The sequence below is a fragment of the Vulpes lagopus genome, chromosome 2 (genome assembly GCF_018345385.1).
Source record: "Vulpes lagopus strain Blue_001 chromosome 2, ASM1834538v1, whole genome shotgun sequence".
NCBI lineage: Eukaryota > Metazoa > Chordata > Mammalia > Carnivora > Canidae > Vulpes > Vulpes lagopus.
Window position 1 is genome coordinate 140,898,167 of NC_054825.1, and position 72,089 is coordinate 140,970,255.

The 72,089-nt window shown below is 37.4% G+C and overlaps 1 pseudogene; it reads right to left on the minus strand.

Moving 5' to 3' along the window:
• Window positions 1–20,449: 20,449 nt before the first annotated feature.
• Window positions 20,450–55,300, minus strand: LOC121478337 (annotated as a pseudogene).
• Between the last annotated feature and the right edge of the window lie 16,789 nt (window positions 55,301–72,089).

The window sequence follows — 72,089 nt, forward strand, 5'->3', positions numbered from 1 at the left end:
TTTTTTAAATTAATTTCATCAATGTCTATTTAGGTAATTTAAAAAAACATACACATAATTTAGAAGATTTTCTAAGTATTAGGGAGAATGTTATTTACTGTACACAAACTATATGGGATACCCTAATATATTGAAATATTTTTGGAGATTGTTTTATTCAAATCTTTATTTGTTTAAATGTTTTTAGTCCAAATAAAGAACTAGAAAGTGAATTATTCTGAGACTTAATGAACATCTGGGGCTTGTGGAATGCTGAGAACAGAGTTAAGATTAAGAACATGAAAATTGTAAGTCTACTGCTCACATTTGCTGTTGATATATTATTTAAAAGATTTCTGTAACAGCTGCATTCTGCTTACCTGACATGGGCAGGAAGGGTGCCATATCCAGGTATAGGTGAACCCCAACATGTGACAAAGTGTGAAAATAGAATGCACAAAGCTTTCTTCACATTACACAATTTTCTCTTTATTTGAAAGAAGAGGAACTTCTCTCTGTTAAGTCTGAAAAATCACAACGTTCTGTTTTACATTTAAGTTATAGAATTTTAAAATGCCATCATCATAATTAATAATAAAAATAAAGATATACTCATCCTGGCTAATGGATGCAGATATATTTATATTATTTTTAATCATAAAAACAAGCAAGCAACGGACAAACAAAAATAGGCCCCTCACTCTGAGTTAAGCATTTTTGTATATATTTTAGGAATGAGGAAACTGAGACTAAGAACATTTAAGTAATTTGCACAAAATCACATGCTGAGTAGTAAAGATCTGAATCCAAAGCCTATGCCCAGCCCACCAGGTCTGTTGTCTGTCCTGTTGGAGTCCTTAGAAAATTTGTGGAACTCTTTCTGTTTTCTCAAACCAGAACCTAAATGTATCTTGTGCTTCATTGTCACACTGTTGAAGTGGCTTTCACACGCAGAAGGATGGCAGAGCTGCTACTCAGCCAGGTGGGGTCTGATTGCCACCTGTTCAGTTCAGGCGATAGATGGAAAGGTTGGAAGGATTGGACCGGTAGAAACCTGGGCCCCCTTTCTTAAATGCACTCTTATTGTTTCAGATCATTTACATTCATGGAGCACTTCAGGACTCATCTCAGCAGACTGCCAGGGCTCTGCTGTGGAAATCTCCTTGGTATGCAGGCACAGATGAAGCCCCTTGAAGATGGCTGCTGCCCCAGGTAGGAAGTTGACCCAAGTGAGTTCCTTGACTCTTGAGACAAGAGCTTGGTTATAAGAGGAAAGAGTGTTCTGAGACTTGAAACAGAGGAAGGAGAAAGTGAGTGAAATTGGATTTAAATGGAAATCTGATGTTCATTTGAATTTGTTCCAGTTATGCTTGGAATGCCTGATGCATTTGAATTTTCAAGTTTAGAACAGTATTATGTGAAAATGCCTTGATAATTCCAGAAAAGAATATGTCTAAGGGGAATGAGGAAGTCAAGGTGTCTTTTATTACTTTCAGCTTTTCCTTAAATCCATTTAATTATAACAGCAGCTTACCTCTTTAATAGCTTTCCGGGGCACTTTGTGATATGTAACTTTGTTTTATTCTCACAATAGATGTTCATTGTAGGCAACACAACTAGTATTTTCTCCATTTTGTTGATAATAAAACTAAGGCAGAAAGATTATATAAATCTATTATTACTATTATTATTGGTGACAAGTCAGTTAAACAATAAAGTTGATTATTTTTAAGAAGTTTATAGATGTCTGTATCTGTATCTGTCTATAAGTATGTCCATTTTATTTTGACTTTTAACATGGAAAATGTACATTTTGATCAGGGCTAAGGTCATGTTTTTGATGATGGTAGTTTCCCATGATTTATTTCTCTTTTATCAGTTAGCACTATATCGAATCATCTGTAATTTCCAGAATTTTTTTTTTTTTTTTGGTGGGAGGGAGAGGTAAGCACTTAAAAGCATTTACTAAAGTGATGAGTACAACTCCTTCTATATTTTTATGGTTAATTTAAATATATTTTGTTATCAAATATGTCATCTTTTGGGGGGGAACAATTTGGCCTTTTCTGAGTCTTAACTATACACTTCAATGGCATTTTCATAGTGATACACTCTAGTTTCAGATCCATAATCTATTGGCATGTGAATATTTAATGAAGTTGTATAATTATAACAAACACAATGGATATAAGGGGTTTAGTAACAAACACAACTGATTCTTCTTAAACATATAATAAAATGAAGGGGCTAGTGTGTAGATGCACTTGTGAGCAGTCTGCTAGCTGTGAGCATTCAATATGCCAAAGAATACAGATGTCTTTAGGGATGGAAAGATGAGCCTCCATTTATTTTGATTATACATAGTTGAGAGAAGCACAACTGAGAAGAAGTAATCTTGAAAGTAGGCAAATGTTTACCTAAAGTCTATTCGTCATAATATCTACTCAACCAGTATTTATTAAGTACCAAGTATGTGTCAGATACACAATTTTAGAAACTGGAGACATTCTAATAAAATAGAGTTCATAGTAGAGGGAGAAGGACACTAAGCAAATTAAATGTGCAGGATGGCAATGAGTCTATGGAAAAGATAAAGTAGGGTTTGTGATAGAGACTGATTTCTAAGGCTCCCTAGGAATTGATGTTTCAGTAAAGATGAAAAGAGGGGTGGGGTGAATACTTACACTTCCATGGCATTAACATAAATAAAATGCAATGCAATTCAAAGGAGACAATTTTTCTTTAGCTAAGCCTGGGGATGGGTAGACCACCTCAGGGAACAACTAGTGCTGGCTAGTTGTTCTGGCCTAGAAGAGCTGGTATATTTGAGGGATGACCAGCTTGTCTGGAGCAGGGTGAAAGGGGGGAAACTGGAACAGAAAAATAATGAGAGGGTAGAGTAGGAGTGCTATTACAAAGAGTCATTTGGTTTCTTTTTTAGGACTTTGGCTTTTACTTTGAGTAAAACGAAGACATTGGATGATTTGAGTAGATAGGGGATATTGTCTGACAGGTGACAGATCATTCTGTGTGCTCACTTGAGAATATTCCAAAGAAAGCCAAGAAGGAAAATAGGCAGATCAGTTAGTAGACTACTGTAAAAAGTCCATGTGAGAGAGGCCATGGTGATATCTACAATTTTAAGCAATAGAATTAGCAGTGATGGTGGAGATTTATTAATATTATTGTTAAAAATAAAACACAAGCTCAAAATGGAGTTGCTTATGCTCAATCTCAAATCTCCAAACTAGGACCTAACTGCACGATAGTTTTGATTCTCTTAGAAATGGAAACTTAAAACCAATCAGGAATCACCTGATCAGCCCTGATTAGATAATATGCCTGTTAGACTCCTGCCAGCCCCTAAAGCAAGGTGTGACCTTCCAATAACCAACCTGGATTTTTTTTTTTTGTCTAATATAACTTCCTTGTTCCCGCTCCCTTCTGCCTTTAAAAGTTTTTCATTTTGTCCAGCTCCTTGGAGCTCCTTTCTGTCTGTTAGATTGGATGCTACAAAATTCATAAATTCTTGAATAGAGCCAATAAGATATTTAGAATTTATTTAGCTTTGTTTTTTAACATCAAAAATTTTCAAGGTAGCAGGAAGATGAAGACAGAAAAATGAAAAACAATAAAAATATTTAACAAGTGAGTGTTGTTTAAATGATGTGCTTATATAGTGAATATAATATAAATGTATATAATATGTAGAAAAAACGTATAATGGAACATTAATGGCACATTCAGTCATGATATCTGGCAGCATTAAGTAAATGTAGTGGGTAATAAAATAGACAAATTGTATTTTGACAAATACAAAATATAAATCTATGTTATTTGCACTTATAATGCAAAGAAGATAGGGAGCATATACAATATACACATGGATTATGGCTGTTTTAGATATCCTTAGCTCTCCTTCATTTATTTTTTTCTATGCTTAGAGATATTAGCTCGTTTATTCCTTTGTTCAATCAGTACATGAGTACTGGAGTAAGGACTACATTGAAAATTCTGCCATTGGCTTTGAAAACGATTTAAAGATGAGTGAGACATAATTCTTGTCATCAGTCTTTACAGTTTTATAGGTGGAGAGAAAAAAAAACATCACAGTGCACATATTGATATATCAAAAAATATATATATGCCACTACAACTAAATAAGCCCAAACAAAATACTGTGAGGGGTTATGAGGTGACAAATATTTAGCTGTTGGTGGCATTTGAGTTGGGCTATGAAATATCAGGGAGATGTTTTGACAATTTGTGGAATGGCATTCTCAGCTGAGAGAATAGAATTAGCAGAATGATAGAGGCAGGGATGTATATAACATGTTTGAGAAAATAAATTCTGTATAGCTAAAGTGTAAAGGAAGTAAATTACTATAGTATAAGAAGATACATATAGATATGTATTTATGTATATATATATAATATAGTATAAAGAAATATGTAGATATAGTAGAATAGAATCAGACATGAAGCTTAAAGGACTTAATGTGACCAAAAATTATTGGTCATTGAAGAGATGCTTATAGATGATAGACATTTGCATAAAATACACTTAACCTCCATAAATTTCTGTTTAAATATTAGCTAAAATCTATATTCAGGTTGCTTCTATTATTAATTTTAGACTTAGGCCACAAAACTTATATTTCTTAAGAAGAAAAATACCTTTATGACTTCCCTCTCTCCCAGAAATATTTACTGATTTATTTTGAGGTCTTCTAATACAAATGTACTGTAGAAAGCTATTTGTGGATTGAAATTTTTACCCTAGGCCCTCATGCACTGAATTTCTTCTGAGTAGCGGCTGGGAAAATCTGGCTTATTCTGTGTGAAGTTATTTGGAAGAATGAAAAGAATTGTTGCCCTCCAGAAGAACTTGGTAGTGACGTCTGTGGAGAGGAGCTGGGCATCTCCTTTAAATTCCGGGTGACTTAGGGCTGTGGAATGGAGCCAAAGCCAGCCTCCCGGCTGCCCTTTGTCACAGGGGTTTGTAAGTCTGCATTAGTCAACAGCACTCTGAGGGTCTGATTACTTACTTGTGAACATTTGCTCTTGGCTGTAAACTGGTAAATAAACAAAGGCTCTGCATGAGAGAGCAATGGCATTTTGGTAATTCTAGGGGAAAAAAAAGTCAATTTGAGCACTTGGTTATAAAGAGAGGAAACCAAGATGTTAAATTTTGCAGTCGTTGGTACCCCCCCCCCCCCATTTGTAACCGACAGATTGGATTTAACACATGGAAACTGGAAGACTACTTGTCTTTAAAAAACGGTCTAATTACATTTGAAACTTAAGGGAAATAGAAGATTCCAGGATATTTTTGTTTTGAATTTGAAATTGGGGACAGCGCATGCACAGTTGTTTGTTTTCACACTTTATGGGAATGAATCACACCATGTCGACCGTGAGATTTAATTATGTATTTAGCAGAGAAGCTGGAGGTGTGCCAGTGTGATAGCTAAGCTGCTGGAATAGCCCATGCACAGCCCCTTCCAGTTTCTAGACACTGCAAACCTTTCCTAATAGCACATTTAACATCAGAGATGGAATGGTGTTGATGAGATGCATCAAATCTCAGTGGAATGCTTTTGCCAGGAAACAAAATGCTGATATCAAAAGAAGGACATTCTTATAATGGGGAGCAAAGCTGCTGTACCTCTGGGCATAGGGTCTACCTTTAATTGAAGCAACTCGAGCAAAGCATGTCCTCTCTGCCTGCTCCCATTGTTCTTTTCGGCTATAGGTTAGTGCATGAACTCCCTCCATCCTAAACTCGCACATACACACAGAACTTAGCAAATATTTAGAGCCTGGGGACCAAAGAATGAAATGAAACTTGAATTGTTTTACTGAAAAATTTACCAGTAGGTTAATGAGTTTTTTCAATACTCATTTTTAGAACTGGTTTGGGTGAGAAAGTTCTTAGATTAATAGATGTTCAATTTTTTTTTCCTGATAACAGCTGACTATGTTAACATCTTTAGGAGGGATTCATGAGGGGTACTTACATAAACTGAAAAGGAGGAGGCAAGGCTTGATTTTTGACAAAAAAATATTTCCTCTTAAATGTGTCAGATCCAGTGTTTTCATTCTCAGATTCTTAAAAGTACTAGGACAAGACCAGAGTTGCTTTTTTCCTTAATATGTCAAGAGCCTAACAGAAGCCCTATACTTACTAGCATGAAAGAGCTGTAAGGTTAATGAAATATACATTTTTTCGTTTGCTACAATTGTATCACCCTAACTGATTGACTATGGGTGATTATGTAGAGTTTCATTGTCCATGGTAGAAAATGATAAATAATATTTTATAATAAAAAATCTGGGATACAAAGACATGACCTCTAACATTTATATTCTTATGATTATTGTTGTCCACATCTACGTTTTTCTTGTCTCTAAATGGGGATGTGAATTCTACATAAATGCAACATAATGACTTTGGGCATAGATGGAGAAGTGAAGAACACAGATTCCTTCTGATTTGTGGTAAATTCTATATGGAAAAAATATTTGATCTTTTGATCCTTGGTTCCTCTGACTAAAGCTATTGAATTTATTCTCCTATAGTCTAGGTTATTGCTTGTGTGGGTTGTTGAAATTTGGTCTCGGTGAGTCTTCCTGTAGGCAATGATACAGATAATGTTTTAATAAGATGACTAATGGAACATGTTTTGGATAACTTCCAGTGAATGGAGTGGAATTGCTTTTGATTGGGAATGATGCATTCTTTGTGCTGGTGATGCTAAATGGGCACATTAAAGACTAAGATTGGCCAAGCAGGGTTGTAATGTGATTGGTTAAATTATGTAAATGGCACCCTGCTGATACTGGACTATAAAAAAGTCATTCAAAGATGAGTCTTTGAAAATATGTGACATTAGTTAAAGAGAGAGAGAGAGAGAGAGAGAGAGAGAGAGAGAGAAACCAAGAAAGTCATTCATGACCATGGATAGAATTATGCCTCTGTGGTTGATAGGCAGGGCAGCACCACTCAGCCATGAGCCCCTTTAAAGAATCCCCTGCCTTAGCTGACACATCCAAGGTCATGGCCTTTTCTAGGGCTGGACATTAGTAGGATGTGGAAAGGGGACACTTTCAAAAGCCTGGCCTCTCATCCCAGTTTGGGACAGTTCCCAAATCAAGTCTGCCTTTAGAACTTCCCAAGAATTCAGCTGAGGCTTTCACTGAGAACACGTCACAGCTCAGTTTCTCCCTCTGCTCAGCCCTGTCTTTTTTTTTTTTTTCTCTCTCTCTTCTATAGATGTTGATCACAAAGCATCTCCCTACAGCCTCCTTCACACTAATCCCTTTCTGAGTCAGTTTCCCAAGAAACCTAACTTGCAGCAGCCTGTCTGGGTAGTCTGGGTTGTCCTTTTGACTATATCTAGCTCTATGTGCTAAATCAACCTCTGTGGTCATAACAAACCCTAAGACATTCATGTATTCCATTTCAATTACCTTGAGGCAGATTCCCTGTCCTCCCTCTTCTCTCTATATTTGGATTCAAAGCATGTGAGGTGATTTCCACTGAACCTAAGCCATAACCAAAATCCAGCAGAGTCATCATGGTCTTTCCGGCTAAGTGGCCTACTTTGAGTATCAGAATTCACATATAAATAGCGTTCAACACCTATTCTGTTTTCCAGAAGATATTTCTTTGGCTCCCAGATGTTGAAAGCATCATCATGTTAGGAGCTAGGAAATGTTTTGTCATTTCTGTTATGTGCGAAGAATAATATTTAAAATATTTCCCTGAATTTGTTATTTTCCATCTTGCTTTGCAATTTCTATCATTTGTAAGCTTAAGTTGGTTTCTCTATGTATGTTTTCGGTGTGCCTGATTAAACCTGTTATTGTGGTTTTATTTTGACACTCTTGGTGTCAATTTTCAGGAAACACCTGTCTAAAGAACAACGCAGAGCTCATCCTACAGGAGCAAGCCAGCCATCTCTGCCAGGCGTAGTAGAATTCTAGCATCTGTGTGTTCAGGCCAAATGGTGCCTGTACCAGTTTGAATTAATTTACTTATTGTTCAGTTGGAGGAAATTCATGATATAATGATATGTTTATCAAGAGACCATTTTTTGCCAAACCAATTTCAAAGTGTTCCTGGAATGTTTATTGATTATTGACTCAGAACCTCCTCTCAGTGTAGCAAATCTCCCATTATACCTTTTAGATCACCGACTCAAAACTTGATTAACCATGTCCCTAGCTAGTAAGTGATGTGTTGCATCATGTGAAAAGACAGTACCCTTCTTCAGATATCTTTTCCTAGTTAGCTTTCATTTGTAAGTAGTGGAGAAAATGAGCTTTTATCTGTGGAAAAGATCCTTCTTCATAGGTATCTTTTCTCTGTTTTCTTGGCATAAAACACATGCTCACCTCCCTATAAAAAATGATAATAATTAGTAGAAGAGGTGACTTTCAATCTATACCTTCAAGTGTACATGCAATGTTCCATGTCTTTATTTTTCCATGAGTGAACTGAAAGCCAAATTCTGAGGATCTTTCCTGCTGTGATGATGGGAAGCTTGATTTCTTTCTTCTTTTGTTGGAGCTGTTCTCTCTTCCCTGAATTGGGATGTGAATCTGGGACCTTTTGCAAAAATAAAGTATTAGAAAGAAGGTCCCTTGTCTTTCATCCTGGGACATCTGTGTACTGGGCTGCATGTTTGCGTGCCCTCCAACTTCATATTTTGAGGCCTTAACACCCAGTATGATGGCATGGAGGGAGGACTTTGAGAGATAATTGGTTAGATTTGGTTTAGATTAGGTCATGAAGGTGGAGCCCTCATGATGAGAACAATGTTCTTATAAAAAGAGGAGGAAAGACGAGAGCTGTCTCTCTTTCTTGGCAGTGTGAGGATGCATTGGTACCTGAAAGCCCAGGAAGAGAATCTCTCATTAGGAACTGATTCTGCTGGCACTTTACTCTTGGCCTTCACAGCCTCCAGAAGTGTGAGAAATAATTATCTGTTGTTCAAGCCACTTAGTCTATGGTATTTTGTTATAGCAGCTCAAACTGACTAATAGAATCTATCTACATTGATGACTGCTGAGATGTTCCTTGCTCCTGTCCACATGGCCTCTGCATAGGTGGCATGTTTCTCCTCCTTCTGTGCCATACTTGTGACCTGGAGATCTCTGCCAGGCAGTTTGTGGTCTCATTTATTTGAAGCATTATGCAACACTTCTCTCAGATAGCGTTTCTGAGCAGTGCACAGTTTCTCTTACTCTTGAGACCTGTATGCTTACTCTACTCCTACTGGGTTCCCTGCATCTGTTCCTTACACTTCAGAGTCCTTAAGAGTATATGCATTACACAGGAAAAATTCAGACAGACTTATAGGTAGGCAATTTCTATATCCACATTCCCTGAGATTCAGAAACCTTTAATTTTCTCAAGAACAGATTATTTCCTTAATTAGTAGTAGTAGTAGTAGTAGTAGTAGTAGTAGTAGTAGTAGTAATACTGTGGTGGGGGGATCACAGATTTTAATATCTTAGAATCTTTTCACCTACAAATCTTAGCAGCCATTTATTGACAGGCTTTTTCATTGTAGACAGGTAAATAAAGGAGGATGCAGGTGCCTTGTACAGTTTCTGACCAGCCAGTGGAGAGAACTTCTGAAGTTTCAGTATGAATATAGTGGTCTTGGATACCAACGATCAAAGATGGTTTTCCTGGGCAGCCTGGGTGGCTCAGTGGTTTAGTGCCGACTTCGCCCCAGGGTGTGATCCTGGAGACCCGGGATCAAGTCCCACATCAGGCTCCCTGCATGGGGCCTGCTTCTCCTTCTGCCTGTGTCTCTGCCTCTCTCTCTCTCTCTGTGTCTCTCATGAATAAATAAATAAAATCTTAAAAAAATTATTTAAAAAAAAGGATGGTTTTCCTGGTGATAACAGAATACAAGAATGCTCAGTCACGGAGAACCAAAGGTCTTTCTCTGACACAGTGTTTAAGTCCTGACTAGCTGTGAGATCCAGGCATGTCACTTATCCTTTCTATTCTTCAGTTTTCTAATCTGTAAAATGGGGCAATTTTAAAGTACTTAAAACAGTTTCTGACACCTATTGTTGTTGCTGAAGTGATTGTCATGGCAATGATTGTTGAAGAAAATACCAGTACTGTTAGAAATGTAGGTCACCTCTCATCCCCTCTCCCATGGCAGGAAGGAAAGAATAATGGGGAGGAAATATTGAATCGACAGTGTATTTATCTAGATGGAATGGAATTAAAAGCAGAAGGAACTAAATTTACTTTGAATTGTTAAGATTAAGTTTCCTGACATCAAAGAAAATGGGTGTCTATAAATCCATTTTTCACAAGTGGGTCAAAGTGTCTATAAATTCATATCTTGCTATGATAATTAGATAATTACCTTTAAAAATAACATGTGGTTTATAATGCATCAGACACAAATACAGGATTTATTGGTAAGAACTAATTGATTCTAATTAGTTTGATACCTAATTTGGTTTTATGTTTCTCTCTACATTTTACCTTCAAATTGAAGACTCTTTACCTTAACAGCTCATACAGTATAATCTGTTAAACATTTCTGGAGAAAGAAATATATCATTCCCTTGAAAGTTATTCATTCCAATCATAAAATGCCACAGGCTTTCTCTTCCCCCCGCCCATGTCACCCTGCCCCCATTCAGAATTCTATAGGGGAAGAAATGATAGGGAGATGAAAGTCCTTTAAGACTTCTCCTTTTAAGAAATGAGACTCTCTTTTCCCTAATTTAATTAAAATAAACATGACTTGAGAAAGAACAAGAAATACCTGAAGGTTTAATTCTAGTTTCTCTCCATCTGTCAGACCCATATTTTGTGAAATGACCTAGCAGCTGTGCAGCATAGACACCCTACACCAGTGTTCTCTTTTATACATGTATAAGACTCACGTTTTAGTAAATATTTTCAGTATTTTATTTATATCAGATATAGTCACCTTTTAAAAATGCCATTGAACTTTCTGTGTTTTCCTTTGAAGGTGGCATATTGGAAAGTGAAGTGAATCCTCTGGATATATTGTTGAGCTATGAGAAGATTTGGGAGCCTCTTCTGGTTCAAAACTAAGTATCAAATCATATGAGGAGAATCACTTTTTGGTAATTGTGAGTGGGTCATGGTCTGCTCCTCTGTGGAGAAGCAAGCACATATTTTGTATGGTGTTAACAAAAAGGATTATAGGATTATAAGGCAAAGCAAAAGTAATATGATGATGATATCTGGAGATAAAGTGGAGATTCATTCATTCATTCATTCATTCATTCATTCAGCTCTTCACATATTTACTGAGCACCCAGGCAGTCTTGGAGGAGGAGAGGGCATTGTTTAGATACAGATCTTGTTCTCAAGTACATTAATGCTTAGAGAATTCCTTAGTAGGGATGATGTAATGTGTGGCACCTGAGAGGAAGGAGCCAGGTTACTTCTTAAAGAGGGTGAGGGGGAGGATGTGTTATTCTTCAAGCTTCCATGGAAGAGTTTTAAATCTGACCCTTGAAGGATAGATGAAATTTTACAATGTATTTATACAATATGTGTATTTTAGGGGAGGAATAGCATGGGTGCATTTGAAGGAGGCAGGAAAGTAGAGAGTATATTCAGGGGGAGTGAGTGGTGCAAATGAAGTAAAAGATGATTAAAAAATAATATTTATTATAGTTGATAATAGTGTATCATTTCACATTCAAGAGTGAGCTTTAGAACTTCCCTGGGAGTATATAAATAGCTAAGAGGAATGTGGTAGTGTAGCCAGAGGTGGCCAGCTGGCCTTTTTTCTAATAATTCATATAAAGTTTGCATTCTATTCCACAATACATTTGTTGTTTAATATAAACAATGTCTTAAATTCTTTTCAGGATAATGCCACTATCCTGTGGTTGCACATACCTGTTGGCATAGTGAGGATCTCATAGCCCTGGGTTTATGTGCTCTGAGTTTGAGAGGCATGGGCACATACTTGCTCAGATATGAGCAGCAGAAAATAAGAGTAGAAAGGAAGATTAATACTACATTGTAGCTGGCCTTGGGCAAGTGGTGCTAGGCTAAACCACTTGGAAGGAATTCTTTAGGTAATGGGAAAATGATAGAAGATTTTGGAGCAGAGCAGTCACAAGGCTTGAGTTTACTTTGGACAAGCAGTATTGGCTTGGTAGCAATATTTATGATAGACCAAGGGGAAAAGAAGGGAATGAAGAAGACCATTTAGTAGCTGCCAATGAAATTCGGGGTAGTGGCAGAGATAAGGTAACAAAAGCGAAGAAATTCAACACAGACTCTGAAGAGATGGAACTTGAAAATTGATTGGATATTGGCAGACAATAGGAGCATATTTTTCTTGACTTTGGTAACTGTGAGTTGGACAGCCTAAAGGTCCATTAGAAGACATAGGAAATGTGAGAGCCAGAGGAGCAAAACTGAAAGTAAAGGCTGATAAGTTCCACTTGAAACCACAGAATTTGAGGCAGCCGAGAGTCATTCTAAAGTCTGTCCTGCAGAAGCATGGGCAATTAAAAACAAAACAAAACAAAACAAAACAAAACAAAACAAAACACAAAGACTCCATTTATCTCATTAAGGACTCTTGTATTTCCAATAAAATCTTAGATACATTTAATAATGATATGTCAACATTTCAAAGATATTTACATAGTTATTTAATCAAGTTTTATTACTAATAAAATAATAATTAAAAAATTAATAGTAGAGATTTAGGGTCACTGGAATAAGATAAACTTTAAATTCCAGTTAATACCTATAACATATTTTTGGTGTAGAGAAGTATGATAGTAGATCAATAAAATTCTTTTAAGGATAACTTATATTTTATTAGAATAAAATTATATGAAAGAAGTAAAATGAAAATATGAGTTCAAGAAGAAAAGGAAAGGTAAAATTCCAAATGGCAAAGAGTAGCATGTTCATGTAGGTTTAAAATAGATTGAGACATCATAGTTTCCATTGGATAAATTGAAAATTGATGTGAGCTTTATTTTGAAGTATAAGTATTTACAATATGCTGGAAATTGCATGCTTTCAGTTATTTATGCTAATAATGAAAAATTTTGGATATCAATTTAGAAAATGTAGGAGTGGCACATAGTTATTCGAAGTTATTTTAGGAAATACACGAGCAAAAAAAAAATTTGAAGAGACTACTCTAGCATATTGTCTCACAGTTATTCTGGAATCCTCTCTTTGGATGCTGCTCCTCTGAATTTGTGTTTCTTCCTGCTGGTCTTTACTTTGTTTAGACAACAGTGTCTGACCTTGTGGCTGGGGTCAGCATGGAGCATGTGGTCAGCAGGAATGTCACCAGGAATGAAGTACTGCTAACCCTTATGAGGCCTCTGAGGTCGAGGGAGTGGAGGTGGTTCAAGTAAATACCGAACATCTACCAGGCCTCATTCTGGGTCAAAATTGTGTTTCATCCTAGTTGTGTGGCCTTGGGCAAGTTACCCAACTTCTCTGGATCTCAACTATAAATAACTCATGGAGTTGCTGTACGGTTAAGTAAGATTATGTGTGTGGATCATTTTGTACTGTTTGGTACATGGAAGAACTCAAGAAATAGTATTTATTTTCAGTGCAACCAGTCCTTTCAGAGCAGGTGAGTTTATAAAGTTATATCACTTATTCTGCTTTCTTTTTCTCTTTTAAGCAAATCTTCCATTAAGTAAATAACCCAAATAATAAAGTGACAGTAGAATGTTAAAATAGGCATTTGTGATGTGTTTTGCCGTCTACCAACTATTAAGCATCTTTTTGATTACTAGAGTATTTCTCTACTGGTGAGCCAGAGCATCCTTAGGTAAAAGCCAGGAGGTATCCTTGTGGGTAGGCTACGAGTATGTTACTATGGCTTTACAAATCAGATGCATTTACTGAATACTCGGGGTGGGAGGTGAGTAGTGTTTCAAGAGGAGGTTTCGGCAGAGGCATGAAACATTCATTTGTGGCCACTTTAAAATATCTGGTGTAGAAGTGGTACTGGTGCTAGGACCACGGTGATGGCAGTGGAGTCATGTTCCTGGTGGCCAGATGAATTTTAGCAACCAGTTCATGATAGCAGCTCTATCAGATGATCATATGACTGATTCTGGGCAATTTATTTATTTGTTTGTTTATTTTAAAAACATTTTCATTATTCATGACACAGAGAGAGAGAGAGAGACAGAGACAGAGACAGAGACAGAGACACAGGCAGATAGAGAAGCAGGCTCCCTGTTGAGAGCCTGATGAGGAACTTGATTCCAGGACCCCGGGATCATGACCTGAAACAAAGGCAGGTGCTCATCCATTGAGCCTCCAGGTGTCTTCGTTCTGGATAGTTTATACATCTTCCCTGGAAGTTTAGCTCCTAATCTGAAACTCTACCTTTCTCATCTGTCCTGTGAGCCTCCAATATCCTTTTAACAAACTTCTTTGTCTGCTTACCCAGCCTACACTTCTCAGACTGAAGCAGACATACAATAGATAGGTTTATAAGACAGGCTTCTAAAGGAGCATGCACGTATCCTCTAACATCCAATAACGGCTTATTCTTCCTCAGACTGTTTTAGAATCTCCTTTTATAGCATTGTATCCTTCACACATAGTTCCATCTTGTTGATGTCTATAAAACTCTAAGCTATGTGCATATTAGGAGGTGCATTCTTCTGGTCTTTTAAATGAAGAGTTCTCAACTCTGTGTCTGTTGCCAACACATTGGACCAATATGAAATCATACCCGTCATAGCAGCAATGTTGATGTAGTGGGACTGGGATTGGAGTGGGAGGGGAGGGCGCTGCAAATTGGGGAAACTGGGGTGAGTGGGAACATCCAGCAGATGATGTTATTTGAAAAATCTCAGAGCAGAATCTGATTTACTATTATTTACTCCTCACACTGTCTCTTTCTTTAGTTCTAGTTCTAATCTGGAGTTGAATTGTGTTTTGTAAAAGCTAGTTACAACTACAGGCTCTAGATAACAGTGAATAATTTTTGCATCCCCTTTTCATTGGTAGATGTAGGCAAAAAAATTATGACATCCAGAAATAGGAGTCCCTGAGAGTGACTTTGTCCTATAATCCGTCCATCTTTGGAAATTAACATGTAAACCAAAAAAAGGCTGAGTGTTCTGATAAGGAGACATGAAAGTTGTGCTGTATACACCAATTTCTTGTGTGTATTTATCTTTAATGGGTACAATATTTGATGTAGTCTATCTTTTGGGCCCCTCTTTACTTTTTCATTGATCAGAATATTGCTAATAACCACACGGTACACCTTTTAAAAAGACTTCTTCAGTTGCACTGATAAATGTAATATATATTTTTTCTTTAAATTTGCTCTGATGTGTGCACTAATTAATGAATAAACACACTGCAACCTCTTTCTGAAAGCTGAGGGCAGAGTAAATGAGGCCTGTTATTTCAGAGGGCTTCGGATTTTATCTCTAATACTCAAGATTTCAAACTTGGATATTACATTAACCTTAGATATGCTAGTAATCAGTGTGGCCAGACAGCTGTCTCCTGATTACATATCTGAGAAGATAAATATGGTATTTATGCCAATCAAAGTCAACTCCAATTCACTTGTTGACTAGTCTCAAGCTTAATAGAGGGCTCTGCAAACAGAAGAAACTTAGGGGAAGTCAGCTGGAAATGAAAAAATTATTTACCCCCCAGCCATCTTCAGGCTAAAGATGCACAGTCCCTCAATACATTCGTTAAATGTGAGAAAGCCTGCAAAAACTTGGCAGGTTTACTGATATGTCATAACTTATGTAAGAATTGTCTGATCTATGGAAAAAAAAGCCTCTCTCTCTCTCTCTCTCTCTCTCTCTCTCTCTCTTTCTTTTTTAATTGTGAAAACAATGTCATAACATTCAAGAGAGTTTGGCAAATAGAGGGGAAGATATCAATCATAATCCCACATACAAACATTAAACCAAGTACAATGTTTGTGGGTCTTATTCTTTGTTTTTAATTCAAATGATAAGTTTCCCATTGTTGCAATCACAATGCACTCATAACGACCTTCTTCCTTCTTAGTAAAGTCAGTTTAGGATTTTTTTATGTGTTGTCATATTGCCTTATAATTAGCTATTTAAAAAAGTTACGTGGTTTTCAATTAGGCAGATATACTATAATTAATTGATTTAATTAGACTCTTACCTGTGGTTGCCTAATTTACTTTTAATGTTTTGAAATATAAAATATGTTTCCATGAATGTCTTGTGATCATTGTGCTTTCCGTATTTGGGGTAACTTCTTCAAGATAAATTACCTGATTATAGGGGTATCACAACTGTAAGTGCAGATGCAAGTCAGCCTTCTTGGTGGCAAGAAGCAGAAGGAATCTAAATGATTGTAGGTCATTTGCTGAGAGGAGAGTGGAGTAGGCCAAAAATAGCTACGAGTAGGAATGAAAGAAAATTGACAAGTAATAATAGCTGCCATTTTCTTTTGGGCACTTGCTATGCGCTTGCTGATGTGGTGTTTTATGTGTACTGTCATATAATAGTTGTATAATTTTTCACCAACCCTCTGCAGCACCAGTTTAGGCAGAGTAAAATGTTGATATTGAAGTCTGGTATTTGCCAGATGGGACAACAGAAGGGTTATGGCAGAGGTTGAGGGGAGAGATGATGCTCCTCAGCTAGATAGGAGAAGTGGTCACAGAGTATGCCCATTTGAATATGCTGTGTGATGCTAAGGACAGATTTTTGCACCAAGCACTGGCTGAGTGGACCATAAATAAAAGGACAATTTTTTTCAGACAACGTTTGTATTAGCAGAAGAGACCTGACTTGGCCTTCTGATTTATTACATGACTAGGTAGGCAGCCACTCTTTATAAAATAAACTTCTAAGGTGGAAACAAAGTGGAAAAATAAATGTTTAACTGGTCATCATAAGAGAAGCCATGTAATCATCTTTAGCATCATCATCCCTGCTGATGAATGGGCATATTGCACAATGGCTCCTATACAGCCTTTAGGGCCAGCCTGCTTGAGAGAGATCTTGTATCTGTCACTTACCAGCTGGTAACCTCCAGCCAATTTATCTATACCTTGGTTCACTCATCTGTAAAATGAGGTGCTAATGGTATAAACCTCATGAGATTGCTATGAGGATTACAAAATCAAACTATATTTGAGCACTTAGAGAATCTAAGTTTGGGGTGGTCATCATTGTATGTTTATTATTATAATAATAACCATAATATATGATTCCTAAGTGCTAGCAATGTGACAGGTATGTTATTACTTTAGCTCATTTAGTTCTCACAAAAAGATTCTGCATTTTACAGATGAAAGAACTAGGGCTTAATGAAGGTAAGTCATTTGCCAAATGTCATCCCAATTTATAAATATTAGAGATAGGATTCAAATCCAAGACTGCTTGAACCCAAAGTCTTATTAGGCAACTTTCTTAATAATATCAATATTACAATGTTTACTTTTCTCTTTCTCTGTTTAAAAAAAAATGAAGTTCTTTTGGAGAACTATAGCAGATAGTAGCAGCTCCTCCATATTTCGTCAAATTTTTTTTACCTTTTCTTGCCCATCAGCCCTGTTATGTTTTCCCTCACTACATCCAATATCAGTGTTTCTTTGGTAGAGGGCTGCCTTCAGGCTACTAAAGTCACTAGTATATCCATAGGCTCATTCAAATCGTAAAATAAACAGAATCACCAGGAGGGCTTGTTAAAAACAGATTCCTGGCCCTTTTTCCAGAGACTATGATTTTAGAGGTCCAGGGTGGGTTCCTAGAATTTCCATTTCTAAAGAGTTCTCAGATCTGAGAATCAGACCTTTGAGAACAACTGTCTTAGAGTCTCCACATTAACTAATTATAACTGTTCAGTGTTACTATGAGAACAAACATTGTAGCTTATCAAAGTAAAAACTCTAAAAAATTGTAACATAGGGATGCCTGGGTGACACAGGGGTTGGGTGCCTGCCTTTGGCTCAGGGCATGATCCTGGGGTCCCGGATGGAGTCCCACATCGGGCTCCTTGTGGGGAGCCTGCTTGTCCCTCTGCCTGTGTCTCTGCCTCTCTCTCTGTGTCTCTCATGAGTAAGTACATAAAATCTTAAACAAATTTTTTTTTGTAAAATAAACAGAATACTTCCTTTTGGTTTACCTTTGTCTAGTGTCTCTCTTTTCCTCCCTTTATTAATTTATCATTTTTACATTGATTTAAGTATGTCTTTAAGTTGGCTTTTGCTTTTAACCTAACTGTATTTTGAATATGTGACTCTAGTCACATATTCCAGTCATTCACATATTCCAGTCATTCACATATTCCACTCATTCTCTTAGTGTTTCTTCTTTCATCTTTTCCTACATTTTTGATGTTTTTGATTGTCTGACTTATTTTCCTTTTTTTCAGTTATTGTTGGTTTGATCAAGATATTGTTCAGTCAAATTTTCTGCATTTAATTTGGAGAGTTTACTGTCTGTGTTTTCATTCCAGTAATAGTTACCACCCTTTCCTTGCCCTCCTATCGATGTGCATATGACTATAAATGAAAGTTCTGCACAATGCACAGACATCTACCTAGACCTATTGTGCCTCCCCAGGGCTAAGCTCTAATACCCTCCCCTCCAGTCTCATACCTCCTTTTCCTCTCTTTTCCCAGCCCTGTGATATCTTCGGAATCCTTTCACCTTTCTTCTCTCTCCATCCACCTTCAAGTCCTAGGGCTTGCTAAAATAGTTTGTTACTTAGTAGAATTCCAGAAATGTTGTTGTACACTTCCACGTGCAAGTGGCAGTAGAAGAAATACAGAAGCAGTGGGTCCCTTGGCTTTCATTAAATCACAGCACTGAGACTTTTCTTCTTCCTCCTCCTCCCTTAATTAAAGGTTCATGCTCTGCAGGTGGCTACCTTGAGCTTTACTGTCTCAAAGGAGGTTAGCCTTGACTGTGGGATGTTCTCTGCAGAGGTATACTAGCAGCAGCAGAGACAGGAAAAGTTCCCTACCATAGAAACTTCCAGGAAGGCTGGCTATTGTTCACCTATTTCTCTGCCTGTTTGGAAAGCTAAATGAAAAAAAACAGAGTGAGAGAACCGTTTATATATATATATATATATATATATATATATATATATATATATATCTCAAACATCAAATACTGTATTTTATTTTAAGAAGGTAAGAAATTTCCAAAGATGTGTGTCAGGCCTCACAGCAGCCTCAACACCCTCTGTTATACACTGACACCTCACCACCTCTGTTTCTTGATGTCTCTGTAGTTGGTCCTTTATCCATGAGGCTTCCTGAAGACCTCAGAGTCCTTGACAAAGCACAGGCACCTGTCTGGTTGCACCTAAATGAGTGTGTAGTTACCCTGCTGTTCTTTACACAACCAAAGTATGCTGCCCCCTAGTAAAGTAAAGAGAGCTGTTAAGGGGGTACTGGATTCATTTTTTGTCAGTTTGTTTCTGAGCTCTGCAGTCAGGTTACATCATTGTCTTTACTGAGCCCGTGAGGTATGCCCTCTAGTCTCAGAAAGATGCAACCATATTTGCTTGTGCAATTTTGCCCTGTTTCCAAATTTCCTTTAACATTTTAATTTGAAGGGTTTGCTGACTCTGCCACCATCTTCTCCTACCAGACAACCTTGAGGTGTGTCCCTGACACCATGAAATGGGGTTTGTTGAATGTAAGGTTTATGAATATTAAAAGCAGGAAATTTGCATGATTATAGTACATTCTTCATTGAAATTCTCTTTTGTTTGAAGATACAGCCTGTATCAGTGTATGAAACAATTAATTAATGAACCCCAATTGTTGAAAAAAGGGTGAAATAAAAAAAGTGGGATTGTAACTTACCTAAGTGTTTTTTATAGTTTAGCAACCAGTTTATCTCTGAAATAAATTATCAACATCAACATAGTTTTAAGTTTCAATTGCCATCTCCTTTGGAATTTTGGACAATTCATTGGGATGAGGATTAAAAACAAAACAAAACAAAAAAACACCCAGACACTTGAGATTACAGTTTCCTTCAAAAACAGGGGAAACTTTTAATTATAGTTTTTCTTTTCTAAAATATGAAATGTTTCCAAAGACATGAGGCACTCAATATTGAGTTGTGAGCTCACTCTGATGAGATGAAAGAAACCTGAGAAGAAACAAATGATATGTGATACCATAATGTGAACAGAGGTAATTTTTTTACAGAATACTGATACCTACATGAGAAAATTCAGTTTAATGTGAATGTTTTTCTTGAAAAAGTTAAAATAAATAGCAATAGGAGGGGAGAGAGAATGAAACAGAGGAGGAGAAACAGAGGGACAGAGAGGAGGATAGGGATATTCTTCCTACTTCATTTACGCACTTAAGTCTGTGGAAGAGAAAGCCAACTCAGAAGACTCTTCATGCCGTTTTTCTGGCCCTGTTCTTTTATTTTTTTTAATTATTTTTTATTTTTTTGCAATTTTATACCTTTATTTGACAATCAGCGATTAGTTATCATCCACATTAACAGTCTGTAGATTCTTGAAAGTGGTGATAGGTACGTAGGTAACCAGCGTGTAGAGCTTGTTTGGTGAATCTCCATCCTCGTTGTGTTTTCTGGACAACCGCACACGGATATGGTATGGAACATTCCTTATTCCTTTGGCCCAGACAGCGTTATTGAGCCTGGTGTCCATGTGCACATCTGGAGCTCCCATCTCCTTCATGGCAAATTTCCGGATCTCTTTGAGTGCCCCTGGGGCACGCTTCTTGAAACCCACTCCATGGATACGTTTGTGAATGTTGATGGTGTATTCTCTGGTCACTACCTGTTGATGGCAGAATGGCCCTTCTTCTTGTCGCCACCCTTCTTTGCGGGAGCCGTTCTGCTGGGCCCTAGTTGAAAAGGAAGGGCCCTGTTCTTTTAAATGAGTACACTTTTCCAAAATGTGTTATGTTTGAAATACTAACCTCATAGTGCTATGTAAATTAGAAAGTGCATTGAACCTGAGGCCAGAAGATCTTTAAACTGAAGAGCAGCCTGAAGGGCTAGTCCCTGTCTAGAAAATTTCTTAGTTAGCTGACCTTGGGAAAGTCAGCCATTCTGAATCCTACTTTCCTTTTTCTCACCAGGTTTTTGTGAGGCTCAAAAATGGTGGGCGTGCAACATCTCTGCTTTATTTTTTGACTCTTTCCAAAACTATTAAGTATTAGATAAATCTAAAGCGTTCTTTCATTTTTCCAATATTTATTCACGATCGGGGAGCTTTTCAAGTTTCAGTGATGTGTGTACTCCTATGAGAGCACATGCAGAATGAATTTACAATTAATTACTTGTTTGGCTGCAGCAATAAATAAAAATACCCAAATCTGAATCTTTCAGAAAGTCAAGAAAAGCATTATTCCTTATCTAGTATTTTCACAGAGCTAAACACAGATCCTTGACAAGGTGGAGATATGGCTACATGCCCTCAACACATGCTTTTGATGAATTGCCATTTGTGTAGGTACTCCTATAGCTTTCCCCAAATCTGACTTCGCATTCCATGTGACATCCTCTGCTTGAAGTCCATCTACAGCCTACACATACGCTAGCATTGGAAAAACAGCCACCTGTTCTATTTCCCCGAAGGTCTATTTCTTCCTTATTACCTAGCCCAACAAAGCAGGAAAATTTAGCCAACTTTATTTTTGTGATGGGACTCCAAATAGACAACATGCTGAGGGCAGGCCTGGAATTTGGATTTTTATCTTTAATTCACGGTATTTATGAGGGATAGAGCAAATAGTTATTCTTGATCATTTGAACTGTAGAGGAGGTTATCAAATTGAGAAGGGATAGAGGATACCTGGCATTTCTATTAAAGTAGCGAATAGACAAAATTTAGAGATATTTTAATCTTATTCTATCTCTGAGGCTTCATGACCTTTGAGAAGAAACATGTGACTCAGCCCAGAACAAAAAGGAAACAAAACAAAACAAAACAAAACAGCAAAAAATTCTTAAGGGGCTAGAGATCGTGGTTAGCCTAAAGCATTTTGGTTTTTCTTGATAGTTCCCTCCAGTTCTCAAAACTAGTTTTCTCTGAAAAACAAAACAAAACAAAAAAACAAACAGCACTGAAACCTCTTTATGACCTGCCAGATCAACTTTCTTGAGTTTCTTAATGTTACTCTTTCCTATAGATTATATGCTGAGAGTGGAAGACAGGAAAGCTCCTTTGACTTATTACTTTTAATAAAGTGATTGTCTTTAGTAGGCTCATGATTTGTCACCAGAATTTTATTTCTTATTTGATTAACTCTCAAGCATTATGATTTGAAAAGCTATCAGGCTGCTGTCAAAACTTGAAATACTCTCTAAATTCATTTTTTAAAAATTTATCTCATCAGAAGGATAAAAGAAGTCATATAACATGTATATGTAAAAAGGATTATCTAAAATTTAAGTAATATCACATCTACACCATGGCATTTGTCCTAAAAATGTTCCAAAATATATTTCTTTTTTTTCCTGTCATTCCCCAGATACAAAATGTAGACATTCTTTTTCATTTCTATGCTGTAAGTTGAGTATATGTGCAAATTTTACTTAAAAGGCGATAAAAGACATATTGGAACATCAGACAGGAATGTGGCTCTCATCCAAATCCTAGGTTTATTCTCATTGGCACCTTGAAATAACCCCACATTCACCCAAATAGCTAAAATAGACTTATCAGAGAAATGCAGAAAATAAAAAAAATTTAAATGAACATCAGATTGGGCAGACAATATTGCTTTCCTAACCAATAGTCATTCTCTTTTTAGTGAACAGAATGCCAATTATGTTGAGTGATCAGAGAATGAAAAATGTGTTCCCAGAAGGCCAGCCCCTCTCTAACCTTAAGAGGTGAACCATTGACTGATTTGAGCCAAGCAAAGTCATCCTTTGCCAGTATTTGTGGTAGAGATGGAGGTATGACACTTTCTCACAATACTTGGAATGAGACTTTCTGGAAAGTCAGGAACTTCTGGGAAAGTTCTTGCTTTGATGGAAAGAGAGGGACCTAGAAGAACTGCTCCTTCTCTACTTTTTCTCTTTTGGACATTGTCAATTAAAGATGTATTGCTTGGAATGGTGGCAGTTATTTGGGGAGCATTAGAGAGGAAACTTGGAGGGTAAAGCCTACTTGCTGAGGTTGGTGGCACAGAGAATGGAAACCAATGGTTAACCTGAGCTGCCTAACCTATACTTTCGTTTATGAAATAATCAATGTGCTGATTGTTTAAGTGGCTAATCATTGTTTTTCTCTGTTCTTTACAAACAAAAGTATCCGTACTGACAAATAAGCATTCTGTGATTTGCTAGTTGGCCATGCTTGAGATACCTATTTTTCATTTTTAGGCCTACTGACTGGTTTCTATTGTGAGTTTAAATTTTTTTACTTTGAATTCAGCATGGAAGAGGAGATTGCAGTGGATGTCCTTTGTGCCATATAGTGTTTTTTTTTTTTTTAATCCTACGATCCATTATTAGCGTTGTTATTATGTGCATATGTCACTTGCGGTTCCTCTCTGCTATAGATATTGCTGATACTGAATTAAAGATTTTTTTAAATTTTTATTTATTTATGATAGTCACACACACACACACACACACACACACACACAGAGAGAGAGAGAGAGAGAGAGAGAGAGAGGCAGAGACACAGGGAGAGGGAGAAGCAAGCTCCATGCACCGGGAGCCCGACGTGGGATTTGATCCCGGGTCTCCAGGATCGCGCCCTGGGCCAAAGGCAGGCGCTAAACTGCTGCGCCACCCAAGTATCCCCATATAGTGTGTTTTTACATTTGTTTCTGCAGGTTTCACAATGGGCCAGCTTATATAGTAATTTGGGATTCCCCATTTCCTAAGGGTAGTCTTTATTCAGATGTACACTTGCTGCTTAAAGTGTGGGCACCCTGTTAGAAATGCAGAATCTTGAGCCCTACCAAATCAAGACCTGATTTTTAGTAAGATTCCTAGGTGATTCGTATCCAGTTTGAGAAGCTCTGTAGTCAAGGAATCTTCTTGGGTTTCTAATTTTTAACAGATGAATCTATTTTTACTCATGGCCCTAAGAAGAAAGAAGCATTCAGCTTCCTTCTTCAAGCAGGTAGGGAGAGTTCTCAATTCCCTATTTCAGAAACTGAAACAGGGCTGCCCTTTGTCCTGTGGAGCTCATCCCCTGCAGTGAACCTGTACCCTGGCCAGCCTCCCCAGGCGGGCTTTGAAACCTCAATTTCTACACTCTCCTGAATCTCTCAGCTTCGGCAAACAAAATAACCTGCTTCTGTGATTTCTCTTCAGGTAGCTTTCTTGATGTCAATATTTTCTAGGTTTTTCTTTTTTTAGTGGGTGAGTTTGTATTTTAGCATTTACATATTTTTAGAAAAGGGGGAGATCTTTTCTCTTGGCTTTCTAGGACTGCTCTATTAATGAGAAGTCTCAATTCCAAAGGGCTTTAGTTCAGTGAGCTTGTGGGAGGTAGGAAAAGTAAGCATAAAATACTAGAGAAAGACTATAGCTTTTATTTAATTTTGATAAAATAATGGAGTAATATAGGCTTAATTATAGCTGTTAGTAAAACTGACATGCATAGAAGTACTGTAAAATTAACAGGAGGAAAAGGGAGAGAGAGGACATGAAGAGAAAGCTGAGTAAGCTGACAAGATCAATGAAAGGTAAGTAAGGGAAACTAATGATAAAAATGTGTTAAATGATAAGTAAATGTGTTACATAGTAAATCAGATGGAGTGAATAACACCTCATATGTTAGTTACATTAGCAAGCAAATTTGCATATATTTTTATATTAAATAACCAGAATGGTGTAAAAAACATGATATATTTTGTTGTTTTTAAGAAAGACACCTAAAGCAAAGTGGCAGATAAAGGTTGAAAATATTGATAGAGATGTAACAGGCAAATGCAAAAGTAAAAAGGGAGCAAGGAAGGAAGGGAAGAATTCAGACAAAGCAGAATTCAAGGTTAAGATCATTAAAGAGGACTGCAGAAATAGACTTCAGGCAGACCTTCCATTTGGTTAGGCTGAGGGATGATACACCTGGGAAACTGATCTTCGCTCTACTTATCTCTTCCTAAATACTGAGGGATATGCTAAAGGCTGTTTTGTACCAGTTTTTTTGTATCTTGTGAGCAGGCAGGAAAGGAGCCAGGTTTTGTAAGCCATGGCAAAGGAAAACTTCTCTCTTAAAAAAAAAAAAAAAATGAGAAAATCTCACTCCACACAGGTGATATTCATAGCAACTTTATGTCCTTCTGGGGACATGAGGACCTTGAAGATTGGGGGTTATGCTATGGTTGCTCCTGCTTCACGTTACTATCTCCATAAATTTCATTCTTTTTTGCTGTTAGAGATATTTTACACCCTCTCATTCTGCCTGATGGAATCTTTCAGTCAATTGCACCACCATCTCATTTGCTTTAAAAAAAAAAAAAAAAGATGACAGAAACTAATAGCAAATATTTCTGTTCTGTCAAATAATATAAAGGAAATAAACTCAATTTCTAAAATAATGGTACTGAAGAAGGATAAGCAAAACCCAACAACATATGATATATGAGAAATGAAAACATGTGTCATAAAAGAGTACTTTTCTCTGATTATGAGTAATCAAGTAAAAAATTAATGGAAACCTATCTAATTTCATAAGGCTGATGAATGATTCTATCTTTTCATAGGAAAAATAAAACACTGCCCCAGAAACTAAAGAAAGATTTTAAAAATGCTTTTAAGCAACTCATATGCCACAGAAGAAATTAAGTTATAAAATATTTTAAAAAATAAATGATGAAGTATCATATATCAGAACCTATGGAAGAATGGCAGAAAAAGGGCTTAGTCATACCTATAGCTTTTATATAGTTATATTATTAAGACCTAAGGAATAAAAATTAATTATCTCCAACTCAGAATGTTTAAAGCTCTAAAATACAGAAAGAAAAAGGAAGAGAGCTATTATGTGAATCTAAAAACCAATTCTTATAAAAACATTACAAATAGAAAACTTATAAATTTATAAATAGATTTGGCATTAGATGACCAAATATGAAAAAAAAAAGATAGCAACATGTTTTAAGAAATGGTAAGCATGGAGTAAGGTAGCACTTTGGTTGATTCTATGCCTGCATGTATATAATCTGAAAGAAGTTGATAATATAAGAAATTAGTGATGATGAGGATAACTTAAAAAAGTTAACCTTGAAACATAAAGCAAAGTAAGACATTTACCATAGGGGGGAAAACAGAGAGTTTTCAAAGGGTTGCTTCCTTCAATAAAGCATTAAACCACAGAATTAAATAACCAAGCCATTAACAAATAGAAAATTCTAATACTATTTACATTGTTCTGGAGCATAAACAATGATGAAATATTCAAAATCTTTTCTTTTTTTTTTCAACATCTTTTTATGAAGTCAATACAACTTTGAAACTGAAACTGGGCAATAAAAGCTACAAACCAATTCCACTTACAAATATTCATGCAAACTTCTAAATAAAAACAATAACAGGTTGCTATGTGAGGTCCAAGCCAGTAACTTAAAGTTAGATAAATATTATGAAATCTGTTACTATAATTAACCAGAACAATAAATCAAAGTAGAATTCTATGATTATTTTCTTAGATGTTGAAAAGATACTGAATTAAATTTAGTATTTATTCATCATAAGAACCTTTCATAGAACATGGATAAGTAGACATAAATGAATATACGTCTGTGTATCCAGCTCACTCTTAAAGTACCAGAATCATTACCATTCAAGTTCAAAGCAAGACTTTTCAAGTAATGCTAAGTTTGATTGTTTGGACAAAATATACAGTTGCAAAACAACTACAGTAAATAGAAATTGATAAAAATGCTTTTTAAAAGCTGTGAAAATGTACCAAAAGAGTGATGGATTTTCAGGAAACAATTTGAGGGGAGTGTCTGAATTTGGATATATTTCCCCCAGTTAGTAAGTGTCAGAGCAGAGATTTGAATACAGCAGACTCACTTCAGAGATTATGCCCTTTGCATAATACAATCCTACTTAAATATGCTAAGAATTCAGACAGTGAAAGGAGACACACAGAGAGAAGTAGCTTCCTTTCACTATTTCTCAGAGGTAACCACTATTTCCAAATTCCAGTGTGTCCTTCCAGAAACTTCCTTTGCTTCATCCCCATAAATGTATATTCATTCATCCATCTGTCTACATTGGTCTTTCATCTATTATCTACCTTTTTTTTTTAAAATTTTTATTTATTTATGATAGGCGCACAGTGAGAGAGAGAGAGAGAGGCAGAGACACAGGCAGAGGGAGAAGGCTCCATGCACCGGGAGCCCGACGTGGGATTCGATCCCGGGTCTCCAGGATCGCGCCCTGGGCCAAAGGCAGGCGCCAAACCGCTGCGCCACCCAGGGATCCCTATTATCTACCTTTTTATAGTAGGTGGCAATCACAGAATGTAAAGGAGAGGATACATTTAAATATGTAAATAATGGCAAAAAATGTCTTGATTAAAGATACCATTTTATAATGTCAGAAGCTGACTGATGAACTGGAAAAAAAATGAGATGCAAAAAAAAAATAAATAAATAAAAAAAAAATGAGATGCATATGATAGGCACAAAATAAATACTATGAAAAATCTACCAACTGATAATTGGAGGGGAGAACAATTGTATGACAGAACAATTCAGAAAAGAGGAGAGATGTATGTTCAAAGATGATTTTTTCAGTGGTTAAAAACTGGAAGCAATTTGACTTTTCATTGGGGAATGGCATACCATGAAATATATAACTACTTTTTTAAAAAAGGATGAAAACAATGAGTTACACTTAGTTGGGTTTTGTTTGGTATTTTAAAAAAAAGATTTTATTCATTTATTTGAGAGAGAAACAGAGATAGCAAGGGAGAGCACAGGCTGGGAGGAGAGGGAGAAGCAGGCTGTGTGCTGAGCAGGCTCAGGGAGCCTGACATGGGGCTGGATCCCAGGACCCTAATCATGACCCAAGCCGAAGGCAGATGCCTCACTGACTGAGCCACCCAGATGCCCTTAAAGTTAGTTGTTTTGAACTGGAGTAATGCTCATGTTATATTGTTAAAGGAAAAAAAGTAATTTGAATAAAGTGTATTGAGTGATTCCAATGTTGATAAAATCTCAAATGTATAAACTTAAAAGTTTATGTATGTGTATATATTTGGTAAGTTTGATTATAAATTAGGCTGCTGTCAGGGATTACTTGTCCCTGTGGTAGGAAAGAAAGAGGTCAGTGATTGGAAGGAGAGGGCAGGGTGAGAATAATTTTATTGAATGCATATTAGTTTGTTTTACATATTACAATAATCATATTTTTATTTCCTAGATATATGTATATTAAAGAAAAATAAAATGAACACAGACTCCTATTTCAATGGTGTTTGATTACTTAGTTGCAAATAAATGGAATCCGTAAATTAAGATAAATCAGAGGACTTCTTTGAGGGAAACATGCAGTTCTAAAAATTGAATTGTCTATGTAGATGAACTTAGTGAAAACAGAGTGGAAAACTAGCAACATGTTGCATGAATAGAAAACAAAAATCCAAACAAATTTATATTCTTTTGTTCATTCAAAATTAATGACTTGTATATAACAATTGGTACATGTGATCACTCAGATCAGCAGGTTTGATTAAGTATTTTCTTCCATTTATCAGTATTTCTATAAACTTGTGAAATTAAAGTGATCTAGCTTACTTGATACAGTTTCTGTGTTGAAAAATACACTAATTTTCTAGGCATCAGATTTTAACTGACCATTTAATTAAGCCAGGTGTGAAACAAGAGTGGCCCTGGAATAGTTGTGACAATCTGAACAAACTCTAAAAGTCTGACAGGGCCTGTGGCATTGCTATCTTCTCTCCTACAGTTAGCTTAAGTCTTCTAATATCTGTATGGAAATAAAGTCAGATATAAACATAGAGAAACAACAAAGAAGAACACAAATTCCAGGTGGATTGCACATTTAAATGTAATACAAATCAACAATAAACAACAAAAATCCCAAATCCACTAAGATAATTATAACAAAAACAATTGTGGAAATAAGTAAATATGCTTATTACTCTATGCTTGTCATTACTGTCCTTTTTCTAAGACTATTTTCTCTTAAAGTAGAAAATTGTAGCCTCTCACTTCTATTAAATACCAATTTTACTGGCTCTAGCCAGGGTAATTAGGTAAGAAATAGAAGTAAAAAGCATCTAAAATTAGAAAAAACTAAATCTTCCTCAATTTACAGATGACATGATCTTGTATATAGAAAATCCTAAGGAAGACATTAAGCAAACTATTAGAAATAATAAGTGAATTCAGATGAGTTTTAGGATATAAGATGAATATACAAAAATCAGTTGCATTTCTATACACCATCAATGAACATTCCAAAAATGAAGTTACTCAAACAATTACATGAACAATAACATTGAAGGTATGAATTTAATGAAAACATGCAAGACTTGTACACTAAAAACTACATAACATTGAAATAAAAAAGGAAATTCGAAAAAATGTAAATAAATGGGTAGACATTCCATATTCATGAATTAGAAGATTTAATATTGTTAATATGGCAATATCTCCAAATTGATATGCAGATTCAATGCTAGTGTTGATAAAATTCTAGCCATTTTCCTTTCACAAATTAAGAAATTGATCCTAAAATTCATATGGAAATTTAACAGACTCAGAATAAATGAAATTATTTTGAAAAAGAGGAATGAAGTTGGAGGACTCACATTTACTAATTTGAAAGCTCACTAAAAATCTGCAGTCATTGAGACACTATAATACTGGCATAAAAATAGATCAATAGAATGGAGATTCTGCACATAAACCCATAAATTTATAATCCTTCTTTAGATAATTGATTTTTGACAAGGGTGCCATGACAATTCCTTGAAGAAAAATATCTTTTTGATAGAGCAGGAAGAACTACTTAACTACATGCAAAATAATGAAATTGGACACCTATCTCAAAGAATTCCAGAAATTAACTCAAAATGTATCATAACCCTAAAGGCTAGAATTATGAAACTTAGAAAAAACCTAAGAGTAAATTTTGACCTTGAGTTAGTTAATAGTTTCTTAGATTCAACAAAAGTAACAAAAGAGAAAAAAAAAATGAACTTCATTGAAAAATAATTTAGACCAGAGACAACAAAAGAAAAAATATTTTGGATTACTTCAGAATAACTTGGATTACAAAAATAGTTTGCAGCAACTTTTGTGCTGCAAATGATACTGTAAAGAAGTAAAAGAGCAATCCACACAATGGAACATATTTGCCAATAATATATTTGTGTAAGGAAATTTGTTGAAAAAATATAAAGAAATCTTACAGCTAAGTTGGGGGAAAAAAAAAGACAACTTGATTAGCAAAAGCCACAGGAGCTGAACTGATGTTTCTCTAAAGAAGATACACAAATTGCCAATAAGCACATGAAAAGATGCTCAACATTATTAGGAAATGCATAGCAAAATTATGATGATGTGCTGTTTTACGCACACTGCAATGGCTATAATAAAAAAGACAGAAAATGACAAATACTATGGAGGGTGGGGGAAGAACCCTCATTCATGACTGGTGGAAATGTAAAAAGATGTAGTCAATTGAAGAATAGTCTGGGGGAAAAAAAAGAAAAATAGTCTGGAAGTTCCTCAAAAGCTTCATAGAATTACCATCTGACCAAGCAGTTCTGCTCTTTGGTAGGTACTCAAGAGAAAGGAAAGTATGTCCACACAAAAACTTGTACATGAATATTCATAGTAACATTATTTATGGCAATCAAAAAGTTGTAACAGCCCAAATGTCCATCAGCTGATGAATGGATAAAGCAAAGTGGTATATCCATACAATGGAACATTTTTCGGCCATAAAAAGGAATAAAAGTACTGATACATGCTACAACTTGGAACCTTGAAGGCATTATGTTAAGTGAAAGAAGCCAGTCCTAAAATACCACATATTATATGATTCATTCCATCTATCTTAAATGGCCAGAATAGGCAAATCCATAGAGACAGAAAATTCATTAGTGGTTGCCTAGGGTTCAGGAGTGAGGATTTGTCAGCAGGAAATATAGGAAGTGATTGCAAATGGGTATTTTTTGTTTTGTGGTGGGCAAAATGTTCTAAAATTGGATTGTGATAGTTGAACAAACCTGTGGACATGTGAAAAAATGAAATAATATATTTAAGTGGGTGTATTGTATGGTATATGAATTATGTATTGATAGAGCTGTTCAAACAGATTCCAAACAAAACAAAGCAACAGAAAGCTACAGTTGTTGAAGGCTTTAAATTAGGAACTAACTTAACTATTTGTGGCCAACTGCCCTTGGACGGAATGACAACTTTATACTTTTCTAGGGCTCTTGGGAAAAATGATAGATGATAGTTCTTTAACCACATACAGTGTTCTGCATTTCTGAAACACGCTTGCTTATATGCCATCTTAGTTGCTTCTAATAACCTTGTAATGTGAACTGTCAGTCATTATTGTACACATTGGCAGATGGGTAAAGATAAATCTGAGATACTCAGTGGTTTTTCCCAAAGTTGTATCTCCAGCAAATGGAAAATCTAAGTCCAATGTTTTTTCATTATTTCTGGCTGACTTGGGATTTTTTTTCCAAGATGATCGCCAGCCAGGGTTTTCTGTTGCTATACCTACCAAGGTCAAAACACCCAATCTGACCATGTTTGAGATCTTTTTCTGGCTTACTTCTTTTTCTTTTTGTTGTGAGGGATGCCTCTCTTTTCTACACTCAGTTTTGCTCATTGGATATTAAAACTATGATTAGTGACCATGAGTCTGACTCATGCAAGTAAAATGTTATTAACTAGAATCATCTGAGTACAGAATCAAAGATACCAGTGGAAAATAAATCTGGAAGCGGGGCAGAGCAAGGAAAAGGAGAAAAGGGAGGCATTAAAACTTGAGCATCGGGCACCAGCAAAAAAGAAACTTTCATTTGAACTCATATGAATCCCTAGCACATTATACCGTATCCTGTGAGGCTAGAAACCTGTCTCCATGCTCAATAACACGGCATATTCTGGCAGAGATGGGTGTGACCATCTGACTGTGTTGGAATGTGATAGGGCAGAAGGGTTAGCAGTTCCAAACATTTGTTTCTCTCAGGGGCTCCAATTTTTCACTCCATGAAAACTTGGCGAGGTGCCATTTCTTGATTTTTTTTTTAAACTCCTCTTTTCCCTTGCCAACTTGCATTGCATGGCAACCGGGAATATGCCTGATCACATAAGGAAAATTCTGATTGAGGCCATGCAGTGTATGAAGCCCTGGTTCAACTTTGAGCTTTGCCTCTGACCCAGATATATCCAGCCTAGGGACTTGAAAATCACATTTGGCAGTTGTATGCAGGAACAGGATAGGACTGACTTTCTGCCTCTCTGTAAAGAGAGATAAAGGTGCTGACAAAGAAGAGTGCACTTCTTAGGTTTGGGATTATTCAGACATAGCTGAACTCCATTGAAATTAGTGCCGCAGGGTAGAGTAATGACCACATATCAACATTTCAGGGGTCCCTTCTATATGACTTTGTGTATTACAAACATCTTTTGAATTATGGCAAAATTCAAATCCATTGAACAGTGAGGCACATGATAAGAGGACTCTTAGAAAATGTTTAGGTGTTGCTGTTTTCACCTGATATGAGCAACTCTTTTTTGCATTCAGAATTTATTCTCAAATTGTCATGTGTGTGTTACCGTAGCTCATATCACTTGAGTGGAGGTAAGGAATTAAAACCAAACTATTATTTTGAAATTACCAGGTTGTCATGTGTATGTTACCCCAGCCCATGTCATTTGACTGGAAATAAAGAATTAAACACAAACCACAGAGATCCTATTTTATTCTGACTCTGTTTGCTGCACACTGTTCTCACAGGAAAAAAGCACAGGTAGCAAAACTTCATCTCCCCCAAATGCACTTCAATACGTTTTAAGTGTAAAAACCTAATTTAAAATAATGTCAGCATCTTTGGGCTGTAGAATATAAGGCTCAGCATCTTTAAATTATTTAAGAGGTCCACAGAGAACCAGTTATGCTTATAACGTCAGATTTACTCAAAGAAAGGGGAGAGCAAAGCAAAGTGTTGAATAAGGGTTTCCTATGCAGTTTCATTGAGTTATTTCTGCATTCTGTAATTGCAACAATAGTTCTACCAAACTTTAAAACAAAACAAGATATGCACGTACATAAGGTTATGAAATCTATTTAGCGTGTTTGTTTTGTGGTTTTCAAACAAATATTTGTGTTCTAGCACTGCTACTCCCTTTTTGGCTTTTATTTACAAACAATAGAATCTATCCAAACAACACACTAAAAAAGATAATGCCTTTGCCATCTCGAAAACTTGTCATTAAAAAAATATAATAATAAGAGATAGGTAATTTCTTTTTTTCTTTTCCTCTTTTTTTTTTTAAGAGACAGGCAATTTCTAAATATATTCTGTGCATAACTCCCTTGGTTTCCTCTTTTCCATTGGTCTGAGAGAGAAAATAAACTTCCTTTTTAAGGCAAAACATACTATATAAATAATTTTACCAGCAGATTAATCTATGAAGTTTCATCTATCATGCAGAAGAAAACTCTCAAATGTGTAGTGTAATGCTCTGAGGACTCTTGGTGCCCTGGAGTGAGAAGAAAGGACACCGAGATTATATGGAACTATAAGTTCTGTCCAGAATAAGCATGGAAACATGGTGAGAGTTTATTGTCACTATATTAATTACTGGAGCATTGCTTGAAGCCTTCACAGCATTTTAGAGGTCATTACCAGGAGTTTAGGAGATGAAAACACTGCCTATGTGTCAGCTTTTAATGGTGGCACCACTTCTATGGGGAAATACGGTGTATTGGAACTATTCAGGCTACAAGTATCACAGACAGACAAAACTCCTTGAGGATGGTCAGAGGGACCTGCCAAACTCAGAGAACTATTAGGTCAACCCAAAAGAAACTATAGTATCATAGTGTGTCTAATCATAGAAATAACTCTAGGATTTAAGAAAGAACAGACAGATCTTTAATAATTCATTTGCTTCCCTTTTATACATTTCTAAGTTCTCTAAATCGACTTTTATAAAGATATTTTCTGTCAGTCTGATAACATGGTATAATTTAACTAAGAAATAACTTGTATTTCAGTGGTCTGCGTTCTAAGGATATGGGCAAGATGGGGTGTCTGGGACAGGTCCCCTTCTGTATTAGGTAGGCTCTGTCATCCTCCAAAAAAACATTGTATGGAACATGGAGAATTTCACAAGACAGCCACACCTTGCTAAAATCACTTTTCTCTCTGAGAAAATTTCAGGCATTGTATTTAAACTTAATGTCCTCTTGCATTCCCTCTACTTTCATTCACAATTTATCAGGAGTTATGGAGTTGCTTAGGTTGCTGAATCAAAATGTCCCATCACTCCCACCTAGTGTAACCCCTTGCTCACCTTCTCTCCTATATTTCTCATTACTCTTCATTGATGGAGGTTCAGCGCTCATCCCTGCCTCATTCTTTAAGTGGCCTCTGATCATACTATTGCCCTGATGCAAGCCCTATTTTTTTTCTCCCTTTATTTCACTTATTTGAAATTTTCTGGACTTCAGTCCTCTCATTTAAAAAAAAATTATTATACTTCTTCTACTTTAAAATTCCCTTAAAATGCATATAATACTATTTAGCTAAATGAAGCTAGAAGATTAACAATGATGTAAAAGATATGAGGAAACATAGAGAAAAGAGAGGAAAAGGAATTGTGAGACATTTCCATAATTAAGCCTGAAATTTAATCTGCTTCCTGGAAGCCAAAGAGTGAAAGATGACAGATTATCTATCTATTAATGTTTTGATAAAATAGAAGATTGATTATTCAGAAATAAACATCTTTGGCATTAAATTCTACCATTTGTACTTGCATAGTAAAGGACATTGAATAAAGTCATGGGCAATGTATTTAATAGTTTTACAGCAGATGCAGAAATATCTCTGTATAGCTCTTTATTAGAGCAAATGCTGACAAAATCATAGTAGTAAAGACACTTCTATGGGGACTGAGATAATGCAGTTCAATCATGTTTCTTTCCTGTGACTTAATTTGCTACAATAATATGACATAGATAGCAGAGAGAAGTGATTCATAATCTGAGAGGGGAGGGGAGATGAGGTATATATCAGTATTATTTTGTAATCATTTTCAAACTGTACATACTGTCCTGTGTCCGTTCTCCAGAGGATTTCTAATATGGTCTTTATAGAGAGAAGTTCCACATTTTTCTGATTGATTGTACCTAGAGAGTTGCACTTTTCTTCAGTAAGCAGATTTTCACACATGGACTCAAACATGTGCACGATTCATTATCACAGTCTTTAAAATGTAACCAGAAATTGAAAACAATTGTTTAGTGCATTCCAGTGAGCTGAAAATACGAGAATATATTTATAGCATACATTATAGTTTTCTAAAATGTTAACACATCACCTTGCTTAATCACTATTAGAACTTTGGAAGATGGGACAAGAATTTGACCCATTTAAAATTTCGGGGATCCCTGGGTGGCGCAGCGGTTTGGCGCCTGCCTTTGGCCCAGGGCACGATCCTGGAGACCCGGGATCGAATCCCACGTTGGGCTCCAGGTGCATGGAGCCTGCTTCTCCCACTGCCTGTGTCTCTGCCTCTCTTTCTCTCTCTCTGTGACTATCATAAATAAATAAAAATTAAAAAAAAAGATTTAAAATTTATTTTGATTGTTAAAATTGTTATTATGTCAAGAGAAAAAATTTTCTAGTAGAATTGGAGAAGGTTATCTTTGGCGGTAGAAGGAATGATCAAGAAAGATTACCAAGTAATGACTGAGAAAATAAAAATACTTAAGTTGTAATAAATATTTATTTGAAATAGACAAAATTTTAAATTAGAAGTGGCTAAAATATCAGTATACAGCATAATTTAATTTTTATACTACTGTTAAAGAAATAGTTCACAAAGGAATTGATTTCTGATAGCAAAATTAAGATTCAGTGTTGAGCATATTTGATTTAAATGTGTCTATTTAAATTTATTTTTTACTGGTGTTCAATTTAGCAACCTACAGAATAACACCCAATGCCCGTCACCCATTCACTCCCACCCCCCATCCTCCTCCCCTTCCACCACCCCTAGTTCGTTTCCCAGAGTTAGGAGTCTTTATGTTCTGTCTCCCTTCCTGATATTTCCCACACATTTCTTCTCCCTTCCCTTATATTCCCTTTCACTATTATTTATATTCCCCAAATGAATGAGAACATATAATGTTTGTCCTTCTCCGATTGACTTACTTCACTCAGCATAATACCCTCCAGTTCCATCCACGTTGAAGCAAATGGTGGGTATTTGTCATTTCTAATGGCTGAGTAATATTCCATTGTATACATAAACCACATCTTCTTTATCCATTCATCTTTCGATGGACACCGAGGCTCCTTCCACAGTTTGGCTACTGGGGCCATTGCTGCTAGAAACATCGGGGTGCAGGTGTCCCGGCGTTTCATTGCATCTGTATCTTTGGGGTAAATCCCCAAAGGTGCAATTGCTGGGTCATAGGGAAGGTCTATTTTTAACTCTTTGAGGAACCTCCACACAGTTTTCCAGAGTGGCTGCACCAGTTCACATTCCCACCAACAGTGCAGGAGGGCTCCCATTTCTCTGCATTCTCTCCAACATTTGTGGTTTCCTGCCTTGTTAATTTTCCCCATTCTCACTGGTGTGAGGTGGTATCTCATTGTGGTTTTAATTTGTATTTCCCTGATGGCAAGTGATGCAGAGCATTTTCTCATGTGCATGTTGGCCATGTCCATGTCTTCCTCTGTGAGATTTCTCTTCATGTCTTTGGCCCATTTCATGATTGGATTGTTTGTTTCTTTGGTGTTGAGTTTAATAAGTTCTTTATAGATCTTGGAAACTAGCCCTTTATCTGATACGTCATTTGCAAATATCTTCTCCCATTCTGTAGGTTGTCTTTTAGTTTTGTTGACTGTATCCTTCTTATCTTGATGAAATCCCAATAGTTCCTTTTTGCTTTTGTTTCTTTTGCCTTCCTGGATGTATCTTGCAAGAAGTTACTGTGGCCGAGTTCAAAAAGGGTGTTGCCTGTGTTCTCCTCTAGGATTTTGATAGAATCTTGTCTCACATTTAGATCTTTCATCCATTTTGAGTTTATATTTGTGTATGGTGAAAGAGAGTGGTCTAGTTTCATTCTTCTGCATGTGGATGTCCAATTTTCCCAGCACCATTTATTGAAGAGACTGTCTTTCTTCCAATGGATAGTCTTTCCTCCTTTATCGAATATTAGTTGACCATAAAGTTGAGGATCCACAACTGGATTCTCTGTTCTGTTCTATTGATCTATGTGTCTGTTTTTGTGTTCCAGTACCACACTGTCTTGATGACCACAGCTTTGTAGTACAACCTGAAATCTGGCATTGTGATGCCCCCAGCTATGGTTTTCTTTTTTAAAATTCCCCTGGCTATTCGGGGTCTTTTCTGATTCCACACAAATCTTAAAATAATTTGTTCCAACTCTCTGAAGAAAGTCCATGGTATTTTGATAGGGATTGCATTAAACGTGTATATTGCCCTGGGTAACATTGACATTTTCACAATATTAATTCTGCCAATCCATGAGCATGGAATATTTTTCCATCTCTTTGTCTTCCTCAATTTCTTTCAGAAGTGTTCTATAGTTTTTAGGGTATAGATCCTTTACCTCTTTGGTTAGGTTTATTCCTAGGTATCTTATGCTTTTGGGTGCAATTGTAAATAGAATTGACTCCTTAATTTCTCTTTTTTCAGTCTCATTGTTAGTGTATAGAAATGCCACTGATTTCTGGGCATTGATTTTGTATCCTGCCACGCTACCAAATTGCTGTATGAGTTCTAGCAATCTTGGGGTGGAGACTTTTGGGTTTTCTATGTAGAGTATCATGTCATAGGTGAAGAGGGAGAGTTTGACTTCTTTGTTGCCAATTTGAATGCCTTTAATGTCTTTTTGTTGTCTGATTGCTGAGGCTAGGACTTCCAGTACTATGTTGAATAGCAGTGGTGAGAGTGGACATCCCTGTCTTGTTCCTGATCTTAGGGGAAAGGCTCCCAGTGCTTCCCCATTGAGAATGATATTTGATGTGGGCTTTTCATAGATGGCTTTTAAGATATTGAGGAATGTTCCCTCTATCCCTACACTCTGAAGAGTTTTGATCAGAAATGGATGCTGTGAAGATGGCGGAGGAGTAGGGTCTCCAAGTCACCTGTCCTCAGCAAATTACCTAGAAAACCATCCAATCATCCTGAAAACCTACGAATTCGGCCTGAGATTTAAAGAGAGACCAGCTGGAACGCTACAGTGAGAAGAGTTCGCGCTTCTATCAAGGTAGGAAGACGGGGAAAAAGAAATAAAGAAACAAAAGGCCTCCAAGGGGGAGGGGCCCCGCGAGGAGCCGGGCTGAGGCCGGGGCGAGTGTCCCCAGGACAGGAGAGCCCCGTCCCGGAGGAGCAGGAGCTGCACCAACCTTCCCCGCGGAAAGGGGCTCCCCGGGAATTGGAGCAGGATCCCCAGAAAGGCGGGGACGCCCTCGGGCTCCCTGGGACAGTAACAGAGGAACTGCGCCCCGGAGAGTGCGCCGAGCTCCCTAAGGGCTGCAGCGCTCGGCGGGACCCGGAGCAGCTCGGAGGGGCTCGGGCGGCGGCTCCGCGGAGGGGGCTGCGGGGCTCCGGGAACAGCTCGGCGGCGGCGGCTCGGGCGGAGGAAGAAGCTCCGCGGAGGGGGCGGCGCGGCTCCGGGAACAGCTCGAGGGGCTCGGGCGGCGGCTCCGCGGAGGGGGCTGCGCGGCTCCGGGAACAGCTCAGCGGCGGCGGCTCGCGCAGAGGAAGAAGCTCCGCGCAGAGGGGGCTGCGCGGCTCCGGGAACAGCTCGGAGAGGCTCGGGCGGCGGCTCCGCGGAGGGGGCTGCGCGGCTCCGGGAACAGCTCGGAGAGGCTCGGGCGGCGGCTCCGCGGAGGGGGCTGCACCGCCGGGAGCGCGAATCCAACAGCGCAGGCTCCGGAGCACAGGGCGCCGGGACACAGCCCAGGATCCGGCCTCCCCCGGGACAGGCAGAGGCCGGGAGGGCCCAGGACAGCAAGGACGCTCCTGCCTGGAACTGAGCAGATCAGCGGCCCCGCCCCGGAGCCCCCAGGCCCTGCAGAAGGAGAGCCCCGGAGCTACTGCGGGGGCTGGATCCAGGGTCCCAGAGCTGCCCCCGCCACTGTGGCTTCCTCCCGGGGCCTCACGGGGTCAACAACCCCCACCGAGCCCTGCACCAGGCAGGGGCAGAGCAGCTCCCCCAAGTGCCAACACCTGAGAATCAGCACAGCAGGCCCCTCCCCCAGAAGACCAGCGAGACGGACCAGTTCCAAGGGAAGTCAAGGGACTTAAACTACACAGAATCGGAAGATACTCCCCCGTGGTTTTTTTTGTTTTTTGTTTTTTTTGTTTTTGTTTTTGTTTTTGTTTTTGTTTTTGTTTTGTTTTGCGCTTTTTTTTTCTCTCTTTCTTCTTGATTTCTGATTGCTTCCCCCACCCCCCCTTTTTTCTTTTTTCTCCTTTCTTTCTTTTTCTTTCTTTTTCTTCTCTTTTTCCCCTATTTTTTTCTTCTTTCTCTTTTTTCTTTTTCTCTTTTCTTTCCTTCTCTCTCTTTTTCTCCTTTTCCCAATACAACTTGTTTTTGGCCACTCTGCACTGAGCAAAATGACTAGAAGGAAAACCCCTCAAAAAAAAGAATCAGAAACAGCCCACTCTCCCACAGAGTTACAAAATATGGATTACAATTCAATGTCAGAAAGCCAATTCAGAAGCACTATTTTACAGCTACTGGTGGCTCTAGAAAAAACCATAAAGGACTCAAGAGACTTCATGACTGCAGAATTTAGATCTAATCAGGCAGAAATTAAAAATCAATTAAATGAGATGCAATCCAAGCTAGAAGTCCTAACGACGAGGCTTGACGAGGTGGAAGAACGAGTGAGTGACATAGAAGACAAGTTGATGGCAAAGAGGGAAACTGAGGAAAAAAGAGACAGGCAATTAAAAGACCATGAGGATAGATTAAGGGAAATAAATGATAGCCTGAGGAAGAAAAACCTACGTTTAATTGGGGTTCCCGAGGGCACGGAAAGGGACAGAGGGCCAGAATATGTATTTGAACAAATCCTAGCTGAAAACTTTCCGAATCTGGGAAGGGAAACAGGCATTCAGATCCAGGAAATAGAGAGATCCCCCCCTAAAATCAACAAAAACCGTTCAACACCTCGACATTTAATAGTGAAGCTTGCAAATTCCAAAGATAAGGAGAAGATCCTTAAAGCAGCAAGAGAAAAAAAGTCCCTGACTTTTATGGGGAGGAATATTAGGGTAACAGCAGACCTCTCCACAGAGACCTGGCAGGCCAGAAAGGGCTGGCAGGATATATTCAGGGTCCTAAATGAAAAGAACATGCAACCAAGAATACTTTACCCCGCAAGGCTTTCATTCAAAATGGAAGGAGAGATAAAGAGCTTCCAAGACAGGCAGGAACTGAAAGAATATGTAACCTCCAAACCAGCTCTGCAAGAAATGTTAAGGGGGACTCTTAAAATTCCCCTTTAAGAAGAAGTTCAGTGGAACAATCCACAAAAACAAGGACTGAATAGATATGATGACACTAAACTCATATCTATCAATAGTAACTCTGAATGTGAACGGGCTTAATGACCCCATCAAAAGGCGCAGGGTTTCAGACTGGATAAAAAAGCAGGACCCATCTATTTGCTGTCTACAAGAGACTCATTTTAGACAGAAGGACACCTACAACCTGAAAATAAAAGGTTGGAGAACCATTTACCATTCAAATGGTCCTCAAAAGAAAGCAGGGGTTGCCATCCTTATATCAGATAAATTAAAATTTACCCCGAAGACTATAGTGAGAGATGAAGAGGGACACTATCTCATACTCAAAGGATCTATCCAACAAGAGGACTTAACAATCCTCAATATATATGCCCCGAATGTGGGAGCTGCCAAATATTTAAACCAATTAATAACCAAACTCAAGAAATACCTTGATAATAATACACTTATACTTGGTGACTTCAATCTAGCTCTTTCTACCCTGGATAGGTCTTCTAAGCACAATATCTCCAAAGAAACGAGAGCTTTAAATGATACACTGGACCAGATGGATTTCACAGATATCTACAGAACTTTACATCCAAACTCAACTGAATACACATTCTTCTCAAGTGCACATGGAACTTTCTCCAGAATAGACCACATACTGGGTCACAAATCGGGTCTGAACCGATACCAAAAGATCGGGATAGTCCCCTGTATATTCTCAGACCATAATGCCTTGAAATTAGAACTTAATCACAACAAGAAATATGGAAGGACCACAAACACGTGGAGGTTAAGGACCATCCTGCTAAAAGATGAAAAGGTCAACCAGGAAATTAAGGAAGAATTAAAAAGATTCATGGAAACTAATGAAAATGAAGATACAACCGTTCAAAATCTTTGGGATGCAGCAAAAGCAGTCCTGAGGGGGAAATACATCGCAATACAAGCATACATTCAAAAACTGGAAAGATCTCAAATTCAAAAGCTCACCTTACACATAAAGGAACTAGAGAAAAAGCAACAAATAGACCCCACCCCCAGCAGAAGAAGAGAGTTAATTAAAATTCGAGCAGAACTCAATGATATCGAGACCAAAAGAACTGTGGAACAGATCAACAGAACCAGGAGTTGGTTCTTTGAAAGAATTAATAAGATAGATAAACCATTAGCCAACCTTATTAAAAAGAAGAGAGAGAAGACTCAAATTAATAAAATCATGAATGAGAAAGGGGACATCACTACCAACACCAAGGAAATACAAACGATTTTAAAAACATATTATGAACAGCTGTATGCCAATAAATTAGGAAATCTAGAAGAAATGGACGCATTCCTGGAAAGCCACAAACTACCAAAACTGGAGCAGGAAGAAATAGAAAACCTGAACAGGCCAATAACCAGGGAGGAAATTGAAGCAGTCATCAAAAACCTCCCAAGACACAAGAGTCCAGGGCCAGATGGCTTCCCAGGGGAATTCTATCAAACGTTTAAAGAAGAAATCATACCTATTCTACTAAAGCTGTTTGGAAAGATAGAAAGAGATGGAGTACTTCCAAATTCGTTCTATGAGGCCAGCATCACCTTAATTCCGAAACCAGACAAAGACCCCACCAAAAAGGAGAATTACAGACCAATATCCCTGATGAACATGGATGCAAAAATTCTCAACAAGATACTAGCCAATAGGATCCAACAACACATTAAGAAAATTATTCACCATGACCAAGTAGGATTTATCCCCGGGACACAAGGCTGGTTCAACACTCGTAAAACCATCAATGTGATTCATCATATCAGCAAGAGAAAAACCAAGAACCATATGATACTCTCATTAGATGCAGAGAAAGCATTTGACAAAATACAGCATCCATTCCTGATCAAAACCCTTCAGAGTGTTGGGATAGAGGGAACTTTCCTCGACATCTTAAAAGCCATCTACGAAAAGCCCACAGCAAATATCATTCTCAGTGGGGAAGCACTGGGAGCCTTTCCCCTAAGATCAGGAACAAGACAGGGATGTCCACTCTCACCACTGCTGTTCAACGTAGTTCTGGAAGTCCTCGCCTCAGCAATCAGACAACAAAAAGACATTAAAGGCATTCAAATTGGCAAAGAAGAAGTCAAACTCTCCCTCTTCGCCGATGACATGATACTCTACATAGAAAACCCAAAAGCCTCCACCCCCAGATTGCTAGAACTCATACAGCAATTTGGTAGCGTGGCAGGATACAAAATCAATGCCCAGAAATCAATGGCATTTCTATACACTAACAATGAGACTGAAGAAAGAGAAATTAAGGAGTCAATCCCATTTACAATTGCAGCCAAAAGCATAAGATACCTAGGAATAAACCTAACCAAAGAGGTAAAAGATCTATACCCTAAAAACTATAGAACACTTCTGAAAGAAATTGAGGAAGACAGAAAGAGATGGAAAAATATTCCATGCTCATGGATTGGCAGAATTAATATTGTAAAAATGTCAATGTTACCCAGGGCAATTTATACGTTTAATGCAATCCCTATCAAAATACCATGGACTTTCTTCAGAGAGTTAGAACAAATTATTTTAAGATTTGTGTGGAATCAGAAAAGACCCCGAATAGCCAGGGGAATTTTAAAAAAGAAAACCTTAGCTGGGGGCATCACAATGCCAGATTTCAGGTTATATTACAAAGCTGTGGTCATCAAGACAGTGTGGTACTGGCACAAAAACAGACACATAGATCAATGGAACAGAATAGAGAACCCAGAAGTGGACCCTGAAATGTACGGCCATCTAATATTCGATAAAGGAGGAAAGACTATCCATTGGAAGAAAGACAGTCTCTTCAATAAATGGTGCTGGGAAAATTGGACATCCACATGCAGAAGAATGAAACTGGACCACTCTCTTTCACCATACACAAAGATAAACTCAAAATGGATGAGAGATCTAAATGTGAGGCAAGATTCCATCAAAATCCTAGAGGAGAACACAGGCAACACCCTTTTTGAACTTGGCCACAGTAACTTCTTGCAAGATACATCCACGAAGGCAAAAGAAACAAAAGCAAAAATGAACTATTGGGACTTCATCAAGATAAGAAGCTTTTGCACAGCAAAGGATACAGTCAACAAAACTAAAAGACAACCTACAGAATGGGAGAAGATATTTGCAAATGACATATCAGATAAAGGGCTAGTTTCCAAAATCTATAAAGAACTTATTAAACTCAACACCAAAGAAACAAACAATCCAATCATGAAATGGGCAAAAGACATGAAGAGAAATCTCACAGAGGAAGACATGGACATGGCCAACATGCACATGAGAAAATGCTCTGCATCACTTGCCATCAGGGAAATACAAATCAAAACCACAATGAGATACCACCTCACACCAGTGAGAATGGGGAAAATTAACAAGGCAGGAAACAACAAATGTTGGAGAGGATGCGGAGAAAAGGGAACCCTCTTACACTGTTGGTGGGAATGTGAACTGGTGCAGCCACTCTGGAAAACTGTGTGGAGGTTCCTCAAAGAGTTAAAAATAGACCTGCCCTACGACCCAGCAATTGCACTGTTGGGGATTTACCCCAAAGATTCAGATGCAATGAAACGTCGGGACACCTGCACCCCGATGTTTCTATCAGCAATGGCTACAATAGCCAAACTGTGGAAGGAGCCTCGGTGTCCATCGAAAGATGAATGGATAAAGAAGATGTGGTTTATGTATACAATGGAATATTACTCAGCAATTAGAAACGACAAATACCCACCATTTGCTTCAACGTGGATGGAACTGGAGGGTATTATGCTGAGTGAAATAAGTCAATCGGAGAAGGACAAACAGTGTATGTTCTCATTCATTTGGGGAATATGAATAATAGTGAAAGGGAATATAAAGGAAGGGAAAAGAAATGTTGGGAAATATCAGGAAGGGAGACAGAACATAAAGACTCCTAACTCGGGGAAACGAACTAGGGGTGGTGGAAGGGGAGGAGGGCGGGTGTTGGAGGGGAATGGGTGACGGGCACTGAGGTGGACACTTGACGGGATGAGCACTGGGTGTTTTTCTGTATGTTGGTAAATTAAACACCAATAAAAGTTAATTAAAAAAAAAAAAAAGAAATGGATGCTGTATTTTGTCAAATGCTTTCTCTGCATCTAATGAGAGGATCATATGGTTCTTGGTTTTTCTCTTGCTGATATGATGAATCACATTGACTGTTTTACGGGTGTTGAACCAGCCTTGTGTCCGGGGGATAAATCCTACTTGGTCATGGTGAATAATTTTCTTTATGTGTTGTTGGAACCTATTGGCTACTATCTTGTTGAGAATTTTTGCCTCCATGTTCATCAGGGATATTGGTCTGTAATTCTCCTTTTTGGTGGGGTTTTTGTCTGGTTTTGGAATTAAGGTGATGCTGGCCTCATAGAACGAATTTGGAAGTACTCCATCTCTTTCTATTTTTCAGAACAGCTTTAGTAGAATAGGTATTGTTTCTTCTTTAAACGTTTGATAGAATTCCCCTGGGAAGCCATCTGGCCCCGGACTTTTGTGTCTTGGGAGGTTTTTGATGACTGTTTCAATTTCCTCCCTGGTTATTGGCCTGTTCAGGTTTTCTATTTCTTCCTGTTCCAGTTTTGGTAGTTTGTGGCTTTCCAGCAATGTGTCCATTTCTTCTAGATTGCCTAATTTATTGGCGTATAGCTGTTCATAATATGTTTTTAAAATCGTTTGTATTTCCTTGGTGTTGGTAGTGATCTCTCCTTTCTCATTCATGATTTTATTAATTTGAGTCTTCTCTCTCTTCTTTTTAATAAGGTTGGCTAATGGTTTATCTATCTTATTAATTCTTTCAAAGAACCAACTCCTGGTGTTGTTGATCTGTTCCACAGATCATTTTTGCTTTTGTTTCTTTTGCCTTCCTGGATGTATCTTGCAAGAAGTTACTGTGGCCAAGTTCAAAAAGGGTGTTGCCTGTGTTCTCCTCTAGGATTTTGATGGAATCTTGTCTCACATTTAGATCTTCCATCCATTTTGAGTTTATCTTTGTGTATGGTGAAAGAGAGTGGTCTAGTTTCATTCTTCTGCATGTGGATGTCCAGTTTTGGACATAGAAAACTTCTGGTCTCGATTTCATTGAGTTCTGCTCAAATCTTAATTAACTCTCTTCTTCTGCTGGGTGTAGGATCTGTCTGCTGTTTTTTCTCTAGCTCCTTTATGTGTAAGGTTAGCTTTTGTATTTGAGTTCTTTCCAGTTTTTGAATGGATGCTTGTATTGCGATGTATTTCCCCCTCAGGACTGCTTTTGCTGCATCCCAAAGATTTTGAATGGTTGTATCTTCATTCTCATTAGTTTCCATGAATCTTTTTAATTCTTCCTTAATTTCCTGGTTGACCCTTTCATCTTTTAGCAGGATGGTCCTTAACCTCCACGTGTTTGAGGTCCTTCCAAACTTCTTGTTGTGATTTAGTTCTAATTTCAAGGCATTATGGTCTGAGAATATGCAGGGGATGATCCCAATCTTTTGGTATCGGTTCAGACCCGATTTGTGACCCAGTATGTGGTCTATTCTGGAGAAAGTTCCATGTGCACTTGAGAAGAATGTGTATTCGGTTGAGTTTGGATATAAAGTTCTGTAGATATCTGTGAAATCCATCTGGTCCAGTGTATCATTTAAAGCTCTCATTTCTTTGGAGATGTTGTGCTTAGAAGACCTATCGAGGGTAGAAAGAGCTAGATTGAAGTCACGAAGTATAAGTGTATTATTATCTAAGTATTTCTTCACTTTGGTTATTAATTGATTTATATATTTGGCAGCTCCCACATTCGGGGCATATATAATGAAGATTGTTAAGTCCGCTTGTTGGATAGATCCTTTAAGTATGATATAGTGTCCCTCTTCATCTGTCACTACAGTCTTCGGGGTAAATTTTAGTTTATCTGATATAAGGATGGCTACCCCTGCTTTCTTTTGAGGACCATTCTAATGGTAAATGGTTCTCCAACCTTATATTCAGGCTATAGGGCACATCCCTCTGTCTAAAATGAGTCTCTTGTAGACAGCAAATAGATGGGTCCTGCTTTTTTATCCAGTCTGAAACCCTGTGCCTTTTAATGGGGTCATTAAGCCCTTCATGTTCAGAGTTACTATTGAAAGGTGTGAAATTTAATGTCATCATGATATCTATTCAGTCCTTGTTTTTGTGGATTGTTCCACTGAACTTCTTCTTAAAGGGGAATTTTAAGAGTCCCCCTTAAAATTTCTTGCAGAGCTGGTTTCGAGGTCACATAGTATTTCAGTTCCTGCCTGTCTTGGAAGCTCTTTATCTCTCCTTCCATTTTGAAGGAGAGCCTTGCTGGATAAAGTATTCTTGGTTGCATGTTCTTCTCATTTAGGACCCTGAATATATCCTGCCAGCTCTTTCTGGCCTGCCAGGTCTCTGTGGAGAGGTCTGCTGTTACCCTAATACTCCTCCCCATAAAAGTCAGGGATTTCTTGTCTCTTGCTGCTTTAAGGATCTTCTCCTTATCTTTGGAATTTGCAAGCTTCACTATTAAATGTCGAGGTGTTGAACGGTTTTTATTGATTTTAGGGGGGGATCTCTCTATTTCCCGGATCTGAATGCCTGTTTCCCTTCCCAGATTAGGAAAGTTTTCAGCTATGATTTGTTCAAATACATATTCTAGCCCTCTGTCCCTTTCGGCGCCCTCGGGAACCCCAATTAAACATAGGTTTAAACATAGGTTAAACATCTTCCTCAGGCTGTCATTTATTTCTCTTAATCTACCCTCATTGTCTTTTAATTGTTTGTCTCTTTTTTCTTCAGTTTCCGTCTTTGCCATCAACTTGTCTTCTATGTCACTCACTCATTCTTCTACCTCGTTAACCCTTGTTGTTAGGACTTCTAGCTTGGATTGCATCTCATTCAACTGATTTTAATTTCTGCCTGATTAGCTCTAAATTCTGCAGTCATGAAGTCTCCTGAGTCCTTTATGCTTTTTTCTAGAGCCACCAGTAGCTGTATGCTTCTGAATTGGCTTTCTGAAATTGAATTGTAATCCAGATTTTGTAACTTTGTGGGAGAGAGGACTGTTTCTGATTCTTTCTTTTGAGGTGAGGTTTTCCTTCTAGTCATTTTGCTCAGTGCAGAGTGGCCAAAAGCAAGTTGTATTGGGAAAAGGAGAAAAAGAGAGGAGAGAAAGAAGGAAAGAAAAGAGGAAAAGAAAAAAGAAAAAAGGAAAAAAAAAGAAAAAAAAAGGAGAAAGAAAAAGAAAGAAAGGAAAAAAGGGTGGGGGAAGGAAACAAATCAAAAAGCAAAACAAACAAACAAACAAACAAACAAACAAAACACAAAACAAAACCCACACACACAAAAAAAAAAACCCACGGGGGAGTATCTTCCGATTCTGTATACTTTAAGTACCTTGACTTCCCCTGGAACTGGTCCGTGTCGCTGGTCTTCTGGGGGAGGGGCCTGCTGTGCTGATTCTCAGGTGTTAGCACTTGGGGGAGCTGCTCTGCCCCTGCCTGGTGCAGGGCTCGGTGGGGGTTGTTTACCCCATGAGGCCCGGGAGGAAGCCACAGTGGTGGGGGCAGCTCTGGGAACCTGGAGTCAGCCCCCGCAGTAGCTCCGGGGCTCTCCGTCTGCAGGGCCTGGGGGCTCCGGGGCGGGGCCGCTGATCTGCTCAGCTCGGGGCAGGAGCTTCCTCACTGTCCTGGGCCCTCCCGGCCTCTGTCTGTCCCGCGGGGAGGCCGGATCCTGGGCTGTGTCCCGGCGCCCTGTGCTCCGGAGCCTGCGCTGTTGGATTCGCGCTCCCGCCCCGCAGCCCCCTCTGCGGAGCCGCTACCCGAGCCCCTCCGAGCTGCTCCGGGTCCCGCCGTGCGCGCTGCAGCCCTTAGGGAGCTCGGTGCATCTCCCCAGGGCGCAGGTGCCTGTTAATGCCCCAGGGAGCCCGAGGGCATCCCCACCCTCCTGGGTCCTGCTCCAACTCCCTGCGAACCCCTTTCCACCGGGAAGATGGTGCAGCTCCTGCTCCTCCGGGACGGGGCTCTCCTGTCCTGGGGACACTCGCCCCGGCCTCAGCCCGGCTCCTCGGGGCCCCTCCCCCTTGGAGGCCTTTTGTGTCTTTCTTTCTTTTTCCCCGTCTTCCTACCTTGATAGAAGCGCGAACTCTTCTCACTGTAGCGTTCCAGCTGGTCTCTCTTTAAATCTCAGGCCGAATTCGTAGATTTTCAGGATGATTTGAAGGTTATCTAGGTACTCTGGTGGGGACAGGTGACTTGGGGACCCTGCTCTTCCCCCATCTTGCCCCTCCTCCAGGAAAATTTTCTCATGCCGATTTTTTTGTCTATAGAACCTTATGTTTAAGGTCTGTGTAATATTTGAACGCACTTAGATTCTCCCCCTCTCTCTGACTCTTTTTCTCTCACTCTCTGTCTCCCTCTGTACCTCATTTTAGAGCCAGGAAATAGCATGATCACCAGGTAAGTCTTTCCTCTTTTTTAAGATTTTTAAAATTTATTATTATTATTTTTTTATTCATAAGCGCGACACACAGAGAGAGAGAGAGAGAGGCAGAGACACAGGCAGAGGGAGAAGCAGGCCCCAGGCAGGGAGCCCGATGTGGGACTCGATCCCGGGTCTCCAGGATCACACCCTGGGCTGAAGGCAGCGCTAAACCGCTGGGCCACCCGGGCTGCCCCAGGTAAGTCTTTCACAGGTAAGTCTTTCACCACAAGAAGTGACTGCACTCCCAGACTATGCCTTGGGCTGAGAACTTGGTCTTCTTTCTTTTCTATATATACTCAGTCCTTGCACTATTTTCCTTTAGACGACATCTGTATCTGTAACTATATCTGTATCTGTAGCTATATCTCTATCTTTTTACCTCTTACTCCATATATACCAGGAACACCCAAATTTTCATCTTCAACTCATACCTTCTTTAAAATTTATGTATCCAACTACCAGTTCATCATCTTCTAACAGGTGCCCTGTTTTTGTTCTTTCCAAGATACAGAACCACGTGATATGCAGATATTTGCTGCAAACAGAATTTTAGGAACCTTGCATGAGTCCCCACATGTAATGTGATCAGAATGCATTTATTACTTTTCATGTGTTCATTAAGAGAAGGCGCAATCTACATTATATTATAGCTGAAATAAACTTTTCATGTGCCCTCATTTCCATGGTTGACCAAATAAAGTGTAAATTTAAAAATTATGAAGGTAATTTCATTTTTCCTGCTTTATAAGGTACTTTCAGATAAGTATTCAGTCCATTCAAAGTTTGAGCTCCCTATGAGTTTTCTTTAATATTTTCTTTTCTCCCTTCCTCCCTTCCTCCTTCTGTGTCTTTCTTTTCTTTTTTTCCTTTTTCTTTTCTTTTCTTTCTTTTCTTTTCTTTTTTTCCTTTTTCTTTTCTTTTCTTTCTTCTTTTCTTTTCTTTCTTTTCTTTTCTTCCTTTTCTTTTCTTTTCTTTTCTTCTTTTCTTTTCTCTTTTCTTTTTTTTCTTCACACTCTTTGAAGTCTGTATCTCCCCCTCCTTGCAGAGCCCCCTTCACTGGCTACAGAAGGGGCCCCAGAACTCCACCTGCTCCTAGTGAATTCCTCATAGCTTTTCTTTCCCACTGATACTCCTTGACTTACCACTATCTCCTAAAAACCAAGTTAATATCCTTGTTTATACCAATCTCCATAAGCACATGTCACTGACAACAATTTTTACACCCCAGACTGTGGTCCGCATATGGCTCATTATGTGCTCTTTCTGATAGCATTTCTCACCCCTCATCAAATCCTGAAACATTTCTGCTGTGTCTCTGGAACTCGGATTCTTCTCATCAAAATCCATTGTATACTCAGTCTCTCATCTGAATGTCATTTTGTTTGTCTTCTCTACGTGAAATGGACTCTATCTCCAGTGGAGGGTTTTTCCTCTTCATCTCCATTCATTTTAATGGACCAATACAAGCAAAGGAACCTAGATCCTTATGGTCACTTCTAGACTATTCTTCCTCTCTCCCCTCTAAAAAGACACAATGTAAAACCTCATATTACTAGATTATAATTCTCTCTACCATGCCTTGTTATAGTCATCTATTGATTCACATTGAATCACTATTGACATTTCTGATCATTGTTAAAGATTTTGATTGGTTTCATGGTCACAGTCTCTAATACTACTTCTGCCTTATTTATTCTAATTTCAGTGTCCATGTATATTATTTTCACACCTTGCTCCTTCAGTTTATTTACCTGTTCTTGAAAAATGGATCTTTTCCTCTACACCATCTCATTGACTAACCACTCCCAAGACAGTTAACATACTGATAACCCCAACTGCTCTAGAATCTCAGCTTCAAATATGAATCTCTCTGACTACTATTTTTTGGCTCACTCTCTCTATAGGTCTTCCACTTCATTAGAATATATAATCTGTTGACTTAGTTTCATCCCCATCATCCCTCATTCACTCCTGGATCTTCAATTACTTTCTTGTGCACTTTAATTTCATGATCTTTCATTTCAGTCCCTCCTTTGGATACATTCTCAAGTGTTTTGCTCTTGCATGGTGTATAGTACTTACCTGGCAAAACATCAGACCTTTTTAAGTATAGTCCTCTGACTACACTATGTCTACATCAGCATAGCCAGATTTTGCTAGGGAAAAATACACAGCCCTGCTGTCAAGGCTTCAGTTCATGGCCCTAATCTCATGTAGGCCCATTGTACTGCCCTGAAGTCACGATGCGTTCTCTGATGTGTTCATGTCAGTTAATGACCATGTCATATTCTTTTCTCTGCTTAAATTTCAGCACCTCCTATGTATCACTCTCAGCTGAAGACATGGTTTTCTTATTTTTCTGAAAGAAAATAGGGGTATTCAGAAGAGAAATTTCACAAACTCTCGCCACCATATTGGTCATGTACTTTACATCTTGCTCATTTACTCTGCTCTCCTTACTATTACTATGTGTGGAGTCATTGTGTTCCTCTATAAGATTAATCCCTCTTTTTGTTCACTAGGTACCATCTGCATTCACCTACTTTAAGTACATCACTTGACATTCTCTTCACCTCTCCTTCATTATTATGTTTCTTTTTTACTGGATCATTTCCATCAGCACCAAATATGTTGCTCCCATATTACAAAGAATATATTTTTTTGGCTTCATATCAGTCTCTGGCTAACTCCTCATTTCTTTATTCTATTTTCTATTAAATCTCCAAAGGAAAAGTCATCAGTGCTGTCTGTCTTCACTTTCTCCCCAACTTACTCTCTTTAACCCACACCAGTCACAATATTTGCCCTACCTCACCCTAAGAAATTGCTCTTTATGGTGGTTTCTTCTTTGTTAAATTCATTTTATTTTATTTTTTGACATTTTATTTATTTATTTATTTATTTATTTATTTATCTATCTATTTATTTATTTATTCATGAGAGAAAGAGAGAGAGAGAGAGGGAGAGAGAGAGAGAGAGAGAGAGAGAGGCAGAGACACAGGCAGAGGGAGAAGCAGGCTCCATGCATGGAGCCTGACGTGGGACTCTATCCTGGGTCCCAGGATCACACCCTGGGCTGAAGGCAGCACTAAACCACTGAGCCACCCAGGCTGCCCCTTCTTTGTTAAATTTAACAGTCAAGTCTTTGCCATCATCAATTTAAATTACTCTTCTGTATCTGAAGCATTTCTTTTGAGTGGCATAGAGCACATTCTCCTGGTTTTTCTTGCCCTCATTGACCATACTTTTGAATGTCTTTTGCCTTTTACTTTCCTCAAACTCTAAATAAAAGAATACCCAGTTCCCAGACTTCTGTTCTTTAAGTACGGTTTTCCTTGGGAATGTTATTCAGTATGATGCTTTCCAAATTTATCTCATGTTCTGGTCTCAATTCTGAACTCTAGACTTGAATATACAGTCCCCAACAAAACAATTCACTTGGTTGGTTGGTAAATATGTGTACCGTAGAATGTTTATTCTACACTGTGATGTAATAAGAAATACATATTTTTATTTGTGTCCTGGTTCCTGGCCAGAACTAAAACCTTTGTAATTTCCTAGGCATTACTGCTAGGAGCATATTTTGTTCTAATACTTGGTCTTTGACACTGGTTCCTGATGCAGAGTTCCTGAATCTCTTGGAATTTCTAGGGTAATAGGAATATTTTTTACTCTAGTGAGGTGATTCTTGGTGGACTCCTGCATGGGGCTGGTAACCAGAAGGATCAAGCCATGATTAGAAATTTAGAACTTACAGCTCCATCCCCTATCCTCTGAGGAGCTGAGAGAGGAAGTTGAGTTAATAGTCAATCATACCTACATGATGAAGCCTTCATAAAATTCTTGAAGCATGGCATTTGGAGAACAATTTATATATTAGTGAACACATTCATATGCCAGGAGGGTAGTGTACCTCAATTCCATAGGGACAGAAGCTCCTGTGCTTGAGACTCTTCTGGACCTCCTCTTTTATCTCTTTATATAGCTCTTTATCCATTTCCTTTATCATATCCTTCATTATATAATAAAATGGTAAACATAAATGTTCCCCAGATTTTTGTGATCTAGTATAGCAAATTATCACACTTAAGGAGGGGAGCATAGCACCCTTAACTTGTGGCTAAATCAGACAGAAGTGTAGGTAACCTGGAGATCTACCACTTGTGATTGGCATTTGAAATGGGTGGCAGTCCTGTGGGTATGAACCCTCAACTTGTAGGGTCTATGCTAATTCTAGGTAGTTAGTATCAGAAATAAATTGTAGGATATAGAGTTGATGTCCTGAGAGTTGGAAAATTGTTTGATGTGGAAAACCCACATATATCTGGTAATAAGTGAACCACTTTGAGTAGACTGCGTAGAGTACAAAGGAAATAGAGTTTTTTTTTTCTTTTTATTCCAGACTGAGCCCTTCTTCATGACTCATTACATTGATAGTCTTTCCCATCTTGATAAACAAAAAAAAAATCTATACTTTTAGTTCCTTAAAACTGCACATATTTAAAGTGTATATAGATAAATTTTGACACGTGTAGATACCCATTACATTAGTCTTGGTTCTCCAGAGAAACAGAACCAATAGGATAGGGAGATACATATGTGACACATTTCAGTTTATTTAAATTGTTAAGTAGAATATGAAACTAAATTTGTAGATAGACCAGCATATGTTTGGTGTTTAATGAGAACAGCTTCTACATACAATCCCAAGAGACTTACAGAAAAAAAGAGATAAAACACAGAAAGAGATAGAGAGGAGGTAGGCAGGACTAGGGAGGATAGAGAGATTTATTATAAGGAATTAATTCATTTGATTATGGAGGTTGAGAAGTACCAAGATCTGTAGTCACCAAGCTGGAGACCCAAGAGAGCCTTAATATATTTCCTGTCTGACCCCAGTTTTGAAGGCAGGAGAACATTGGTGCAGCTCAGAGGCAGTCACAACAAATTCTCTCCTACTCAGCCTTTTGTTCTAGTGAGAACTTCAATGGATTGGATGAAGTCTATCCACACTGGGGAGGCCAATCTGCAATACTCAGTCTTCCAATTCCATTGTTATCATCCAGAAACGCCCAGAAAAATGTTTTATCAGATATGTTGGACACCCTGTGGCCCAGTCTACACATAAAATTATCAACCCTGTGAAACCATCACTATAAGCAAGATAGTGGATATGTCCATCACCTCAAAAAACATCCTTGAAATTACTTCCTCTTTACCTCTTCCCCAACCCCAAAAAGCATGGATCTGCTTTCTGTCACTTAGACTATTTGCATTTTCTAGAATTTTATGTAGATCAAATTATAGAATATGTTCTCTTTTTTCTGGCTTCTTTCACTATATACAGCTATTTGAGATTCATCCATGTTGTATTAAGAGTTCATTTATTTTAATTACTGAGCACCATTATTTTGTATTAAAGCATTCTTTGTGTGTGTGTGTGTGTGTGTTAAGTCATTCTTAATCTCTCTCTGACACACTCCTCTAATTTATCAGTAAATTCTTAGTCCTATCTTCATAATAAATATAGTTCAATTACTTAACTTACTGTTTATTTCTCTTCAATAAAATATAAGCTCCATGAGAACAGTTTTTTAAAAGGTAAATTTTGCTCATTGATATGTTCCTAGAACATATAACTGGCATTTGGTAATTATTTGCTGAGAGAATGAATGAATTACTCAATGCTGAAGGACTTTAACAATCCACATGGCATTACTAGATAGCAATAAGCTTTTGATCTGGGGACTGCCTCTGGTCTCAACTAGTCTGCTGAATGGTGTTGATATTCTGTTCTTGTCCTTGGCCTTCTGGTGCTTATCCTTGTTGAGTATGACTGAGCCTGAATCATCCTTTTGGGTACCCATTAGTACCCACCACTGAGGTCATTAGTCTTGGACATGCTCTCTTGTCATGAGGTCTTTCCCACTTCTGGCCTTTTATTCTGACCCCAGGCCAGAGTCTTCTGGTCCATCATTTGTTCATGTTCGTCTCCAAACTGTTCATTCTGGTGGCTCCCCAAGCCCCAGGCCTCTTCTGGTTCATCATTTGTTCCCATTATTTCTCAAGCTGTTCATTCTGGGGCCTCCCCAAACCCTCAAGTATTTCATTTATATCATGGGGCAAAACTCTGTGAGTCTGCCCTCACATACTCCCCAACCGTATATAGGAGAGGGCAGAGTTAGTTCCCTGCTGCTGCTGTAACAAATTACCACAAACTGGCTGGCTTAAAACAACATGGATTTAGTCTTTTACAGTTCTGGAAGCTAGAATCCTGAAATTAAGGTGTCGGCAAGCCTGGAGGCTTTGAGGGGAGTATCTGTTTACCTGACTTTTTCAGCTCCTCATGGTTGCTTGTATTTTTTTGGCTTGTGGCTCCTTCCCTCCATCTTCAAAGCACATTACCCCTTTATTAAAACTGTATAATATTCTATTGTTATATGTAGAACATTTTGTAACCCATTCATCTGTTTGTGGACATTGATTGGTTCCCACCTTTTGGTTATTGTTGATACTGCTGCTATGAACATTGGTCATGGGTGTACAAATATGTGCTTGAGTCCCTGCTGTCAATTCTTTGGGTATATACCTAGAGGTGGAACTGCTGGATCATAGAGTTACTGTGTTTTTAATTTTATGAGGAACTACCATATTGTTTTTCACAGTGGAGTTCCAGTTTCTCTACATCTTCCCCATTGTTTATTAATTTCTGTTTGTTTTATTCTGTTTTTTCTTTTTTTTTGATAGTAGTTCTATTGGGTGTGAAGTGGTATGTCATTGTGGTTTTGACTTGTATTTCCCAAATGATTAGTGATATCGAACTTTCTTTCATATACTTGTTGCCCATTTGTATGTCTTCTTTGGAGATGTGTCTGTTCAAATCCTTTGCCCATATGTATGTGTGTATGCGTGTGTGTATGTATTTATTTTTTCCTTTTGCCCATTTTTAAATTGTGTTTGTAAGACTAGCATCTTGACACAGAATTGCTGGGACTCTTTATTCTGGTCTATTCTAATCCTCTCTATCACTGGAACAATGATATATCTGGCTTACTATAGATAGCAGAGGGTTTCTAGAGAAAAGAAAAAAAAGACATACTGAAATGAAAAATATATCAAAATATGTTTTTAAAATATTAAACCCATTGAAAATGCAAAATAACAATTCTGTTTGGGAAGAAATATCATTTTAGTCACTTAAATGTATATTTAGCCATTTCTATGTGCCAAGCATTATTCTAGCCACTGGAAGAAATATTTAATCACACACATTTAGGTAAAAACCTGACGTGCTATGTTGATGGAACTTGACATTAAGTCGGACTACAAATTAATCAGGTTGGGGTATAGTGTTAAATAACTATTCTTATTCTTTCTGTAGACAGTCCAGTGCTAAAAGGGCATGTTTTTCAGTCAGAATGTAATTAAGAAAAATCAACAAAAACACCTTACTGAGTGTGGAAAAGGCCACATCACTGCTGCTACCATTTGAGCTGGTATGAAGCCAAGTGCTTCGCAGGCTATTTCTATGTCAAGTTCTCCAAAAGACTCTGGTAGGATTTATTTCCTCTCTCTTCTATGAGTTTTCTCTTCACAAGACTTGCTTCAGAGGAAGGGATAGATGATGTCTGAATTGAAAAGCCTGTTTTTGAGAGCATGATTGGTCTGCTTTAGTAGTTAGTGCTGTTTAAAGTCCGCAAGCATTTAGTTTCAATGGACTTCAGAGAACTTACTTTCCCTCGTATGGCACTGCTCTCTTCAGCAAAGCAAACTATTCCTTATAACATCTAACACGAGAGCATCAGAAAAAAAATTTGATCTTATTACATTTATTTGCTTTATTATTTCTGCAGACTCATAAAACCTAATCTTTTACTTAATAAGTATCTGAACAGTCATCAGTAGATATGGAAAGAAGATCAATGACCTAACACATTTAGAAGTTCTATATATGCAGTAGATCCAAATATATTGCAAATTAAATACTCCAAACTGGCCACCATGCTTGGGTTAAGGAACAATGCTAAAATTGCCATTTGTCTCAGCAAATTGAAGTAATGTGAAACATCCAAATTTTAACTTACCTTTATTCTTAACTTTTTCTAGGTCGTCTTATAGTTTAATACTGACTCATTTAATTTTCCATTGTTCCTTCAAAAATATTTACTCACCATATATTGTGTTATAGGTACTGCCCTAGAAGTGAACCAAAGGAGATACAGCACCTGATTTAATGGTGCTTGAATTTATATGTTACTCTAAACATAACAGAAATAGTTTCTCAGTGCTCTCCTAAGAGCTGGAAGTCATCCACAGATTATTATACCACTCTTACCTAATTAATCCAAGTTAATGACTTCACCAGACAATAATGACTCTGACTTAGAAGGAGATGGTTCCTGGACCCAGTGTTTTAATTATCAAGCCACAACTGTGCAGAAAATATTTCAAAAATGAAGACAAATTGATTTCAGTTATAATACAGACTGCTCTATTAGTAATTAAGAAGGGCTATTAATTAGGATATATAGTTAATGCTGTAACTTTTTTTTCTTTAAATATGTTCTGGTTCCAAGTTCTCATATGAAAGTGTTTTCTATTTTTCCCAATTGAAAGGAGCTAATTGTGTACAAATTACTTTGCTGAAAAGGAAGAAAAAAAAAAACCCACAAAACATAAGAGGGCTTTATCTATTAACATATATTTCTAAAGTAATTTTATAACACATGGTAGGCAGAATAATGGCCCTCAAAATTGTCCACTTCTTAATACATGGATCCTGAGAATGGCAAAATCCATGTTACCTTAAATGGCAGAAGGGTCTTTGCAGATGTGATTAAGGTGAATGACCTTGAGATGGAGGGCTATCTTTGATTATGTGAATGGGGTGCATTTAATCACTTGAGTCCTTAAAAGTGAAGAAACTTTCTCAACAACGGTTAGAGAGAATGTGAGGATGGGAGAAGGGACAGGGAGATGCTACCCTGCTTGCATTGAAGATGGATGAAAGGGCCACAAATCTAGGAAAGCAGGCAGGTCTATGAACTGGAAAAGACAAAGAAACAGGTTCTTTTCCAGAGCCTCCAGAAGTGAGTGCAGTACTGCCAACACCTCGATTTTAGCCCAGTTGGAACCATGTCAAAATTATGGCCTGGAGAACTATAAACATAGTCAATTTGTATTAAGTTACCGAATTTGTTATAATATGGTATATAAGCAGTAGAAAACTATACACATCACAGTTTTTAAAAATTTACCCAGTTTTACTGTTCTGTACTAGACACAGTAGGAATGTTGTTATATCTTTTTATGAAGATAGCAAATGTTCATATTATTTTTACTTAGTAGAATATACACACACACAAGACACACACACATCTATATTTGTTGCCTGTGTTTACATCTCTGTTGATTTCATTTTTTACTAGTTAGAAGTTAAAGGTGAGTTTAAGTATTTACCAAGTATGACAGTTTTCTTTATATATTTCACTAAATAGTAATACAGTTGTTAAAAATCTCAGAATTAGATTTTCAGTGTAAGTCAATAAGAACAACTTTAGTTAAATCGTTGCCTTTTGAATTGTATTTAATAAAGTTTTTTATAGTAATATGTAACAAGAATTGTTAAACCTAAAACAAATCTTCCATGTAAGAATTAATAATTAATATTCTTATGTAGACAATCATGAATTAGAAAATTATTAATTAAATAGGAATAACTCCTTCAATCCAGAGAAAATAGTTTGTATTTTGCTAAGTATGTGGAATAAAATATGAATTGTGGGTGTGTTGTCCAAGAGCCCTCAAAACACTTATAGTAAACTTAAAGCATTATGGGAATGGGGTTGGAGGAGAGGAGAATTGGTACAGGATTCAAAGTTAAAGAAGCTTAGCCTGCAGGATTCAGGACCAGTGGAGACAGATACAACCCAAAGAGCTTCCACCTGTCTGCTCTTCCAACAGAGCTTTTTGTTCTAGGCTGTGTAGATTGAGCTATTCATTTGGCCCCAATTTTACTACTTTGTAATATAGTTAACTAGGTCTTAAGTCACCTTGATTGCTTGAACCAACCCCACTGTACTTTGCATCTTACGTTCAAGTCCACCAAGGAGTTTTAGGATGTAATAAGGCATTTCTCCTTTTCTGTGAGCTTTGATGATGTGATAGTTAATTTTATGTGACATCTTGACTGGAACACTGGGTGCCCAGATATTTGATCAGGTTTTATTCTGGGAATGTCCTTTAGGGTATCTGGGTGAGATTAACATTTGAATCAGTAAACTGGGTAAATCAGATTAGTGGGCTTCATCCACTCCATTAAATACCTGAATAGAACAAAAAGGCTGACCCTCCCACAAATAAGAGGAAATTCCTCCTACCTGTCTTAAGATGGGATCCTGGTTTTTTCCAGCCTTCACACTCAAACTGAAACAGGTTTTTCTTGATTCTTGAGTCAGAAAGGTTTTAGAATAGAATTTGTACCTTTGGCTCTGGTTCTCTTGTTTGCCCATTGCAGATCTTGGGGTTTATCAGCCTCCCATATCAATCATGTGAGCTAATTTTTTATACTAAGTTTTATTCTCTCTTTCTTTTCCTATACATTTTGCACATATGTTCAAACACATACACACACATACACATCCCCTTTTGGTTCTCTTTCTCTGGAGAACCCTAATACAGATGGATGGGAAATCATGACATTCGTTCTCATTTGGTGAAAGTTACTTGGTCCCTTTTTCATGAAAGTCCTACTCCTCATGGGCCTTGTCAACATTTGGAACTAGGGAAAGGCTTATACCTGTGAGAATTATGTTACATTTCCAGTGGATAAATGACTTCTTCAATAACAAAATTATTTTCCAGTCCATTCACAGTGCCAGCAGTTTATTCAAATGTAGTTCTGTTAGAAAGAGGAGTAATTTGGTGTAGTCAGGCATAAATGTTTTGATTGTGACTCTTTTTCAGTCTTTCTGTCATGTCCAAAGGACAATTTAAAAGGAAGAAAAATTTAATAATAATTTAATATAATTTCAAGGCAAAATATTAGTAAAAAGTGTTAATAAACTAACATTTTGGAATGTCAACTATAGTTTAATTAATAACCCTATATTCACAAATCTTGTACTCCTGATATTTTTATAACCATTTGCAGTAGATAAAACAGATATAATTAGTAATTATAGAAACAAGGATAATGAGGTCAGCAAGATAATAAGATTGGACAAGTGTACATCAATACTGAGGGGCTTGGCTGGGCTTAGAAGTAAGAATTTTCTGATTTCTATTTCAGTGCTCTTTTTTTTTTTTTATTACTGACATGCTCTGTGTGATTAAGTAATAGAATACCAAGAACAGTAAAAAGGTGCTCTATGGCCCAAGAAAGAAGATTGGAATTCTACTATAACCCATCGTCATAACAAACGGTCCTTTCCTGTTAGTGTTTCCATTTTATAAACATAATCTTACCTCACAGGCCTAAGGCATGGTTTGACCCCTGAGATAGCTTTCATTATGTACCCACATAAGAGCTACCTAAACCTTTGTGAAGAAAAACTGCTCTTAGAAGATCAGATCCGTAGTCCTCACACACCCATGAAAGAAAGAAAGAAAAAAAAAACAACAAAAAAACCTTCTCTTATCTCATTGATGTTGCAGACACAGAGCAGAGCCGTACATCATGTGAAGCCTGTCTCCAAAGCAGCCCAACAGCGGGGTTCTTGGACATTAATACTCCATTTGTTTCCAAGAATGGAGCAGCTGACAGTGTGATGGGATGGTGTTACATATGCACACAAGCCTGCGGCATCAAACCAACTATGCACAGCTGGTCTGGTCTAATTTTAGAGCCCTGGAGCCTCATCCATGGCCCTCTAGAAAAATTCCCCATATCAGGATGTAATATGAGTGGGGTGGGGGAAACATGCTATGCAGTGTTTTAACTTCTAAAAAACAAAAAAAAATGGAAACTGTATACAAGAGTGTTTGAATTGAGATGGATTCACTATAAAATAAAATTCTGAGCAACTTAGATTTCCCCCCCATTTTTCTCCCCATTTTAAAATGCTTAGTCTACGGGGAATAAATAATTCTGTAGCAGATACTTCACCAATCCATTCCACATCTAAAGGAACTTTTTTTTTTCTTTGCTGTTAAATCATATTACAAGGTCAAGCCAACCTACTTTAGCTTCATTCCTTTAGGTTTCTAGCTGGTTTTCCCTAAACGAGGGATGTACGTTATATACTTATGTTGTCATATATATTTTGAAATTGCAAACAACACTGTTAATATTTCAAATAGCTAGTTTAGTAATACAGAAATTTATGCTGACATTAAAAGCCATCCTGAATTGCTTCTAGGGATATTTTAAGAATCTCTCTATTACTAATGTGACAAATGATGACTTTAATGGCATCATAAACCAGAAATATGAAAGCATTATTAAAAAACTGCTTCATAAAAGAGTTATCAAGTAACTATCAGTTAAGCTGTTTAGACGTGATGAAAGTTCAGTCTAAACACACTGGAGCACTTCAGATACACTAAACTAGCAGTATTATAAAATGTGGAGGTAATGAATATTATTGCTTCAAAAATTGTCTTTGCTAATCTTACTCTGAATAAATTGTGTTGGTTAGGGAAATCCTTATACCTTATGAGACCAATTCACGTTTAAAAGCCATTTTATTATTATGAAGCATTTGTTCAATCCATTGCCCGGACGTATAGTTCACATGCAGAAACTACATCACTTACTTCAGCTTAAATATTGAAATACTGCACTCATATTCTCCTATATTTTAAAGATATGGGGCTCTGCACTAAAGGGTATCATTCCATTAATTATTCAGGCTCTATGTGGTGGTTAAACATTTATGTTCCCTACACATTTTATCTTCTTTTTTTTTTCCCTTATAATTAATGGGTCCATAAGACAGGGTGATACGAGCTACTTTAAGTTCAACTAGAATATATTTTATTACTATAGTCTCCATCTTTGCAGAAGTATAGCAACAAATCTGTGCCAATGCACAAGTGAAATGACTAGGAATCCCATGCTATTTATGCACATATTTGTTTAAGGGGAATATTACCATTTTTCTCTTGAAAGTCATTGGCTTGCATATACACATCAGGAAAACAGAATGGGACATTTGTGTAGTCACATGGGTAATCACATATTCTGGCCTTTCAAATTATGGAATGGTATTATTACATGGTGGACTTTTGCAAAAATACCCACTTTTAATAGTCTTCAAAATTGATTATTAATATCAATAATATCACACCTATATTCTAGAGGAGAGAAAACCCACAGTGAAGTAGAAGATTATGAGGAAAGGAATGTGTATAACATAAGGTGGACATACCAAGATTCTCACAGAGGCAGACAAGATAATGTCCATAGTAGGATGTGACCAGCAGCAGGCGTTGAGGCTATAGCAATGAAGGGCACTTTAACCAGCATGTATCAAACTTGATCATGCATCAGAATCACCTGGAATGCTTACTAAGACACATATTTCTGGGCCTACCTTCAGAGATTCTGATTTAGTAGGTCTGGGATAGAGCCCTAGAGTATGTATTTCCTGCAAGTTCCCAGGTAATGCTGATGTTGCTCATCTGGGGACCACACTTTGAGAATCACCTATCTGTAGGGTCTGTCTGAATATATTACCAGCTATTAGGTTCAGTTTTACTTTTTGCTGTTTCAATAAAATGTAGAAAGATGGATAATAGTCATTAAGACTTAATTGCTGAAGTTGGAACTCAAAGGGTAGTTTGATGTCTTTTCACAACTATAAGCCACTTGTGACCATAAGCAAAGTTTGGTTTGTTCTTAGTCCACCCATAAAGTAGCCCACAGTACTTCATTGTATCCCCAGAAAAGCAACTCCAATATACCATAATGATACACTGCAGATTTTTATGAAATAACACTTGCTATATTTCTTCCCCATCTTTGATTTCCTCTCCTGCTCCTAGCCAGAGAAAACTCTCTACTTTTACAGGGTTCCTATGCTATGGTTAGGCCCACCTGAATAGGCAGTCTCTCTCATTTTAAGGTCAACTGCTTTTGGACATTAGTTATAGGTACAAAATGCCATCAGCAAAGTCCCTAGATCAGTATTTGAATGCATACCTGAGAGAAAATGTGCTTACCTCTGGGCTGAGATCTTGAGAGGAAGTGCATCTTAGAATTCTTCCTACCACAGGTTTATTCTGATTTATCAGTGTTTCTTATACATATTAAAAAATATCATGAGGACTACTCAAATAGCCATTTTATTTTGGATCTCTATTTCCACAGACAAGATAATCTCTGATGGGAGTATATGTAACCCACTTAAGACAAAGAACCACCTTAGCTATGTTCCAATGAACATGAAATGTATCGTCTTTATTGTTCTGTAGGGGTTTACTATCTGATCTAATTAGTAATCATATTGTAACTTAGTTTCCCCATATGAATGAAACAAACACTTTTGTGTCAAATATTTTTGAGCCAAGTACTTTTGAGTTAAGCAAATACTTTTGGTCAAGTTGAGCACATTTTTCAAATTTTCTATTATACCGAGTTATATTACATATACTTTTGTTATGTGCTGAGATATGACAGTATGCATATAGTTTTGTCTTTGTAATTATTAATACAACAATATAGTCTATGCTTTTTTTTTAAAGATTTTATTTATTTAAGAGAGAGATTAAGAGGAAAGAGCCCAAGCAGGAGGCGCGGCAGATGGAAAGGGAGAAGCAGGCTCCCCGCTCAGCAGGGATATGTTGCAGGGCTCCATCCCAGGACCCTGGGATCAGGACCTGAGCTGAAGGCAGATGCTTAGTCCACTGAGCCACACAGGTGTCCCAGTGTAGGCTCTTTTAATTCACTTCCAGGTAATTGATCTTCTGGATTAATTGATGTTTTCTCATCTTTCTGTTCCAATATGTTCTGACACACTGATTATGGCCTGTGACTCACTAAGCGCTTGCATCTTATAGATACTTTCTAGGACATGCACATACTTCTAGGTTTAATAACATGCTCTCCAAGAGCCAGTGGTTTTTCCTCAAACTTCCTCTGGTGGTAGTACTATGATTGTACTTGCATTATTCAATTAACTATTTCATAAATATATCAGTTGGAAGTCAGAGAGATAAAGAGTTGCTTTTATGAAAGCAAATGACTTTCAGAAAGAGTTGATAAAGACAAATTGCTAAAAATTCTGTTAAATGTAGAAAAAAATTGTAAAATATTTGAGAAAAAAATCTTACAAATCTGGAAGAATTGTTTACTTTCATTGCTTTACAAGCAAAGATGATGTTCAGAATATTTAATGACCAGTAGGGCATGAGTATAGTTGATTAGAATAGTTGCCCTACTCATTATAAGGGCTGTTGGCAGCCTTTGAATCCTCATTCCAGTTAAAAAAAAAAAAAAAAACTAACCCTGGATCCTGAAAATCATGGAAGGTATATTGTGGGAAGGATCTTACTATAAAAAAAGAAGAAAAAAGCCTTGGTTCTGCGTCAGAAGCTTGGCAGTTGCATGTGCATTTTTTAATGATTTAAGATGAAATTATTAAGGTATTTGGATATATGTGTATTACTTTTATGAATATTTGTTTCAAACAACTTTTCAATTAAAGTACTCGGACCAGCCCAGATTTCCCCAGCAGGCATGTTCGTCCTGTTTTGTTGTTCTCACTTACTCTCTATTTTTACCATAAGAATGGGCTACTTTATAGAGAAATCTGTATTTCAGCGGAAAAGCTATATGATAAAAAGTCAGCTAGTATTTGTTTAGTCCTGTTTCCCTAATAGGCTCTCAGATTCCCTATCAAGAGATGCAGAAACAAAAGAGGAAGACTGAACCTCGGTCTCACTTAGATTTAAGGCTTAGTTAATTGAGCTTTGGTAATGATAGCACAGGGATAGTGTCAATGCTGACCTGTCTCTGCCACATCCTTTGTCTCTCTCATTGTTGCCTAATGCATCTGAACTTGTTTACTTCATGCACTGACAGAAGCTGAGACTGATGACAACGGCTTAAAATTCTCTCTCATCTATTTGAAATTTCTTGTTAGCATTCCTACCTGGTTTCCGTCAGTGTATGAAAACAACAAGGAATCAGATACAAACAGAGCATTAAACAATGCCTTCTTGCCTCACAGGATTGTTTAATACTCTCCCATATACCTGAGTTAATAATTCACACTCTGCAGAAGCCCAGCACGTCTCCATTAGACTTGATGTTGCCTATTAATGTGACAGCACACAGCCCACGCAAAGCCACCGTGATGGGGATAGTAGAAAGGGCAGGGTGTTCTTTAGGGTCCTGGGCTAAAAGTATCCTTTTAGATAAGTTTGCCCATTGAAACACAGATCTCAATAAAGCTAAATTCTATTAAATAGTGTTTGTTTTATGTGGACTTAACTATAGAATTCCAGTGAAGCTGGAGAATTACACAGCCCCCTTACTTTTTTTTTCTCCATAAATAATTATCCTTTTCTAGAGGTGAATGGGAGCAAACCTTCCCTTTTTCAGTTGGCTATTAACAAAGGAGTTGATACCACATATAGTGAAAGGAATAGTATACGAATGGGGAATGGGATTAATCAGCCTGGGGCCTGTAGGTCAGGCCAGGCAAGAAGCAATCTGACGTTTTTTTTAAATGTTTTTATAAAGGAGCATAAGAAGAACGTGGAGAGTATAACATTACAGAGTTTGAAGTGGTAAAATATGGAAAAAGAGGGCCATATTCCAGTGAAAACCCAGAGCTCTTTTGTATTTCCAATTTTTGTTATTATTTTATTATAGATCACCATTAAAGCTGGCCTTGAGAACTATGTATTTAGAGAAAGAAGTATATTTGCACTATATTTCTAAATGTCACAAATACGTTACGCCATCCACGGTTTCTTTCGGGTGTGTGTAGATTCAGGTTAATAATCTGAGTTGTTCATGTAGAGATATATATCATCACAAAAGGCAAAAATAATATAGAATTAGTGATGACAATTTTCAGAATTATTTTTGAGGGAGTTTTCAGCAAATTATCAGTCCTCATGGCACAGCCAGTTTTGGGGATATTTAATGAAATTTGCTCACAAAAATTTTTGTGCATATTGTACAACCTTAAGAATTATGGATGTATGTCACAATAACTATAATTTGTAACATCCACAAGAAAATATGAAATGTCATTAAGGAAAGTAAAAAAAAAAAAAAGAAGAAGAAGAAAAGAAGCATCCTATACCAAAGCTAGATTCTAATTGATCCAACATGTGGAAATAAAACCAAATTGGGCAAAATGAGTTTGATCTGTAGAAATAAGGAAATTCATTATAGGACTAGGGAAAAGGATTTATTACAAAGGTCTTTACAATTATATATATACTTAAATATATATAAATATAAATATATATATAAATATTATATATAAATAAATATATATAAATACATATTTATATATATATTTAAAGAATTTATTTGAGAGAGAGAGAATGCACAAGCAGAGAAATGGAAGGGAGAGGGAGAAGTAGGCTCTCCTGCTGGGCAGGGAGCCAGACATGGGGCTCTGATCCCAGAACCCTGGGATCATGACCTGAGCTGAAGGCAGATGGTTAATGAATGGACTGAGCCATCTAGGGGCCCCTCCAATTTTACTTTTAAGGTCAGTTTTACATTGATGGAATAAATGAGAGGATAAATTAGGAAACATGATTTTTGTTGATAATAGCTATTAGCCTAAAAATTTCATTGAAAAATCAGATATGGTGGGTTATCACCAGCTTATTTTTCTGTATTAAAGTAGTCTCTCTCATTTTTCCCAGATTGTTTATGTTATGCCAATTTCACTATGGCATAACCCAGGGCTGAAAAGATTATGCCATTTCTCATATATCTCTCATGCTGGTGAAGAGTAGACAGGTAAGAGAGCAAACTCATTGTGAGATCAGCATCAAATTATTCTTGCTAGCTTTCTTAGGGAAAATAGTTAAAGAGTGTGAAGTTAGGTTTCAATATTATATGTGTACCTTTGTGAGAAAATTAGCAGTGGGAATTGTTATTGTGTTTATTATCATAAATGATAATGTCTTATTAAGCAAAACAAACACAAATAACCATTGCCCTGGCCGTGAACACAAATTGTGCTTTAATCAATAAGTGCATTTTATGTTTACCCATATGTTTACCAGTGAAATGATAATTTTTATTTGCCAAGCTTCTTCTATGTGTTTTATATATATTAATTTATTTAACTCTTATAAAAATCATCTCCATTTTACAGTTAAGAAAAGAGCTTTGAAAGATGAAATAAATTTCCAGCTAGTAAAGGACGAAAACAAAACTGAACTGAACTCAGGCGGTATCACTATAGAGCTCAAGCATCCAAACTGTACTATATTCTGGTTTCTGAAATATGGCATCTAGAAAGATGTTGAAACGAGTTCTTGTCCTAAGAGAGAAAAGAGAAATGAAGTGAATACTTGCCATATAACTATGCTTTAGTGTAATGCTATATATATTCACAGGATACTTGAAAACACAACTTTTGGGTATCAATTTCATTCTGAGGGGAGCCAGGAGGAGAAAGATTTCTCAGAAAAAAAGTTTCCTGAGATAGTTGGTGCTTGAGCCTAATTTTAAAGAATACAATGTGAAGGGATGAAATTATGGGTGTGGTGCTGTTGATTTGATTTAAATGCCTTTCTTTAGGAAATGGGAGCTAGTGGTATTGGCTAAAATTGTTGAGGAGAGTAGAATCTCTATGTGTATGTATCCATAGCATGGTGCAAAATGCATGTATGCTATTTAGTGAAAATCAGCTGAATTGATAACTGTGCTATATTCCTTGATAAATAATTGCACATTGGTGGAAAATTTATACAATGTGTTCATAGTGGATACCTGATGTTCTGAATTTCAGGTTAGAGTCATTTATTCAGCACAATTGAAAGGGTATAAACAGTTGGTGGTTCAAATCATGACTTTGCTGCTTATTAGCAAGTGAACTTGGGAAAGTTGTTTTTATCTCCAAGAACATCAGTGCATTCATCTGTAATACAGGAAAATTTACTTTCTGTGTTATTGCAAGGATTTTGAGGAAATACTTGATATAGGGTGAGCTTTGTGTTTGACACATAACAGGTATCAGAGTGATAATTTTTTTGTTATTAATATATTAAACATTTATGTAATATCTACTATAAAGTCACTGTGTTTGGTATTTGCTCTGTGGAGCACAAATGTGGAATGCTAGAGCTGCTTCATACAGGCTCTCAGGACGATCTGTGAAAATTCCAGGAGTGGGTTGTTAAACGCAACCATCCTTGAAATCAGCCATGCAGGAAGTATATATATCATAGAAATTGCACATGCTACCTTTCAGGGCTTCCTTTCTCCAGAGAGCCAAGTGATAATGCCTGAGTCGAATTTTAAAGGGTAAAATGTGGAGGGTGGAATTGAGGTTTAGAGTTGTGTTGATTAGATATCAATTATTTGGCAAGGAAATAGCACTGGATGTAAACAAGATTAAAACATACATCTGTGCTTACTTATGTACGGTCAATGTCTTTACTTCTTTGTTGATTAATTTTTATCTAATCTCTGCTTAAAACAAACTATCCAGTGTCTCCCCATATCATCCAGAGTAAAAGGCAATATTTTCAATGGCCTACAAACCTCTTCAAATTAATTCCCTTGTAACTTCTCTAATATTATCTTCCACTTCTCCTTATTGCTTCTTTCAGTACTCCAGTTAAGCACATAAGATGTTCACACCGAGGCCCTTTCTTCGGGAGTTTTTCTTACTACTCTGTTTAAAAATCATAACCCTACCCTCTACTGTCCCAGAATTTATAATCCCCTTTCTACTGTTATATTCTTTCATAAGACTTTTCATCTTCTAACATGATTTATTGTTTTGTGTTTTTTTCTTCCTCACTAGAATATAAGCCCACTGAGGGCAGGGATTTTTGTATGCTTATTTACTGTTTTAATATAGGCATCTAGAGAGGAGTTAAAACATAATAGGTATCGAAAAATTTATTGACTCAATGAATGTTGGCTAAAATAAAAAATATTTATTTATATAATGTATATATGAATGTTATATGTTATAAATATATATACAAATATTATATGTTATATATATTTATATGTAATGCAGGGCAAGAGTTTTGATGGTTTATGATGAGTTTTAACTAAAGGATCTAGGATTGTCCAATTCTGTCCTATAAATAATTTCCTATCAAGATAGCTGTACACAAAAAGGGAAATAAGAATACCTCGTATTGTTGAAATAGGTTTAAAGCATGTAGATTAACCTCAAGTCTCAATCTCTTTCCTCTAAACCCATAACCAAACCCTTGTCGTTGAACTGTAGGGTATAGGAACTTGAAGCAAGAGCAAGCATATGTTACAGAGAGAGATGGAGTGCCCACAGGATAGAGAGAACATAAAACTAGGATAGTTAGTCTTCAAGATGGCCCCTAATGATACTTTCCTTCTGGGACTTATAACTTTGTCTAGTCTTCTCCCACATTGTGCCAAGTTTAATTTTTGTAACCAGTAAATCTAGCAGAAGTGATGGTAAGATACTTCCAAGATTATAGAAGACACTGTGGATCCCATTTTAGTCACACTGTATCTTAGATCACTTACTTTGGGGAAACCAGTTTTTGAGTAGGCCGCTGGAGAGACCTATAAGATGAGGAACTGAGGCTTCTGATAATAGCTTGCAAGTGGATCCCCCCACCTCAGCCCAGTCAAGCCTTTGGATGACTGAAGTTCTGTGCTACATTTCGACTGTGCCCTCAGGAGAGACTTTGAGCTATAACCATTCATCTAAGCTACAACTAGATCCCTGTTTCTCAGAAACTGCATGAGATGATAAAAATTAGTTGTTTTAAGCTGCCAAGTTTTGGGAGATTTGTTACATTGCAATATATACCTAATGAAAGCACCATTTTCATATAAACAGGAAGAGACAGAAAAGGTCCAGTGTATGTTCTAAATTCTACCACTTTAATGATCATTTCTTCCATTGGAGAGACTGATATAAGGTGGAAAATACCTTCCTACCTCCTTGTTCCCTGTATATATCAAGGCATATAGATTTGTTATTCATATCAAATACTATAGACTACAATACCTCAGAGGCAAAGGTCACCCTTCCTCTTTCCTTTTAATGTGTTGTATAGTTCAAATGCAGATTTGGTAAGATGGACTCTTTATTTTTTAAATTATTTATTTATTGATTTTTAAAAAAAGATTTTATTTATTCATTCATGATAGACACACAGAGGAAGACAGAGACATAGGTAGAGGAAGCATCAGGCTCCCTCCATGGAGCTTGATGTGGCCTCCATCCTAGGACCCTGGGATCACGACCTGAGCCAAAGCAGATGCTCAACCACTGAGCCACCCAAGCACCCCAAGATGAACTCTTTAAATATATTTTGCATGAATGAAATTGTCAATTTAGTGTTAGGTAATCATTTTTTACTTATACTGAAGACTAAGAGAGTGTATAGTATTAGAGACTTCTTGTTGATATATTTATTTCATACAAAAAAACTAAAATGAATGTAGAGATACCAACATGCCAGTTACCTAGAGTAATTGAGTGGGGAGCATAATCACAGATAATATAAAGTGTCAGCTAATTTGCCTGAGATGAACTTCACTGCCAGAGTTGAAGCTAAATATCTGAGTCAAAAATTTCAAATATTGTGAGCTAGAGCACTAGAAATAGTCCATGGTAAAGTTAATGAATCTGGATGGTTTCTTCTACTTTTGATGGCTTTTTCTTTCAACATTTGGTGAGAATGGGCAATATTGAGATTGCTGAAAATTAAGACAATATATTCCTAACTGAGCAGACACCAGTGATCTCAGTGGAAGAAGGAAAAAGTTCCATAGAGAAAACAAAGTGAAGAACATTAGGATATTGGACTGGAGAATGTTGCAGATGGCAAAGGCAGTAAACTTTTTGATTTTGAAACATCTCCTATCACCCTTAAGAGTTTTCTGATAATCTGCAGTTGATCCCAGTCCCAATAAATTTGACAGCATTCATTTAAATATGCAAATTTTTACTTCAATTTTATTCCTCATCTGGGATTTAAATGTGAAGAAGGAATAAAAAATACAAGGATGACAGAGAAATATAGGTTAAGTGGGAAACAGCTATAGAGTTTCTCTTTGACAAAATCCTTCTTATTATCTCAGTAGATGTTTTACTGATGGAGATTTTACCTTGATTTTATTATTAAACATTCTTGGAGTTAAAATATTTTTTCCTGTGTCTGTCAATCAGTTTAAAGTGTGCTCCAAGATAGAATATGAAACAACACAAAGATAGGGAAGTTTGCATTCTGAACTCCCCCTCAGATAAGCCGCACTCTACAAACTAATACCAGTACTCCCAAACTGTTACAGCCTATGCATTGGTGACAATTACTTCCCCTGCCTCAGATCAACAATTCTCATAAGTTGTGTAAAATTATCCTTGCATGGCAGAGTCTTCAAAGTGACCACCACTCCCTATGGCAGCCTGCTCAGTTTGACAGCAATGATATTTCCATCTTTTGGAAATAGCAATAGTAACCATGTCAAAAACCTAGGATCAGTTTAATGAAGGTTCTCCTACCTTGGGCATTTTTCCTTTGTAACCCCGAGTATTGTAATATAGGAGAATTAAATATAGTGTTTATTATTTTCCCTTGAAATGCTGACACCATGGTTGTGAAGGCCATTAACCATTATGAAGAGGACCAGAAGGGTAATTGGGTTTATCTGAATCTACCAGATAATCTTGCTCCAAGATCCTATAGCACCC